This window comes from Acomys minous, assembly GCF_964271855.1.
Source record: "Acomys minous genome assembly, chromosome: 6".
NCBI lineage: Eukaryota > Metazoa > Chordata > Mammalia > Rodentia > Muridae > Acomys > Acomys minous.
In genome coordinates this window covers 43567180-43639071 of record NC_140487.1, presented here as the reverse complement: position 1 = coordinate 43639071, position 71892 = coordinate 43567180, and the positions used below count along the sequence as shown (strand labels likewise).

The 71892-nt window shown below is 45.7% G+C and overlaps 1 protein-coding gene and 2 long non-coding RNA genes across 7 annotated transcripts; 2 read left to right on the top strand and 1 right to left on the bottom strand.

Moving 5' to 3' along the window:
- Positions 1-12136: 12136 nt before the first annotated feature.
- Positions 12137-69315, bottom strand: DNAJB6 (DnaJ heat shock protein family (Hsp40) member B6). Of its 5 annotated transcripts, XM_084786975.1 has the most exons (10): positions 69064-69297; positions 54840-54930; positions 52031-52140; positions 50600-50662; positions 49422-49532; positions 37230-37361; positions 36142-36283; positions 34263-34333; positions 16982-17269; positions 12137-13471 (listed from the first exon to the last, which is right to left on the bottom strand). In XM_084786975.1, exons 2-10 carry the CDS (start codon positions 54902-54904, stop codon positions 13389-13391), a joined length of 1065 nt encoding a protein of 354 aa, XP_084643101.1. In that variant the 5' UTR covers positions 54905-54930; positions 69064-69297; the 3' UTR covers positions 12137-13388. The 5 variants fall into 5 exon arrangements, with proteins under 5 accessions (XP_084643101.1, XP_084643103.1, XP_084643099.1 ...); XM_084786977.1 differs by lacking the exon at positions 16982-17269 and having other exon boundaries at positions 69064-69281; XM_084786973.1 differs by lacking the exon at positions 12137-13471 and having other exon boundaries at positions 16729-17269; positions 69064-69301.
- On the top strand, positions 28447-34174 carry LOC311600378. Its single transcript, XR_014780228.1, has 2 exons — positions 28447-31248; positions 31857-34174. It is a non-coding gene; the product is annotated as an uncharacterized lncRNA (long non-coding RNA).
- LOC311600379 lies at positions 64601-67139 on the top strand. Its single transcript, XR_014780229.1, has 2 exons — positions 64601-66376; positions 66771-67139. It is a non-coding gene; the product is annotated as an uncharacterized lncRNA (long non-coding RNA).
- Positions 69316-71892: the final 2577 nt, after the last annotated feature.

Genomic DNA, 71892 nt, shown 5'->3' with positions numbered 1-71892 from the left:
ACTCCTTTCTCACACAGTCATCAGAAAAGTAATCAGTAAGTGCGTTAAAGCTGAGTTCAGCCAGGTGTGGCACACACCTTTACTCTCAGCCCACGGAAGGCAGAGGCAGGCATATCTTTGTGAGTTTGAGGCCAGCCTGTTCTACAGAGTAGGTTCCAAGTACAGCCAAGGTTATGGAGAGACCTTGTCTCAAAACAAACAAACAAAACCCCAACAACAAAAAACAGTTGAGTTCAATGTCGCCCTTCCTGACTCAGCTCCCCAAATAGCACAGGACAGATTGTCCTGCTGTAAATGCATCATGTTTGCAGATGTGACCGACACCAGGGTGAGGCCCTGCAGTACACAGACACCTGTTGCCTTGCTCCAGCCACCAGCCTCACCTCCCAGCAGCCCCAACTTAGCCTGAAAGATGAGGGGGCACTCTCCAGACTTCCCTGCTGGCCTCAGGTGAAGAATTCCAGCTGCTCATCCTCAGGATTGCCCCCACCTTAGCAGCTCCTTTGAGCAGAAATACAAACCAGGCGGTGGTGGCGCATGCCTTTAATCCCAGCGCTTGGGAGGCAGAGGCAAGCGAATAGCTGTGAGTTCGAGGCCAGCCTGGTCTACATAGTGAGTCCACGACAGTCAAGGCTACACAGAGAAACCCTGTCTCGAAAAACCAGAAAGAAAGAAAGAAAGAAAGAAAGAAAGAAAGAAAAAGAAAGAAAGACGTTGTGGGGAGGGATGGTACTTTGTCCCAAATCACTGGCCATGACCTTGGGGTCGTGGCCTGTGTGTCCTGAACCATTTGTGACTGGGGCAGCTGTGGGCATGCTTCTGTGCTCTGCATGACCCTGCCACTAAGGAGCTAAGGAACTGCTCTCCAGGACCAGGACCAGGACCAGGCACCTCTATGTACCCAAGCAAGACCTTCAACCAGCTGCCCTGGGCCTGCTCCATCAGCTTGATCCTGCTACACAAGAAAGGGACATAACCCTACGCTGTCACCTCACTGGTAGAGGCAGTGCCCTGGCAGAGGCCTACAGTGCACCTCCCACTTGGAAGTTTTCCCTCTAGTGCCACGCACACAGCACATTGCCACTTCCCTGTGCTGCTGGGCTCAGGGCTTCATTATGGCATGTGAGCTGGGCAGGGCCTCTGCAGGACTGCAGCTCTCACAGCCTGGCTACCACAAGCTGCAGCTGGGGAGGCTCTGCCGTGTAAGTGGGATGGATGGGTTTAGAGTTGTAGAAAGGCGTGCACTGATTCCACCATGAGCAGCTACAGGGTGTTCCCTGATATCAACACAGGTTCTGTAGCCATGTGTGAGTCCTGGTCACCTGCGGGTGGGGGCCTGACTCAGGAAGGTCTCAGCCAGCCTAGGTGTTACTAAACACCTAGAAAGCAGGCTCCTCTGGGGGCATGTTTTTTCCTACCTGCTCCAAAAAGGCCCTCTACACTAAAAGTAAAGCATTTTCAATTAAAAACAATGGTGAAAAGGGAAATGTTCACATTTTTCCCTTCAGACGTTGTGGTGGTTTGAATAGAAATGCCCCCCCCCCAAAGACTCATGGGTTTGAATGCTTGGCCCCACAGGGAGTGGCGCTATTAGGAGGTGTGGCCTTGTTGGAGGAAGTGAGTCAACCTGTTTGGTGGGCTTTGAGGTCTTCTACGCTCAAGCTCCACCCAATGTTGCACAAGTCCCCATCGGCTGCCTTCAGATCGAGATCTAGAACTCTCAGCTCCTCCTCCAGCACCATGTCTGCCTGCACGCTGCCATGCTTCCCGCCATGATGACAAAGGACTGAACCTCTGAACTGTAAGCCAGCCCCCCATGAAATGCGTTCCTTTATAAGAGGTGCTGCCGGGAGCGGGTGAGCCAGCCCTGCCATGATGACACGGAGCAGGAGAGCAGGCCCTGCTCCGATGACATGGGAATGGGTGAGCTGGTCCTGCCCTGATGGCAAAGGGGTGGGAGAGCCGGGGGCCCTGCCCTGGGGACACAGCTCTGCCCTGGTGATGTGGGGGTGGGTGAAATGGCCCTGCCCTGAGGACAAGGGAGTGGGCCCCCTGATCCAGGGCTCTGAGTGGACCTCACCCCAGCATCTACTCCATGTATGACCTGCTGGAACACATGAAGGGGCTGGACCTGCAGATTCAAAGATTAGGAATCTCCTTGACACACGGCAACGAGATATCCAACAGGAGTCCCAGTGAGGATCAGGTAACGATAGTGTAGGCCTCCAACCAGACCCATGACTCGTAGCAGTGAACATTTGAAAGTAAACATATGTGGACAAAAGGCTGTACTGTGTGATACACTACAGCTTCTGTGACAAGACTTTTGGTCTGTCTGTTTTATTTTACTGGGGGAAGGAGAGGGATTTTGGTGCATGACGTGTAAATCATAGACATTCAATAAAAGTATTTTTAAAAAAACAAAGAAGTGCTGCGATCATAGTGTCTCTTCACAGCAATAAGAACCCTAACTAAGACAGACGTGTTCCCATGTCTTGTGCGAGTGACAGCAGCCAGCAGAGCAGACTATATCTGGATCATCAGTCCCCACAGAATAAGATGAGGTTCACAGCTTCGGGAAATTTCTTAAACTGTTGGTAACCATTTCCTCATTAATGGCCACCGATGATGTGTGACAAAGGAATGTCAAGCTGATGTTTGAGCTTTCAGTTCAAAGAAGAGTCTTGTTGTCTTTTTAAATTTGGGCTTTCAATTTTGTCCCATATCTATCATTTGGCCTCTTTGTAAGTGGCTCCTAACTCTGACTTATGTCAAGTACACAAGCATTCCCTTGGCAAAATCCCTAGTGTAATTGAGTCAGGCCTTTTAGACTCCAGTTCCACGTTTCTTGTGACAGTTACAATCTTCTGCTAGTGGCGTCCATTTAGCACTTTTGATTAATGTGCCCCTGAAAGTGGTAACAAAAGTATTTTATTTCAAAACAATATGTTTGTTTATTTCAAGGCATATTTGTTTATTTGTTTGTTTTGTTTTTCCAAGACAAATTTCTCTGTGTGTATCCTTGGCTGTCCTGGACTACTTTTGTAGACCAGACTGGCTGCAAACTCACAGAAATGTGCTTGCCTCTGCCTCCCAGAATGCTGGGATTAAAGGTGTGCACCACCACACCAGGCCAAGTAGTCATACTTATAACTATTTACAGTTTTGTTTAATGATCTGACATTTGAGCTGCCCCCTAGTTAACTCCAAATCTCACTAAACTGGCTGAGATAAACAGAGCCAGTACTGAAGAGGAGAGAGATAAGAGGCTGCCAGAGGTGAGGCACCCACAGGAGTTTCCTTATGCAGGGCCCAGTCTGACGCTGATGCTCTGGCATCTAGATAGATATACAACCATGTTTAACAGACATAGAGACCAGCATGCCAGCAGCCACTGGGTCTAAAACAGCTGCCTAAGTGTGTGAAATAATCTCAGTTTGAGTATGTCTTGAGTTTATGATCTCTAAGGTGTATAGCACTTACAGCTAAGTGTTTATCAATACAGCAAAAAACTAAGGGGTGAGATGTAAGAGCACATAAAAAGAGGAGCTAAGTCTCCCACTGTCAACCACTGTGTGTGTATGTGTGTGTGTGTTGAGTCTATGCCTAGAGGGCGGTTGGGGTGTGCCTAAGTGGAACCTCCTCCCCAAGGCAGCAGGGCTTCTGAGGTTATCCAGAAAGGTGCTGGAGAGCCCACTGCTACTGTCATGTGCTACTACTTTCAGTTCTAACAGTAAGGTTGGCTAAGTAGTCTCATGTCAGTCATAAGTCACCTAACTTCCTCAAAACTGAAGCCAGAAGGAAGGCAAGCTATCTCAGTGGACAAAGGTGCATACAGGTGTGGGTGCCTCTGTGTGAGCATATATGTGATCATGTGTGCGTTATGTGCATGTGTATGTATGTACATGCAAATGCCCATGTGTGTGAAAAGGTATGTATGCGTCCATGTTTTGTAAGAACGAGTGTGAATTGTATGTGCGTGTATACATTTCTGTATGTGAGCATAAATATGTGAGTACAGGTATTAGTATGTATGCTCATGCTTGTGTGCATCTTCAAAGGAAGCAGATGATCTATGTGGTCCTGTTTTCTTTTGTTGAGGCGCCCTCTTGTGGTTACTGAAAATGCTGCAGCATGTAATGGATGAGCAGAGGGCTTTTGTTGTTTGTTTTAGGTCTTGGTTTTTTGGTTTTGGTTTGTTTTTTTTTTTCTCTGTGAAGCACTTAGATTCTTGGTGTAGAAATAATAATTGTCAGTAAGCTACAGAAACAAAATATTTATCTGTGCACAGATACTAGTTTTTGGGGTTAATATCACTTACTGTTCTATCAGGGGAATAAAATTCAAATCCAAGCACCCTCCATAGTAAGCACTCCACCACTTGCAACTCCAGTTGCAGATCTGATACCCCCCTCTGATCCCTGTGGGCACCCGGGCACCCACCCACCCACACACACACACACACATTTTTAAAAATAATTTATTTTTAATTTACATGCATTGGTGTTTTACCTGCATGTATGCCTGTGTAAGAGTGCCAGGTCCCCTGGAACTGGAGTTACACAGACAGTTGTGAGCTGCCATGAGGCTCCTCTGGAAGAGCAATCAGTTACGAACCACTGAGCCATTTCTCTAGCCCCCACAAATAACTTTTTAAAACCTACACAAAACCCCACCTCAAAAGGTATCCATCCAGAGCTGGGTGTGGTGGCATGCGCCTTTAATGGCAGGTGGATCTCTGTGAATTCAAGGCCAGACTGGTCTATACAAAGAAACCCTGTCTCGAAAAGCCCCTCCCCCCAAAACAGTGAGCCAGTGAGCGTTTCAGTTAAAGACCCTGGCCACACAAGCCTAATAGCCTTTCTTTGATCCCCAGAACTCAGAAAGTTGCCCCTCTAACTGTCACATGTGTACTGAGACATGAGTGTGCCTCATAAACACACCAGACACAATATTCAATACTCAATAACTAGTGTTTGTCAGTTGGGATGCTTAAGGACTAAGACACGGAAAGTTCCAGTGGACAGCAGCATGCCCAGGGCACACAGCCAGTGCCTTGTGCCTTAGGCTGCATTAAACACTGGCTCCAATCTTGGGAGGGTACAAATTTGGAGGTTACACCTATTCTCTTAAAAGTTCTAACTCTAGTAGCAGGTCTCAGGGGTCCTAGGCAGCCTGGCTCCTGCCACAAACTCACATTCTGCTTCTGTCTGCACACAGCGGTCTGTTTGTCTCAATTCCCCTGCCCCACCCCCCATTCTCCTACACCTAGTAGCCCAGCACTGCAGTGTCCACCCTAAACCAAAGTCTCATCTAGATGTTTGTATTCAAAAGCTGGGCTCTCCATAGGGTCCCATCCAGGGGCCCCAGTCAGGATTTGCAGTTTCTCAGGGGCCACAACAATGGCATTATGTCCAGGCCTGCCTCGCCTCATCTGTGGAGGTCCCAACCTAAATAATGATCTTATTCTCCCAGCTCCATTCCTACCTCCCAAATCTGTGGAGCCTGACTGGAAGGTGAGAAGCAGACGGCCACATGAACAGGATGCTGGGTGGATGCAAAAGCAGGCTGTCCTTCCTCTCCCCGGCTCCCAGCTTCTGGGACCCTACAGGCTGCCCCTGCGCCCAGGAATGAAGGGCAGGAAGGAAAATTCTCCAATGAGGCCCATGCTTCAGATCCAGCCGTGCCTTCCTAAGTCAAGGGGGCTGATGGGGAGGACCCAGGTACTGTGACCTGAGGATCCAGCCTGCTGCACACCCACACCCAGTACTTGTAGAGGAAGGAAGCCACAGGTTCTTGCCATTCCCAAAGGAGTCATCCCGGGATTCCCAGCCCCCAGTGGGGAACCTGCAGGTGCTGGAAACCTACATTGTGACTATACTTTATGGAAAGACCCTAATTAAAGCAACAAAAACTGGGGGTGGGCTGGGAAAATTAGCTAAGTTGTGGCCCAAGCGGCCTGCTGCCCACCTAATATGCACAGAACCACAAACAGTACAGAGCTAGGATATATTGGGGATGAAACTAACCCCCATGCCTGTCTGTGGACCCAAGAGACTTCAGTGTCATCTTGGAGTGCATCTTAGACTACATAGCCAGTAAATAGCCAGGACAAAAGTTAAAGAGCTCTGCACCACACCCCCACATGCTAAAGGTCTTCTGTGTGGACAGGGAGGGCCCTCCTTGTGTCTGCCCATCCTGTGGTACTCATGGGCAAGCTGGTCTCCAGAATGGCACTTTAGCCCATCTGCCCAAACCTACCCAGCTGAGTACCAATTCCATAAATCAAAGGCACTTTCTCAGCAACAGGGAGGTTCATTGTCCTGTGTCACCTGTGTCCTCCTATGTCACTGTACAATGGCTAACCCATCAGAGAAACAGTCATTTTTTTTATGCCATAAAAACTAAATTCTGCTTGTCTACAAATACACATTATGGCAAAACCCCATGACAAAAAGAGAGGCATACAGCTGACAAGCTGGCCACTCCGAGGCCCACGGAGCATGGCTGTCCATCTCGAGCCCCCTTACTAGTCAAGAAGGCTGCAAGAGGCAGGTGAAACCTGAGTATGGCTCCGGACTAGCAGACCCTGCAGTGATCATGGTATTGAGCCAGCTAACAGGAAAGCAGCTAACTCAGGCCTGCTGGGCTGGACTGTGCCCTGGAGTCTGCTAGTTGAAGCCCTAGTCCCAGAATGTGACAATCAGGAAATAACAGTATTTAAGGTCAAGACATACAACCCAGAGGGATATTGAAGAACAGTGCTATCTACAAGACAAAGAGAGAGGCCTCAGGAGAAACCAGCCCCGAACTTGAATTCATCGTCTTGCACGATGAGAAGTAAGCCTGTGATCTGCGCCCTACTACAACAGCCACACAGTATGTTCTCTGCTTTACAAGAAAACCCACAGCCTGCAGTCCAGGCAGGGGCAGCCCTAACCTAGCAGACAGAGGGGAAACAAGACCTAGCAGCTGCACAGCAGTCTCATGCAGTAAGCATCCTGAAGGCACCGCTTCATGCGCTCACCCAGAAGGTGCTTGAATCCTGGAGCTGGCTGAGCATCTAAGGTGTGCACATGGGAATGGGCTGCCCACCCAGCTCATCTTGTGTCCAGCCTGTCTCACTCCAGAAGCCACAGATACAGGACAGAGGGAAATGTGGCCCTTGCTATGGCCTTCACCACCAAGCTTAAGCTGCAGAAGCTGCTGTGCGATCTGCCTCTGAGGGCTTATCCTCTTCACTCAGTGCACCAGACACTCAGGTAGGGCTGTCCTGCACTGTTTGTCTTTGGCACATCCACACGCAGACATGGCCCTTACAGGCACTTCTTCCCTCCTTTTCCTTCAGGACCCAGGGCTGTGATCCTTGGCTCGAATTTGGACCATGGTGCAGCTCTCTGGCAAAGGTACGCATGAGGTCCTAAGTTCCATCTCCAACACAAGGGAAACAGCAAAATGCCCTGAAAGGAAAAGCCTAGTGCAGATGGCCATGGTAGTCAGGCCATGCATCCGGCATTCCAAAAAATCTAAGGAACCATGGCAAGCAGTAAGCTCTCTAGAATGCATGCACGCACACACACACACACACACACACACACCACAGCACAGGAAGAGAGAAGAGACAATGCATGCCTGGCAAGATGGTGTGCATTTTTACTAGTTGACGCTAGGAACTGGGGAGAGAGCGGGGGAGTCAGTATGTCACTGGGTCTGAGATTAAGTTTGAAAAAAAGGCCATTCTAAGCCGGACATGGTGGCACTCGCCTTTAATCCCAGCACTCGGGAGGCAGAGGCAGGTGGATCGTTGTGAGTTTGAGGCCAGCCTGGTCTACAAAGCAAGTCCAGAACAGCCAAGGCTACACAGAGAAACCCTGTCTCGAAGGAAAAAAAAAAAAGACATTTTATGTTATGTATATTTTATTAGGAAGATTGCCTAAGAGTATATGATACCGTCCCCCAACACACACACATTTTTTTAAACATGGTTTCTCTTTGTAACCCTGGCTGTTCTAGAACTCAGCGATCCACTTACCTCTTCCTCTCCAATGCTGGCTCATTAGAGACATATGCCATCACTGGCTAGCTTCTTTATATTTGATGCATATGATTTGCCTACCTACAAGTTTGGCAAAGTTCCAATGGAGAAGATGGCATTGGATCCCTTGGAATTGGAGTTACAGTTTCAGCTGCCATGTGGGTACTAGGAATTGAACCTGAGTCCTCTGGAAGAACAGCCAGTGTTTTTAATCACTACTGAAATCATATTGTATTTTTTAAAAATTTTAATCAGGTGGTGATGACGCACGCCTTTAATCCCAGCGCTCGGGAGGCAGAGGCAGGCGGATCTCTGAGTTGGAGACGCCTGCTCTACAGAGCGAGTTGTGCTACAACCAGGACTACACAAAGAAAACTTATCTTAGAAAAACACAATTTTTTTTTGTTTTCATTTTTTTTTCTTTTTTGGTTTTTCGAGACAGGGTTTCTCTGTGTAGCCTTGACTGTCTTGGACTCACTCTGTAGACCAGGCTAGCCTCAAACTCACAGCGATCCACCTGCCTCTACCTCCTGAGTGCTGGATTAAAGGCGTGGGCCACCGCCCGGCCTTCTGTCCCGGTTCTGTTTGTTTTTAGGCAGTGTAGACATAAGGTTATTGTGTAATTCAAATGCCAATTTCTGTACCCCCCCCCATATCTGGTTGTAATCCTTGTTTTGAGAATCTCAATGTTGTGTAAACTGCTTCCCAAAATCAGCAGGAAGCAATTTTAAGAAAACTATGCCCCATGCCAGGCGTGGTGGTGCATACCTGTAATCACAGCACTTGGGAGGCAGAGGCAGGCAGATCTCTGTGAGTTCAAGGCCAGGTTGGTCTACAAAGTAAGTCCTGAACAGCCAAGGCTACACAGAGAAACCGTGTCTCAAAAAACCAAAAGAAAGAAAGAAACAAAGAAGGAAGGAAGGAAGGAAGGAAGGAAGGAAGGAAGGAAGGAAGGAAAACTATGCCTCATTTCCAAGAAAGTAGATGGTTTTTGGGCATTCTATGGGTCATAGATGTTCGTTATTGTTTTAAAGGGGTTGATTACAGGAATGACAAGTAAAAGGGTAGGTTACTGAATCTATTTTAAACCAAAAATATCACATTGGTATAGAACTTTGTATATTAATACAGATTTAAGATTATATTTTGTTACAGTTCTTAAAACTGCAATGTTAAATTCTAGTCCTTTTGAACACTGCTATACCAACTGTTTAGGATAATTAAGAAATACATAGTAAGGGGCTGGAGAGATGGCTCAGAGGCTAAGAGCATTGGCTGCTCTTCCAAAGGTCTTGAGCTCAATTCCCAGCAACTATATGGTGTCTCACAACCATCTATAATGTGATCTAATGCCCTCTTCTGGCCTGCAGGTGTACTTTCAGGCAGAGCACTGTATATATAATAGTAAATAAAAATTTTTAAAAAGAAATACATATTAGCAGTCAGACAAACTCTTGGTCATGTTAGAGACTAGTTTAGTTAATTATAAAAATGCTTCCTAGAATGACAGATAAAAACAGCTAGAAACAATTTAAGATAGATAAACCAAGCAGTGGTGGTTTTGCCTTTAATTCCAGCACTCAGAAGGTAGAGGCAGGTGGATCTCTGTGAGTTCAAAGCCACTCTAGTCTACAGAAAAGTTTTCCAGGACAGCCAGGGCTACACAAAGAAAAACAAAAACAAAAACAAACAAACAAAAGATAGATTATAGATAGATAGTCCACTTAGATGCAAAAGCCATGTGCAGTAGAACTTTCATGACCCCCAGGCCCTCCACAACTCAGCAATGTCCATCCAGAGCCGGGAGGCTGACCACCTGCCTCAGCCTGTCATCTGTTCTCCAACTATGGATGAGAAGGGTTCTGACTTTAATTTAAGCGTAGCCAGGATGCTGTGAGTGGAGGGCTTGGCTCTTCCGGGTGCTGCTGGGTACGCAGCTCAGCTGGCAGATCTGACTTTGTTACCTAGCAGCTACCCAGGGACTGGCAGCCCTGCAGTTTAGGAGGCAGCATGGCTTGTCCACAAGAAGCCTGCTACATATTTGACAAGAGCCTACAGTGACCAACCTGGGCTGGCTTTCAGGCCCCACCTGCCTCATCATGGCTCTCAGACAGATGGCATCACACTAGGTGAGTCAGTTGCCAGGAACATCTCAGAGGCAGCAGCTTGTCACAGTCCAGGCATCACCTTTGGGTAAATGAAAACACTCACACGGGGCATTCTCAGCAGAATACAGCAGAAAGAAAATTTTGCTAGTGATGGGAGCTGCTCCAGACCAAGGTCCAAGGGTACCAGATGACCTTAACTGCCGGATAAAAGCTACAATAGTGAAGACCCTTGAGGAGGGGTGCAAGTACCTAATCTGGTAGCCAATTAAATAAACAAGATCCTCTCTGAAGTGATCTGCAAAGTAAAACCTTATTTAACTCATATATTGCAACATTTCTTCTGGGGGGGGGGCAGGGTACTCGGGCACAGCATTTACCGCATAACCCTCACTATGAGGTAACTATCTATCTAGACCAGGCTTATCTCAAACTCAACAGATTTTCAGTCTGCCTCTGCTTCCAAGAGCTGGTATTAAAGGCATGTGTTACCATGTGGCACTGTGACCCTTTTTTGGGGGGCAGGAGAGGCGAAGGGGGCACCTGGAGATGGTTTCTCTGTGTAGCCTTGGCTGTGTTGGACTCACTTTGTAGACCAGGCTGGCCTCAAACTCACAGAGATCCGCCTGCCTCTGCCTCCCCAAGTACTGAGATTACAGGCATGCGCCACCACACCCAGCTGGCACTGTGACTTTTACTGCCACTTTGAAGAGATACTGGCTGATAACTAGAGAACTTTTCTAGAGCACAGTATCCCTTCTTGGGTGTCTCTATCTTCTCTGCAGCTATGATATCATGGCCCAGACCTTGAGCCTCCAATAACTCATGCAGAAGGTGGGCCCTGACACCCTTCACTTCCTCCAAAAGGTCAAAGGGTACCAGGCTATGGTCCTGGTCTCTCCAGGTTCCCTCTCCCACACGCCACAGCCAGAGTTCCATCTTCCATCCAACACGCGGGAGATCACAAAGATGGCAGCAGAAAGACAAGGGCCACAAGTGCATACCAATACAACGTCACTTGAAGTGCACAAGAGTTTGCCAAGTAACGATGCTGTTCTACACTGCTGCTCTGGCAGGATCCTGCACTGTCACACCAGGAAGCAGTGGACTGGTGTGGCATTTAGCCTGGACTGGCTAGCACCCTGCAAACCACTGAACACCCAGGGCTGACTCCATAACGCACCGGCCCAGGTATGGACCAGCAAGCCCTGGCTTTTCTGTGGATGTCTTCACCTAAGCCGGGGCCTAGGTACACACATCGTACACATGTTGGCTCCTTCCTGTCAGCTGTCACACGGCAGCAGCATAGGCAGAGCTGCCCGCGCACTTGTGTTCATCTGAAAAGCCAGCTACCTGAAGTCATACAAAGACTCAGGGTTAGGGTTAGGATTAGTCTACTGGCTACACACCTGTGACAGGCCTTGAGGGAGTTGCTGTGGCTGAAGACCTCTGTGGCCATGACATCAACTGCTGGCGTCATTTGAAGGGGCCTCTCACACATGCATCCCAGCACCTTCCTTTTCAGTGCTGGAAGCTTGAACAGTATATCGTCACAGCCATGAGGACAGGCTGAGAAGGGACCTCTCCTCCTGGCTCCCAGCATGCTCCGTCAGGTTGCTGGTCCATAAAGCCATGTTCACTGGGTGACAACTGCCCTTTGTATGGGACATCGACACATCTTTTGACCCCAAAATGTCACTTTATCTTCCATAGCTGAAAATGTAGGGGCTAGTGAGTTGGCTCAGTAGGTTAAAAGTATTTGTCACCAAGTCTGGCCACCTAACTTGGGCTCCCAGAACTCACATAGTGGAAAGACAACTCCCACAGCCGTCCTGACTTCTTTACACATGGACCATAGAATACCCTTGCACATGCACACAAACACCCACAATAAATGTATTAAAACCGTAATTAAAAAAAAAAAACAAGACCTGCTTTTATTTTCCTTAGTAACAGTGCAACTTACAGGCAGGGAATGACCACAAGAGAGCTGGACTCGGTGACGTTTACATTTTATTTACGTCAGTAGCACTAAAATACATCACGTCTTGAGGGTCACATTTCCACAACACACATTAAATACCAATCCACACTCCATGGTAACTGCCCACACCTCTTCCCACCAAAGCCAAGCAAACACAGCAAACACTTCGTGGTCTCACCCTCAAACCTCAGGTGACCCTGTGCCAGCTCCCACCTACGGCAGTGCCCATGACTCACACACTTCTTTCCACACTCCTAGACCCAACTGCTGCCATCGCAAGCCCACCAACACTTTTTATGATGTGCTCACTTCCAAGGGGACAAAGTTTGAGCAACAGATCATCATGGCCAAAAGAAAAGAACATGTCCCCAAGAGGCACGTGCAGCCCAGAGGTGAGAAGGCATCAGAACTCCTTGGTGCTCAGTGCAAACTGCAAGTTAGGTGACAGCATGGCATGACTTGTGACAGGACGATGCTCGTGAAGGGGCCATTATTTGCAATCTAAAGAACTGAGGTCAAGCTTTTGGCTCCAAAGCTGATTATTTTGCACGTGCCACTGTATGCTGTGTGTGTAGTCAGTAGCACTGACCTACGAAAGCTAGAAATGGTACTGCTAAGCAAAACCTTTTGACTAAAAAAAGAACAAATATTTCTAAGAAGAAAAGATGAGATTTTCCAAAAACTAAACTATATTTGGTGTCTAATTTTGACTACCTGAAGATTAAAAAGTTGAACAATAAATATAAGGAAAGACACTCCATCTGAAGTGGCTCCTGATGTGTTGCCAGAGTACCCTGAATCAAAACCAACCTGACATCCACGGCTCAAGGCACAGCTTACGTTACCTGTAAGTTCTGCTGGACTTAAAACTGCACACTGTACAGCCGCCAGGAGACAGTCTATCCCGAACACATGCCACACCCTACTGGACACTATGGACTCCTACAGCTACAAATACCTCAGTGCTGGAGCAGGGCTTGGGCTGCTGCAAAGAACGAGGCAGATCCTTACAATCAAGAGGAAAACGCTATGGATTTAGTACTGAGGAAAAGCAGAGTTACAAGGCTGAGGTTGTGTCACAAGCTTACTCGGGCCACCCGGGATTGTCACCTTTGTCTCCAACACCCCTGATCCTACCGATCCGTGGGCACACGTCCATATCCTGCTAAGCGAAGTGGCCCTGGGCGGCACTGAAAGGATGCCGCTGCCGTGCGCTTGCGCACCATACACGAGAGCGGCTGCTGTGGCTGCCGCCAAGTCCAGCCTAGTGGTTCCCTTTGGTCGACTTCTTCTTCTTCGAGTCCTCTTTCTGCTTCTGCTTCTTCCTCTTGCCACCTTCTTTGAGCCCTAAGGAAACACGGCTTGTGAAACACTGCACACCAGCAACTGCATCCCCATGAGGTGGCTCACTCACACACACTTCCCCGTGTACAAAGAAAGCACCAGAACGTTTACAGTGTCCATCAAAAATGGAAACATGAATACTGTTTGGAATAGCATGCTGAAGACCTTCCATGTTGTGCCCAGAATGTCACCACCACACAGGGAAGTGTGCAACTCACAGCAAGCATCCTGCATTTACCAGCCACAGAACCAGCTCTGTGGAATAGGCTCCATCTCAGTCCTCAGAGGCCCTGCCAAGGCCCTACCTGCAGAATGTACAACCCTGTCACCTGCACAGCCAGGTAGATCAGAGGCCCTCCCTCCACAGCTCCCTTCTGCAATGGACAGCCCATTTTTCTTCCTTGAAAACAAAGTCTCATATTTCCTGTTATTAAAGCCAACAGGTGCATGACCTTACCCACCAAGGCCACAGTCAGATGGACAGAGAGGCACAGCCTCTGGACACAGCCAGAATGAATGAGCCAGAAATCAATGACTGCCTTCAGTCCTGCAGAAGCTCTCAGACCCTGGCCATGGCCACAAGGAGTAGCTGGCATGTGGGCCTAGTGTTGAACAAGAGCCACAAAAGAGATCTCAGAACCCATAAAACATGCCCACAGATACCTCAAAAACTCCGAGGGTGAGAGCCACCAAAATCTCAACACATGAATGAGTTGGGGAGGTGGGGAGGGAGAGCATGCAAGGCAAGCCAGCAGCAGGGTTAGACGTAGGCTCTAGCTCTATGAACTGCAAGCCGTGCTCTGTGAAGAGGGCCACACTCCACAGCACTATGGGCAGGCAGGGCCAAGTTTAGCAGAAAGGGGAAGGATGGAAACGTGGTTTTTTTTTTTCATTCATGACTTTTCCCATGTTGAATAATTTCCGTTTTTAATGGTCATGTATTCTTCACAGTTCACAGACCCACAGTTGTGTGTGGAATCTACAAATTGAAAAATGCTACTAATCCCTTTTCCACCAAAGTGCAGCTTGCCTTCTGCAGAACAAACCTTCAAGGCCACAGAATAGCCCAGAAAAAAGGAGAGCCAACATATACTGGACCCAAGACCTGCGCCCCTTCTTCTCCTCCCCGCCCCTCTTCTCTCTGTCTCTCTCTTCCCTCCCCCTCTCCCTCACCACCACCACCCCCTCACACACACACACCACTAGCACAACTTAGACCAAAGCCACTTAAACCACTACTATTCTGGCTGACTATAGTCAAATCCATGAAACTCCTGGGGGCCTGACAGCCCCATGTGACTTCAATTGCACAGTAAGCCCTTTTCTAGGAAGACACCTCAGTGAGAATTGTGCTCATCTAGGCAGCTCTGGTGCTACCAAGCAATAGACTGCATCTGGCAGCTCCAAGGCTGACAGCCAATGGGAGCTGCAACTGTAATGGTCTGCACCAAATTTCTCTTTGTGTGCTTTTTAAGGATAGCTTGCCCAAGACTTGCAAATCTAACTAAAACTAGTAACAGCCCAACCACCACAGGCTGCACTGGGTGCAGTGTGGAAAGCCTGGCCCAGGACATCTTAGTTCCTCAATGCTGGCCCTCAGAGTATGAGGCAAGGTCTGGGCTCGGTCCCGCTAACCAACAACAGAGCACCATACTTTGCAAAGGCTTCTTTGTTGGCCGGAGGAGGATAGTGGTTTGCAGCAGAGCAAGCGAAGCTGCCCAGAGGTCACAGCTTTGCTGTTGTGGAAATCAGAAGCCACTATGTACGGTAGCTAAGTTTCTAATGTCCCTACCAACGGGTTTTTGTTTTCACTTTGTTAAGCCAATCTCTTGCGTAGCTCAGGAGCCAGCCTAGAGAACCCCACTTTAAAACAGGTCATCATTTCTGAGAGAAAAGGTAAGTGAAGGGTACTTACATGGGTGGTTTTTTTTTTTTCTTCTTGTTGCTTTTTGGTTTTTCCCCCTGTACGAACGCATAGCTCCTTAACTTAAAACAGAAGGACCAAAGAAAGGGACGAAACAGAGGAGGCTCCAGCTACACCCAGAGCCATGCTGCCAGGTGCTCCTGCCTCCACTCAGAGCACACAGGGAGATTACCTTCGGCATAGTTTTCCCTGCCTCTCGTGCCAACCAAGACTTTCTACAGGGATCCACAAGCTCACTAGTTCTCTCCCTCCAACCCCCACCCCGCCCCCTCTCTCTCTCACACACACACACACACACACACACAAACTAGGGGAGGGTGATTTGGTGTTCTTACTACTAAACTCAACTGTCTCCAGATGAGCCTTTTGCTTAACAAGCGTGGCCCCAAACTAAGAGAATGGCCATCTGCCGCAGTCACACTTCTGTCCAGATCCTGTGGGAGGCCCATGTAAACAGGCTCTGCAGGAAAGCCTGTCCTTGTATGCCCTCTAGAAACCGGGAGAGCTTCACAGGCCAGGCTTTATGGCATCTTTGTAAGTCAACAAGAATCGGAGGGAGGGTTCCAAAACCTACAAGCCTGATGATCTGTTCTGGATCTCTCACCAGCCCCTCCCCTGCACCCCAATCCTCTAGGGACCACAGGTACTGAGTCCACTCAAGTTACCCAGAGCTCATGTCCCCGTCACCCATCTGTTTTTGCTGGCACCTCTCCACAGCGAGGTGACTATGCTGGCTACCCAAAATCCCAGGAATCCCTCACCCACGGAGGGCTCTAGACAGTATGTTCTCGCCTGCTAGTAGAACCCTGGAGAACATCTGCTTCATTCGCTAAGGAAGACCAGAGGGGCTTGAGGGCTTGACTTCAACTCAAAGTTCTGAGAAGCAAAGGTATAGACCTTTGCCCTGTTTCCTACTTGGAGCACTTTGCAACACAATGTGACATGGACCACCAAACCACATCTCCATAGGTAGCCAGACAGAGAAAGCTCTATGTACACACTGACCACCAAGAATGTTCTATGGGGACTATGAAGATGTCCATGCTGCTGGCTGAGGCTAGAGCTGGGCGGTGAAGAGTCCCATCAGGAGCACAGAGGGAGGAGGCCCTGTCACCTGTGGCTCACACGAGAACTTTACTAGGAACCTAGCTGGATCTTTTGTCTGAGAGTGAAGCTAATATAAGTGTGTAAGTGGCTGGGGCAAGTCAGGGGAAGGAACAGATCTCAAGCTCTAGGATCAAAGTTGTGAAAAGGAAGCCATTACGGACAGAAGCAGCACCTAGCAATTCCTTAGCAGTCAACCTAACCCAGACAACATACTCCGTACACATCAGAATCCTGGAACCCCGTTTTAATCATGGGGTTGACTTTGAGCCACACAGCTAGACAGTACATAGAGCAGCTGTGGAAGGTGAGCTGGGCACAGGTATCCTCTCTGCCCCTTCTCGGCAGGCCTGGCACCTACCCCCAGCTCCCCATGCCCACTCAGGTTAGAATGCAGCAACATAGGCCTGGCTTTTGTTCTCGCTGTCCTGGATGTGGGGGCAAACCACTTTGGGGGTGCGCCACACCAGCCCCCTTCTGCACACCTGCTGAGGTCATGGGGGCATCCCAGTTGCCAGGAACCCGCTGCCTGTCCTGCTCTTCATCTTCCCAGCTGCTTTTAGACACAAGTAGTTTGGCTGTCGGGGCAGGCCTGGTTAGCTTCTGTGGGCGGGTGCTGACAGAAGGGGTCGGAGTCGGGGCTGAAGTTGGGGTCTGGGGCCGGGCCTGGGAAGGGGGCCGAACTGTTGCTGGGGATGGGCCAGGGGCCAGAGCTGGTGTGTGTTGGCCTCTCCGCTGGCATTCTTCTGCAAGGGCGTTCTCGTCAGCCACACCTGAAAGCATAGCACACCAGGGAAAGCTGTAAGCCTGGACCCTCCCTTGGGAGCAAAAGGCATCACATGCCTTCTTTCCCAAAAGCTGGCTCCATCTCTAGAGCCACCATACATTTATAAAAGTAGACACTATCTGGTCCCTCCACTGTGCTGCCGGGCCTGAACATTCTCTGCCCAGAGGAGAACAGAAAGCAATGCCAGAGAAATCAACTGTCTACTGCAATTCCATAATCCAAATTCTCAGCAAACAAGGCACAAAGCCTGGTGGATACCGTTGATTCTTGGCAACTCAACAATTCGGCCCTGCACAGACGCACCAGCCCCAGGCCCGGCATGTTCAAAGGGCAGCATCAAGGAGGCACCAGTCACCTCTGCACAAGCATGAAGTGGCACAGAGGGCTGCAAAAGCCTCAGGCAGGCACTCTGCCCATCATGCCTGCAGGGCGGAGCCAGGCCCCAGGCAATCTCCCAGAAGGCTCCCAGCCAGGTCTGCAGCACAGCTCACGACACCCCCTCATTATCACACAGAAGGCTGTTATCTTTAGCCAAACAGAAAAAAAAAAGGCGCTGAGGGTTTTATAACCTAGATGGATACTGAAAATAAAACAAGAAAGCAGCAATTAAGGATTAACTTAGGTTCCCTGGAACTTTGAGTAACAGCACTGTTAAATTAAATAATTTATACCAACCATAAAACTGAAGGCAGTGATTCTCCATTCTCAACACCCAGCTTGCCGAGAGGATAAACTGCTCATCTCCCAAGCAGCTACCCTGCAACCACCCATTGCAACCTGTGCATCAACAGGAGGAGAGCGAGAGCGGCCTTCCTGTGGTAGTCACCCACATGCAGGTTCTCCTTTCGTTCCTGGGAGGCACTCAGGGAAATATGGTAAGTATTTTAGACCAGCCCTCATCTGGACATCTCCCATGGACCCAGGCGCTGCTATAGCCAGTTCTGTGGAGAAGTCTAGTAGGTAACAGGAGGACTTGTCCACCTTCCTACTGTGTGAAGACGCAGTCCCACACAGAATGGAACACATTTTTGAAGACTCCTTTTTAAAGGTTTTTTAACACAGGGTTTCTCTGTTTAATAGCCTTGGCTGTCCTAGATCAGGCCAGCCTTGAACTCACAGAGATCCACCCGCCTCTGCCTTCCAAGTGCTCAGCTTCTGAGGGCTCTTAAAACTGGTGATACAGCTAGGTGGGCAGAGGCAGGCAGATCTGAGTTCAAGGCCAGCCTGGTCTAAAAGGTGAGTTCCAGGACAGCTACAGAGAGAAATCCTGTCTCAAAACCAACAAACAACTGGGATAATGTATCATGCCTGGGGCTGCAGGGCCATCCAGTCACAAGGTCCATTAAACACCAAGTACAGAGCATTGAGCTTGCAAGCTTCAACACGGTACCTGGCTATTTTCTGGCATTCAGTGAAGAGGTCTTACACGTTCCATTTTGCATCCATTTAACTAATCATGCACAAGATAAGCCAGCAGCTACAGCCTGTGCAGAGATGTACAATGTGAGGGCAAAATGTGGCATGGGCAAGCTTGCAAGTTCATAGACGACTCTGCAAACACCAAATATATCTGAATAAGACCATAATCTGAAGCTGGGCATGGTGGCACATGCCTTTAATCCCAGCACTTGGGAGGCAGAGGCAGGTGGATCGCTGTGAGTTTGAGGCCAGCCTGGTCTACAAAGTGAGTTCAGGATAGCCAAAAGCTACACAGAGAAACCCTGTCTCAAAAAACAACAAAAAATTATCAATAAATAAAAAATAAAAAAAGACCATGACCTGAGATCTGGAGGCCATCAGAATGGGAAACTACCATGCACCCCATCTTAAGGCACCATGTTGAAACACAGCATTTAAAGAGTGTGCTGGGGAAAGGCACAATTAAGGACCAGGGGGCAGCACCACCCCATGGGGCTTCTGAAATAAATGCCCAACCCATGATGGTCAGCAAACAGAACACATATCCTGACTACTCAGCAGACATATGGTGACAGGGGGAAGCATCTGAATGACATTAATGATGGCGTGTGGGAAGATACGTGAATGATCTGCTGGTCCCTTGGGGTATTGCCAACTATCTAGGGTACCCCACAGGTGGCCAGTCACCCTAACACTATGGAGTGACTGACCACATGAAGGAAGCCCAGACAGACTCCATGCCAGACAATTCTCTCCTGAGCAGAGAACCATGCCTATTAAATTCATTCTAGGCACAGTAGTGCCTTCCTGTAACGTAAACACTGAGGAGACTGAGGTAGAGTGATTGTGCACTGGAGGTCGGTCTAGACTACCTTATTGAAAAAGGCAGGGTGGTGATGGTACCCAGCTTCAATCCCAGCACTCCAATTAAAGGGAGGCAGAGACAGGAGGATCTCTCTGTGGTTTCCAGAACAGCCATGACTGCACCGGGAAACCATGTCTTGAAAACCAAAACCAAACACACCAGGTGTGGTGGTGCACTTTAATCCCAGTACTCGGGAGGCAGAAGCAGAGGCAGAGGCAGGTGGATCTCTGCGAGTTCGAGGCCAGCTTGGTCTACAAAGCAAGGACAGCCAAGGCTACATAGAGAAACTGTCTTGAAAAAGCAAAAAAAATCAAACAACAAAAGCAATTCAAGGCTAGCCTGGGTCTACATAGTTTGAGGTATATACAGCAACACCCCATATTTAATTAAAGAAAGGAGAAAGGAATGGTTGATCATGTTTGTCAGAGTGTAAACTTGTGAAGGAAATCACTTTTTTTCTTGTGTGATGTCACACACACAACAGTTACCAAAACTTTAGTGGGGGGGGAGGGGCATTGGAGGGGTCCCCAGCCTCAGGACAGCAAGCAGCCTCTTGCTCGTCTCACTCAGTGCACTTACCTCAGTGCCAGGACAGGTATCCTCAGGTCTGCCCAGAGCTAGGCTCTTATCCAGCCACAAGGGGAGACAAGGGGCTCCCCACGTTCTGCTTAAGAAGCACCCTTCCCAACAGTCCTGCTGGATCTGCAGCTTCCACCTAGATGCACCCCACAAGGTCCAACCCCCAAGAGGAAAAAGCAAATGTCCTAGTAGAGGTTTACAGGCCTTGGCCCTCAGTAGAGCAGTCTTACAAGCTCACCACCCATGTTGGACAATTCCCCACACTCTGACTTTCAGAGCTTGACTGGCACACCCAGAGCAGAAAACCAGTCTCTCTGGGAGGACGGCAGGCTTCTTGCTGCAGGTTCTCTGCGCTTTCACACGCTACATTCCTCAGCCTGGGAATACAGGGCATAGCTGCTCTTAGAGCACCTTCTAAGAGCTGTGCTTACCTGTTGAGGAATCGAACTAAACATGCAGAGAGTAAACTGAGTGGCTCTTTCGTATCGTAGGACTGGCAAAAGGCAAGATAGCTCAGAGGGTAAAGATGCTTTGCAGCCAAACCAAGCCTGATAGCCTGAACCTGATCCCCAGGATCCCTCCAGGTGGAAGGGAAGAAACAATTCTCAAGTTGTCCTCTGAACTGCACTTGCACAATGTACACACACACACACACACAGAGACTCAAAAGTATATGTAATTTTAGAAAGAAATAAGCGCTTTAAAAGGGGGGGGGGCTGGAGAGATGGCTCAGCGGTTAAGAGCACCATCTGCTCTTTCCGAGGTCCTGAGTTCAATTCCCAGCAACCACATGGTGGCTCATGACCATCTATAATGAGATCTGATGCCTTCTTCTGACCTGCAGGTATACATGGAGGCAGAGCACTGTATAATAATAAAAAATAAATAAATCTTAAAAAAAAAAAAAGACTAGCAGAAAGCTGAGCAGAAGTACTATGACACTGCCTCACAATTATTCCAGAATTTGGTGATCATTCTCATGACAGGAGGCCAGTAAGCCAGGATTCAAAGCACATCTGGTTTTGTGCTGGGGGACCAGGGGTGGGAGGCCAATACTTCCTGGTAGCCTATGGCAGCCATCCACAAACCCTCTCATGGTTGCCACCTTCCTGTTCAAGTGTCCTCCAGCTTACAGGGTTTTCCTGAAAATCTCCAATCTGAATCTCCCGGCCCTGGCCCAGCACTGGAGAGCATGGGGCCATGGGCAACAGGGTACCATAAACTGCCTCGGAAGTTAGGCTATTTCTCTCCCTCAGGCATCCTCACTAGGCACTTCCTAGAAGGGACTGCTCCCCATTTATTTGTCCAAGCACTCCTTCCAGCCTGCTGTCCTCACAATACACGAGGTAGTGGCTCTCAGCCAACACCCCAAAAACAATGACCAGGCTGCTGGGAAGCTTATCCACTTAGCAACTGCTGCCTCTTAAGGCTGTGTTGTGGGAGCCAGAGCAGTCACAGCATGACCACTGGTATCTGGGACATTTCCAAGCCTGATTCCCATGTGAAAGGAAGAAGCTGGGTTCGGCTACTGACCACACAGCCTGGATCCAGCCCCAATACAGATGGCCCTGTGGACCAAGCCGCAACAGTGAATCCCAACACAAAAGGCAGCAAGTCCAAGGCTCTCACAGTACAGCACACCAATTTCTCAAGTGCCACGCTGTGACTTTCACACTGTACCCCAGGGGGTGCCCCTATCTTGCTTCACAACCTCCTGAACCCTCTGGTCTTTATTTTCATGGCTGCCTATGAACAGGAGTACAGGTACTTTGTGGGCCCAGGAGCATGGCCAGTCTGACAACAGTCCATGAAACTGCTTTCTACATGGGATGGTATCTTATCTGTCCAGTTATAGTGGGAACTCACAAAGGTACAGATAACCATCACACCACCACCTTCAAAATGATGGCAAGCACCTAGACTCAAATACCTTCATCCTTATGCCTTAAGGTAGAGATGCCTTACAAACTTTGAGAGGTTGGCAGCTAAGTGAGGACCGTCTTCATATCTTGGCCTAAAGCATATCACTCCCAATTTACAGTGGGCTGATTCTTCCCAACCACAGCCTTCACAGTAGACTCCAACAGAGATGGACAGACAGATGGACAAGCGCGCGCACGCGCACACACACACACACACACACACACACACTCCCAGCACACACTGCTGCCTTATCATGGAGCAGACAGCCAGACGTCACAGAACCCACAAAGGACTTCATTCCCTGTCCCCCTCAGCACCCTCACATGACAAAATGCAGAGTGGCTGTATGACCTGGCCATGCTGTTGGAGGGCTTCCTTCTGAAAGTAAAATCACATGTGGCATTGCCACCCCCTTGAGTTATCCCTCAACACCCCATCAGGCCTGCAGTAACAGGCAGGGCTAGCCCATAGCACAGAGGGTAGGGCTCAGAGCTCATCTACATGGTCCTCAAAGCACACCCTGCCCTGGCCAGTGGCTGGAAGACCAAATATTGAAAAGCAGAGCCGGGGCTGGAGTAGCAGCTCTAGGAGAGGGTGCACATTCAGCAATGTGAGATGGTGGGTTCCATGCCCGGGACCCAAAACATGATTTAAAAAGGATAATGGCACCACAAACCAGCAGCTTTCAATCCCATGGGTCTTTCACAAGGGTCAGTATCAGAGATCCTGAATATCTCATATTTACATTACAATTCATAATAGCAAAATACAGTTATAAAGTAGTGACAAAAAATGTTATTTTGCTGGGCCTTATGACATGAGGGACTATATTAAAGGGGCGTTGGACATCAGGACGGTTGAGAACTACTGCCATAAACTCTAACAGCAGATATCCTCCATGCTTGCATCTCAGAAATGAAGGTATAGTCCCAGCCCTCACTATGGCTTGCTGTGTCTCTCCCAGAGACCCATGTGCCAGGAGCCTAGTGAGGCAGGCAGAATGCTCCAGAACACAATGAATATCTGCAGTCTGTGTGATTAGATAGCATTCACACTTAAAGATTGCTCTGTTCCCTTATCAGATATGGATTATACAAGCTTAACTTGCCAATTTAACAGATCAGACTGGAATGAGGACAGTAAGCCCAGGATCACAGAGTCCAACTATCAAGTAAAGCCCACACTCCCACGCTGACAGGAAAGCACAGGTGCAAGCAGCTCACGTATGTAACAAGAAAGTGCACTGACAGAACCCATCATAGCCCTAAGGAAAGACAGAGTTGTGACTCCACAAACAGCAGTTTAACCTAGATTTCCGGTTCCTAAAGATCCACAGGATCACCTGGCTGCAAGGTGGCTGGGCCCCAGGCAATCTGCCCAAACCTGCACGGCTTGACTGAAGCCAATGTCAACAGCCACCAGTTTCCAGAAAGAACCTGCCCTTCAGGTGCCTCACTTCACCTCACCACACTCCCTTAGCCAAGGCAATCTGGCCCTGAAGCCTTCCTCCACACTTTCCACCCCAGTTCCATCCCAGAGAACCCAGCAGCAGATAGACACAAGTCAGTGTGTGCAAGCAAAGGAGTAAATGACTTCAGAAGGCCTGAAAGCACACAAGGCCCGATCCAAAGGGCCAGCTGGATCTTCTCATCAGGAGCTCCTGATAGTCCTGCCTTGCAAAAGATATAAAAGGTCCAGGAGAAAGTGCCCTTGATGTGACACAGTAGAATCAACACTGAGTCAACTGCCATAATGGAAGACAAGCCGGGCTGGGCCCGCAGCCAGCATGTCTAGGAGCATGACCACTGCCAGCTCTAACGCGTACGTCCAGGAGAAAACATGTGGGTCTGAGGGCACTCTAAATCTCAGTGGGAACACCAGGGCTCGCTACACTTATCTCACACACAAAACCACCTGCACTGAAATGTCAATAATGTGCTTTACCTTTAAGATTTACAGTGCAGGGTCAACAAGAAAACTCAAAACAAGGGTGCTCGCAGCAAAGCATGATGATCTGAGTTTCATGGAAGCTACCAACTCTTTATTTATTTATCTATTGTATATGAATGCTCTGCCTGCATGTACACCTGCATGCCAGAAGAGGGTATCAGATCACATTATAGATGGTTGTGAGCCACCATATAGTTGCTGGGAATTGAACTCAGGACCTCTAGAACAAAAGCCAGTGCTCTCAACTGCTAAGTCATCTCTCCAGCCCAAAGCAACTGACTCTTAAATGCTGTCCTCTGTCTTCCATATGTGTGATAGAACACACATGCACACAAGCAAGTGTAATTTAATGAAAGATGTACAAAGCCATTTCTGGAAGGTTCAGAAGTGTGCATTTTCTATGCCTTAGAACAGATATGCCAGATCCTCCTGGCAATCCTCCAAAACTAGGGAAACCACCTGTGATTCAGGAGCACAGCCTTCCTGCACACTATGTTACCAGGCAGGGAAGGAAGTCGGCTACAGACCTGGGCCCTGCTCCCATCACAGCACTCTCTGTAGTAACTCTCAGGTACACAGGAACAAAGATCTTTAAGATGATGGCTCACCATCTCACCCAGAGCCACTTGCGCCTTCCTGAGCACAGCCTAGCGAGTGCTGTCTGCCACTGTCTTCTTGTATCTGTATGACACCTATGACCACGCTAGCCACTGCATCATCGTTCTTTTTTGAACGGTCACCACGGTAACAGTGTTGGTTTAGCAATATGTAGCCTGAGTGTGATGAGCATTAGGTATAGAAAAACCGGCACAGGGACGAGAATAGAGTCTTTCAGGGGTTAGGAGCAATGGCTGCTCTTCCAGAGAGGCCAGGCTAGATTCCTAGCAGCCACAACTGCCCCGTTCTGACTTTTGGGCACCAGGCACGTATATGGTACATGCAGCCAAAACGCCCATACACAACAAACATAACCCATTCTTAAAATCTGGCACAGCCGGGTGGTTGTGGCACACACCTTTAATCCCAGCACCTGCAAAGCAGAGGCAGGCAGATCTCTGAGTTCAAGGCCAGCCTGATCTACAGAGTTCCAGGACAGCTAAAGGAGAAATCATGTCTTTAAAAAAAAAAAAAAAAAGCAAAACAAAACCGCACAATTTCTGTTAGCTAATTATTGAAGCTTTTTTTTTTTCATTTTATTTAGAATTGAGGGGAGGGTCTGAAACTCTCTGTATAGACCAAGCTGGCTTTGAACTCAAGAGACCTCCCTCTAACTAGAATTAAAGGTTTGTACCATCACACTACCTACCCACTAACTCAATTTTTTTTCTTTTTGTTTTTCCAGATAGTTTCTCTGTGTGACCTGGCTGTTATAGCTAGAACTCACTCTGTAGTGCAGGCTGGCTTCAAATAGAGATCTGACTGCCTCTGCCTGGGATTAAAGGTGTCAGGTTGTTTTGATGCTGGGGATCCAAGCCAAGGCCTAATGCAAATCAAGCACTGAGCCGCATCCCAGATCAAATTTATAAAACTATTCAAATTATTCCAGTACAGATATGAGAGCTCAGGTTTCTTTTCTACTTGGGGAACTAAACATACCATAAAATATCCTGCCTTGGGACAAGTTAAATACATTTTTAAAATAAACCCACAATCTGCCAGTGTCCTGAACCAAGACTCTGACTGAGGTCACCCAGAAGCTGTAACAGAAATAAATATTTGGCAGCTGTCACAAGTGTGGTCCGACTTCAGATGCCACCAAGTCCAGCTCAATATGAGTGCATTCCTGCTGACTTCACATAGCACCCTCCCCAAGTACACACTCAAGTCAGTAATGCCACCCTATCCCAAGATTGCACTGCATCACCTGCTGGCCCACAAGATGCAGTCACAGAGTTGGTGTCAAACATGTGCCAGGCCCTGGAACATGGGGTTCTTGTTCTTTTTTAAGATTTATTTTATGTATATGAGTGCTCTTATCTGCATGCATGCCTGCAGGCCAGAAAAGGGCAACAGATCGTATTGTAGATGGTTGTGAGCCACCATGTGGTTGTCATGAATTGAACTAAAGACCTCTGGAAGAGCAAACAGTGCTTTTAACTGCTTAACTCTTCTCCAGCACCCAGAGTTCTTGTTCAACTCAGTGCTGAGTAGATTCAAGCAAGGGTGGCAAGAGTTATTTGCTGTCGGTCTCCAATGAACACACACAGAATGAGGAGCAGCTCTGAGGACACACACGAGGAGAAAACAAAGTATGCAGCAGACAGAAGGGGAAAACCAAGTGAGGCCTATGTATACCAGAATAAAGGAGAGTTGGAGGGAGGGAAGGAGGGAGGAACAACAGGGTCATCTTGAGGACTGCCATAATCTAACCCTGACTAAAATGAATGGAGAAGAGTTAGGGAACACAAGGAGGCAGAGAAGCCAACAGATCCCTAAAGCAATGACTTCAAACAGGACAGTAACTAATTTCTAACTCAGGCTAAACAAGTACCCTGCCACTGAGTCACATCCTCAGCCTATGAGGAATCTTTAAGGGTCCTAGGGTACTAGATAGGAGATACACAGACCAATTTTGAAAGTGCCCGATGAGCTGGGTGTGATGATAAACACCTGTTTATCTCAGCACTCAGGATGCTAAGGCAGGAGCTCTGTGAGTATGAAGCTAGCCTAGGCTACAAGGTGGGTTCTAGGATGGAGACTCTGCCTCTATGAAGAGCACCACAATTGATGAAGAGGTGCCCAGCTTCTGCTGAGAACTGAGTGTCACAAGCACCCAGAAGTCCCCTGAGTCACCATGGACAAAGAACCAAATGACTTCCAGCAGTCCCAATGGAGTTGGCATCCCTTAAATGGAAGAGGATCTTATCAGTTCCATGAGATGTTGTCCCCTTATGGGGCACAAACCATGATATTCATACCCATCAAAAGCCAGGATGGCCATAACCAAACAGTTATCAGGCCAGCGGGGCTGGGACTTAATGGGCATCTTAAAAACACCAGCTGTTCCCATGACTGAGGCCAAATGTTGTTAGTTACAAGAAAGTGCTGCTTAGCAACTCCCCACACCCCACAGCTGTGGCCATTCCTGAATGCCTCTTGTAGCACCTTCTAGGACCAAAGCCAGACCTTGTGGGGAACACATGCAAGGCAGCTCCCTGCACCCAGGCAGTGAGCCAGACTTCACTGCCCTCTGTCACATGCTCACCAGTAAAAGGGAAATAAACAGGACATAAACCAGATGCCACGTACTAAATTCTTTATTTTAAGGCTCATTTTGGAGCTGGACAAAGGGCTCAGCACCTAAAAGTCTGCTCCTAAAAAACAAAATTATGCTGGGTGGTGGTGGCACACACCTTTGATCGTAGCACTCAGGAGGTAGAAGCAGTCAGATGAGTTCAAGTCTAGCCTCACAACCAAAAACACAGGAGTTCCAGGACCAAGGGTGAACCACAACCTGTCGGGTTTGCTTTAATTTTTCGAGGCAGGGTTTTCTCTGTGTAGCTGTCCTAATTTGTAGACCAGGCTGGCCTTGAACTCAAGAGATCCACCTGCCTCTGCCTCCCAGAGCACTGAGATTACAGGTGTGCCACCACACACAGCTGTGATCTAAAATCTGAATTCACTACTTGTTTGTAATCAGCTTGTTGTGTCTGTCTGATCTTTTAACTGTATTTGTCTGTCTAACAAGGGCTATGCTCTCTATTGAACATCAGAGAAAACAGCATTCTTAGAGATTTAAGCTTCACAAGGGAAGGTTACACTACTGCTCCCAATGACTAAGAACCACATACTTCACTGTGTAATAGTGATTCTAAATTCTGACTATAGCTCCATCTCCTCTTGAATGAGGGCATGTAGTATGTTCTCCTTTATGGCCCAGAAACCTAGGATAAGGCCTACAGCCACCCCTACCTGAGCCTGCTGCGTTGCCAGCTTCCTGATAGAATTATTCACTTATAAAGCAAGTAGCACCGACACTAATGACAAGAAAATAACAGAACACAGAGCTAAAGTGAATCTTGTGAAAGGCAAGACACAGAAAAGCCAGCTCCTGAGTCATGCCCTGTCCTCCTAGAACACACATTCATTCACTGTACAAGGCTAGAACCAGTAAGTCTGCAGGTTGGCACCTCTAAGAGTGTAGAGTCTCCTCCTGCTGTTCCCGACAAGAGTAGGGTGGCAGAAGCAGGAAGCAGCCCTCAGCCAGAAAGAACAACTTGGGCTGTGGATGCCTTCCTCCATTTATGTCCCCACCACAGAATGCCAACCACCACAGGTGCAGGTTTTCTCATCTCAAAGCAATCATAATCAAGACAATCCTCTAGATATGACTAGACAACTATCTCCCAGCTCATTCTAGGCTCTGGATCAGAGAGCAAGGGGGGGGGGGGGAGAGACACTGCCCTTTAGTACAAAAAGTCCTAGAGATAATGGATATATTTCAGGATCTATTTCCCCAAAACTGGTTTTTCAAGACAAGAAATTTCTGTGTACCCATGGCTATCTGGAACAGGCTTTGTAGACCACCAGGCTGGCCTCTAACAGATTGGCCTGCGCCTTCCTCTGCCTCCCAAGCGCAGGGATTAAAGGCCTGTGTCACCACCTCCAACTTTTTGTTAACTAATCTTTCTAAAACCAGCCCATCACAGAACATAATGCTGACATAGGCTGGGGAGATGGCTCCAGCCCCCACAGCAATGTTCCCCTTACCACCTATGATTCCAAGGAATGAGACACCTTCTTTCAGCCTCCAAGGGAACCTGCACTCATGTGCAGACGGAATCAAAATCAAATCCTGGAGCTGAAGAGAAAGAGCAGCAGCTGAAGAATTTGCTCTTCTCTAGGACCCAGATTCTATTCCCGGATCCACACAGCAATTTACATCTGTAAGTCCTCTGATTCCCAATGGTACTAGACATACCTAGTACAGACATACATGCGACAGACATACATGTAGGCAAAACAACCATACACAAATTTGTTTGTTTAATTATCTTTATTTTATGTGCATTGGTGTTTTGCCTGCATTGTGTTTATGTGAAGAGTGTCCATCTTGGGGTTACAGACAATTATGAGCTGCCATGAGGGTGCTGGGATTTGAACCCCAGTCCTCTGGAAGAGCTCTCAATGTCCTTAACCATCTCTCTAGCCCACACAAGTTTATTTTAGACCCACTGTCACTCTATGACATGAATAACATTACTTTTACAATTATATGTAAAAATGTACATTTTTAAATTGAGAATGGGGGCTAGAGGGACAGCTCAACAGTCAAAAGCATTAGCCAGTCTTCCAGAGGACCAGAATGGAATTCTTAGCATCCATGGTCACTCACAGCTGTAATTTTAATTCCAGGGGATCGAATTCCCTCTTCTGGCCTCCTCAGGCACTGAATATTTATGGTACAGAAGCATACATGCAGACAACACTCGCATATAGCATTAAGATAAAAATCAACAATGACTAGAGGCAGTGGCAAGGCAGGCTCTGTGGTTGAACAGCTGTCAGGCTTATAGAAGGCACTGGATTCTGCCCCAGCACTGAAAACAGTCTAAAACAAACAAATTATAAACAAAACAAAACAAAATCCTGAAACTTGTTATGCCAGGAGTTCACATCTGGAGATTTGTTGAGCCTTACTTAACCTGAAAACCACCTTGAGAGTCACAGGCACCACACCTCCAAAAGTCTTAAAATGGTCAGGAAAAATGGCCTCATTTAATTCCAGTGTTCAGAAGGCTGAGACACAAAGATCTATCCGTTCTAGGGAAGCCTGGTATACACAGCAGGAAGGATTCTGTATGTGACGAGTGCTGCTGGAGAGAATGCTTACTCTTCCACTAAGACCTGGGTTCAAATGTCAGCGGTTTATTCCCACCACCCACATATGCAAGGAAAACATTCATAAACAAAAAAGTAACTTTAAAAAAGTGACAGGAAGGCAACCTACAAATGTTTAAAGTGAGCTGCCCTTCCAGATTGAACTTACTATAAGGCAGTTTTAGGTGCCCTAAAAAACAATCTGGCCGAGCAAGATGGCTCAATAGGTGAAGGTTAAATCCCCAGGACTCCTCCACACTGTCCTACTTCCCCCACACTCCACACAGTGAACACAATACAAACTTACAATAAAATGTAATACTTTTAAAGAATAAAAACATGGCACATCTAAAAAATTAACAAATACTATTGGCAACAAGTTTATGAAAGAGCCAGAAAGATGGCTCAACAGTTAAAGGAATTGTCACATCCTGCTACAGAAGTTGAGCCCCTAGGTCCTGCATGGTGGAAAACCCCTACAGGCTGTGTCTCTACGTGTATGCTGCGGCATGTGCACACCCAGAAAGACATGTATGCACACAAAAACAAATAATGTAACTAGAATAGTTGGAAGGCACACCCTTAATCCTAGCACTCTGGAGGCAGAGGCAAGCAGACCTCTGAGGACAGCCAGAACTACACAGAGAGTCAGTCTTAGGAGTAGGGGGATGGGAGGTGGGAGGTAGGGGTGGAGATCATCACTATAAACAATGTGATATTTCCCTCCTAAGATCATGGTCTGACAAGAGTTCAATCCCCAAATCCCACATAATGAAAAGCAGAAATGATTCTTTTATTTTTACATGTGTACCGTGAACGTGGGGAAACAAACACACATAAACACAAATTCAATACTCCTGAGCATTTCTTCCCTGCCCCAAACAAGTTCTCACATTTCAAGAAGCTACCTGGTCAAAGAAACCCAGTTTCAAAACACACCAGACAAAAAGGAGGCCTGGAGTGATGATACACACCTTTAATTCCAGCACTGAGGGGTATGACAGCCTAGTCTACATTACTAAGATCCTGTCTTAGTCGGGCATGGTGGTGCAGGTCTTTAATCCCAGGAGAAGCAGGAAGTTATCTGTGAGGTCTACAAAGCAAGTCCAGGACAGCCAAGGCTACACACATAGAAACCTTGTTGGGGGCACACACATTACCTGTCTTAAAAACAAAACCCAACAAAGAAGGGCTGACAAGTATTGTGTGTAGACCATCCCAGCACTTGGGGGGATGAGGGCAGGAGAACAAAAGACCCTCTCTACCATCACACAACCTAGGAAAAAAAATTCTGGAACAGAGATATTTCTTGATATTTGTTTGTTGATTTGCTTTTTGGTTGTTTTTGGTTTTGTAGACAGGGTTTCTCTGTATAGCCTTGGTTGGTCCGGACTCTCTTTGCAGACCAGGCTGGCCTCGAACTCAGAGATCCGCCTACCTCTACCTCTGCTGGGATTAAAGGCATATGCCACCATGCCCGGGGAGATGCTATTTCTTAAGAGGCCACCTGTTTCATGTTGCTGCTAAGAGGCTCCTCCCACTGTACCCCACACCTTAGAAGTGTAGGTACACAGGCTGAGAACAACTCTGCCATGTGTCCAGACTGATTACCCACTGCCATTGAAGTCTGACAGTTGGTGGCACACGCCTTTAATCCCAGGACTCAGGAGGCAAAGGCAGAGACAGATCTCTGAGTTCGAGGCCAGCCTGGTTTACAAAGTAAGTCCAGGACAGCCAACGCTACACAGAGAAACTCTTGTCTCGAAAAATCAAAACAAAAAAGGATTTGTCCTGAACTTCCTTCCACAGAGCAAGCCACTTAATATTACCTGTTGGTTACATACATGACTCAGCTCTAGATTCAACCCTAGAACATTTTTTGCTTTAGAAAAAGAAAAGAAAAAAGGCCGGGCATAGTGGAGCATGCCTTTAATCCCAGCACTGGGGAGGCAGAGGCAGGTGGGTGCTGTGAGTTCCAGGCCAGCCTGGTCTACAAAGCAAGTCCAGAACAGCCAAGGCTACACAGAGAAGCCCTGGGGGTACAGGGAATGGACAGACATGGAGAATAGCCCTTCACTGCACTGACTGAAACAAGTTAAGGATATAAAAGAAAACGAGTGAGGCAAGGAGAAACTCACAGAACACAGACACCAATGACTGCACCCAGCGGCCAGCTCCTGAGGATGACTGTGCATGACCTCACAAGCTTTCAGTCAAATTTTGTAAGACCTTTCTTAAAAGAGTTCTTTCTTTTCAAGGGGGCCTGTTATTTAGTAAGTCACTGCTGAATAACACCATCACCACACAGCAATTCAAACCCTTCCAAAGTGGCATGCACCCTGGGGATTCAGGGTGTGTGAATGCACAGCCAGCAATGGAGAGCAGGACAAGAACAGCTCGGAAGCCCTGGTCCATGAGCCCTCCTCCACCACCAAGCATCTTTGGGCTCTACCACAGCTTGCATTGTGTGACCACCAGTTCTTCAAACTCCAATATCCCAGGGTCGTCACACATGTGCAAAACTAAAACTGAGGCCAAGTACTGCTGCTCACTCCTTGCGGTCCCCATATCCTCGGCTAACACCAGAGCTTCTGTATCATCCTGTTTCCAGGTACCTATTGATGTGACCAGGCTTTCTAGTCACAAACTATTGATAAGCAAAGCAAAAGGCACTGTCTTCAAATTTGCAGTGTGTCTACATACCCACCTTATCCAAAGGCACAGAAGTCACAGCAAGCTCACTCCTAACACACGTTCAAGTGCTTCGTCCACTGCTGTCTTTAGAACATTCACTTTGAGATAAAACTTTTCTTCCTTTACAAGAGAATTTGCAAAATACCTCTTCCTTATTCTAGGAGTGTTGGGGTCCTTACAGACCCAGGAGAAATGTTACAGCACAAAGAATCTACACACTACTCATTTCTTGAATGATGGGACAGGGACTTAAATGGCAAATTTAGCTTAATATCACATAACTTTTAGATGGGATTGTCATAAAGGTTGGTTTTGCAAACTGAAAGTTGATTTTTACTGGCTCGTTAATCATACCATTGTGTTCCATGCACACTGCCCTGGAAATGATCTTCTGTAAAATATATCCTAAAAACTACAACATAAGCTGGGTGTGGTAGTGCACACGTGTGATACCAGCACTCAGACGGCAGAGGCAGGCGGATCTCTATGAGTTCGAGGCCAGCCTGGTCTACAAAGCCTGAGTCCAGGACAGTCAGAGAAACCCTATCTCAAAAAAAAAACAAAACAAAAAAACAAAAACAAAAACAAGCAAAAAAATTACAACATGAACACTTCTGGACCAATTCCTTTTCCTCACACAAATGTTGTACTAAAATTTGTAGAAACAACACATGTTGGAGCATGCCTATAATCCTAGCACTTGAGGTAAAGGCAGGAAGGTCTAAAGCATTCAAAATTAGACTGACTGCTTAGAAGATTATTTCAAAAATAAAAGGATAAGGGGTTATCAATGGTAAGCTTCCTGTTTAGCATGCATCAAGCCCTGGGTTCAATGCCCAGAGCTGCTCCCACCCCCACTAATCACACTGAATTGTTGCTCATTATTTACAGGTCTTCATTTATCTCTGCACACATTGAAGCCAGGTCTGTATGTAACTTCCACTCAGAAGCCACCTTACATTAGAAGGAAGCACTAATAAAGCCACACTAGAAGCCCAGGCACAAAATCACACAGACACAAGAAGGCTGCAGACCCCACTCATGAAAGAATGCACCAAACACATTCGCATTTATTTTCTTTTTTTTTTTAAGCAAATGACAAAAGACCCAAATTACCAGTTTTTAAACCTAAGCTTAACATTACATATTTAAACAATTGTCAGAATTGACAAAGTTGCCAGCATCCATGCACAACTAGAAAACATCCTTAATTTACACTAAACCAGAAATGTATTACCATTGATGCAGTAATAGCTTTCCTCACTAAATACTGAAAATAAAATGGAAGTGTTTCTGTAGAAGGTTCATCTGGCAATGCTAACTTCACGGCAGGCTGACACTACTCACTCATATTTCAGCACAATGGGAAGCAGATCCATGCTGGTGTTAAAACAATCTTGTCCTAGCACTACTCAAGAGTCACAGGGCTCACCTCAGTTTTGTTTTGTTTAAAGCAAAGTGCATACAGAGATTACAACAATTTTAAAGACAAAAAAAATGGTCCTATTTTGTGGTCCCAACAACAGACTCAATTGTCTATGACAAGTAGGGGCTCCGATGAGCTGTTTTATAAATACTTTAGATTAGGTACAAGTATACAGAAAGTTCGTTTGAAATCTTCAAAAAAAAGTTCCTGTTATTCCTCAAATGGTGCTTGTTATGGTTTAACCTTTCAGTTAAATGCGTGCGTTGAATTACTTGTTATCCAAGCGTAGCAGGTGCTCCTTACCATTTATCGTCAAGGACTTTAACTGTCCGTCTTCTTCAACTTCTACTCTTTCTTGACCATTCTCCACAATTCTGTAAGAAAGGAATAATTTAGAAACCTCTGTTTAAATAAAAAAGAAACCTCTGTTCAATGGGGGTGTATTATAGGCAGAGTTTCCCTAGCAAACATATGGCCTGGGCTCAGTCCTCAGAACCACAAAAAACTTTTATAGTATTCTTAAATGTCTGAATATTTATACAACAGGCCTATGAAAACTAAACTCAAAAGTTCTAAAATTCGTATCCTGTTAAAACACAAGATGTTACTAACCACAAAGAGTAGGGGGGGGGGCGGTGCCTGGAGCATGGTTAAGTAGTTCCAGGCCAACTCCACCACTAGGGCTTTCTTGTTCAGAGAGCCATTTTCCCTTTGCAACACTGACAATGCCAGGCAGCTACACATGACCACACAATGGAATGAAGCAAAGTAAAAATTAAGCAACTATTCAAAGCAAAAACTTTTAAAGCTTCAGCTGATTTAGAAATTAAGCATACAGCTGAGTGTGGTGGCACACGCCTTTAATCCCAGCACTCGGGAGGCAGAAGCAGGCAGATCTCTTTGAGTTCGAGGCCAGCCTGATCTACAAAGTGAGTTCAGGACAGCCAAGGCTACACAGAGAAACCATGTCTCAAAAAAAGAAAAGAAAGAAAAGAAAAGAAAAAAAAAACTAAGCATGCAGTTGATAGTTCAGCGCCAGGAGATGTGCAGAGCAAGCCATGAAACATTGTGCGACTGTACTCCCCACTAGTAAAAACAAGCCACTAAACGACATATGATGCGCATGACTGAAGCCTATCACTAGGAAGGCAGACAGCAGAACTAAGGGGCTCAAGGTCATATAGATCTACCATGTCTCAAAACAATAAAAACTTAAATGAAGATCAATAGCGATGCTGGTGATAATAATGGCTAGAGATATCGTTCAGTTTGTAGGAGCTAAAATGGGCATGGTCCTGCAACTCAAGCTTCAGTACTATAATCTCAGGAGGCAGAAGAATCAGAAAGTGAATTGCCAGGGGTGTGGTGGCACATGCCTTTAATCCCAGCGCTTGGAAGGCAAAGATAGGCAGATCTCTGAGTTCGAGGCCAGCCTGGTCTATAGAACAAGTTCCAGTACAGCCAAGGCTACACAGAGAAACCCTGACGCGCGGACGGACGGATGGAAGGAAAAAAAGGGAGGGGGAAAAAACAAAAACAAAAAAACAAACAAACCCAAAAAAAAAAAAAAAAAAAAAAAAAGCACAGTGGTGCAGGCCTGTAATTGGGAGGCAGAGGCCAGTAGATTGCTGTGGGTTTGAAGCCAGCCTGGTCTACAAAGTGAGTCCAGAACAGTCAAGGCTACACAGAAAAACCCTGCCTCAGGGAGGGAAAAAAAAAAAAAAAAAAAAAGACTGAGCATTAAATGCACTGGACGAAGTGGCAAAGCTCATTCATTAAGGTGAGTTCCTGGTCTAGCTGAGTTTACTGCCTCAAAAGTAAATTAAGAAAATTACCTCAACAGTTGGTGGTGGCGCCCACCTTTAATCCCAGCACTCGAGAGGCAGAGATAGGTGAGTCTTTTTGAGTCTGAGGCCAGCCTGGTCTACAAAGAGAGTCCAGGACAACCAAGGCTACACAGAAAAACCAAAAAAGAAAGAAAAGAAAGGGAGGGAGGGATCACCTCTGTGGGCCAGGTGGTAGTGGCACACGCCTTTAATCCCAGCACTCAGGAGGCAGAGGTAGGTGAATCACTGTGAGTTTGAGGCCAGCTTGGTCTACAGAGTGAGTTCAGGATAGTCAAGGCTACCCTAACCTTAACCCTAAGTCCTGTCTCAAAAAATCCAAAAAAGAAGAAAATTACCTCTTTGTAGTGATTTTTTTGCCATTCACTATCTTGGTTGAAGTTGATATCGACTTGAAGTTGCCCATTCCACTGCCGCCAAATGACGTTGAAGAGAATGAAGTAAGACCCCCATGACCTAGTGACCCAAACGAAGTGAAGCCTATAAAGAAACAAAAACTACAGTTAAAGGCTGCATACATCAAGGTTCATGACTGCAAAATTCACAAGCCTCAAAGAGGGCCAGTGAGATGAATGGGTTAAGTTACTAGCTGTCAAGTCTGAATTTGATCCCCTTCCCACATGGCAAGAGAATTGACTACAGAAGTCTCTATCTCCATGCATACCAAGTAGTCCCCACTAAGTGCCCACGCATACATACAGACATGCAGAAATACATATAATTTAAAACTCCCCCCACCAAAACCTACTTCAAAGAACAATATGCCAGGTTCCTGTTGTAGTGCTTGGCTTTAAAGTAATCTAAGCAGGTGGGACAAAGAGATAACAGAATAAGACCTGGAGAGTGGAGGGAGGGGTTTCTCTGTGTGATAGCCTTGGCCGTCTTGGACTTGCTTTGTAGACTAGGCTAGCCTCAAAAATACAGTAATCTACCTCCCAAGTGCTGGCATTAAAGGCGTACACCACCACTGCCCAACTCAATTTTTTAAAAGATGAGAATAATGCCCTGATTTCTCATACAAAGACTTTGAGAATGCCACATGCACCTGGCCCACCCCTTATGAGCACTTTAATGCAGGGCTACTATACATCTCACATACCCACAATGGTGGCCATGGATTTTTATTGAAGCGGGGTTTCTTTACAAAGCCCAGAGAGGGATCAAACCTGGAATCCAGTGTGGTAGGATTACAGGCATTACCTTCACAAAAGAACTTCTATGTCTACACGGCCACCCTCAAAACAGGAAACAAGTAAACAGGTTTCCAAGCAGAGAGACTAACCTGCTCAGCCCCATAAAAACTGCAAACTATGCTAGCTAAAAATAAGTGCCTCCCTCTGGCGTGCAAGCATATATACAGACAGAATACTATATACATAATAAATAAACAAAATTAAAAACAAAAACAAAACTAAGACCTTAATACCTGTATCAAAAGCAGGAAATCCACCTCCAAAAGAAGGAAATCCACTGAAGGCAGAGAAAAATGAGCCAGCACCTCGGCTTCTAGTTCCTCGGTGACCCCTTCGGTTCCCAAAAAAGTCTTCAAATGGGTCTTCTAGAAACCAAAAAAGAAAAACAAAAAAGTGTTAAGAAAATAATTTGAAGTTTACTTTTTCCACAGAAGGAAAATGAGTTAGTGCCTTGTGTACATCAGTCTATTACGAGCAAATGCCTTACTATTAAGAGTTAACAGGTCTTGCCAGGTGTGGTGGTGCAAGCCTTTAATCCCAGCACTCAGATCTCTGTGAGTTCGAGGCCAGCCTGGTCTAAAGAGTCCAGGATAGCCAAGGCTACAAAGAGAAACCCTGGCTCGAAGAACAAAAACAAGAGTAACATGTCTTGCCAGGTCTGGTGCAGCAACGTTCACTTACTTTTATTTAAATACAGCTCAGTGTTGGAAATCAAATGACCAGACTCTTAATGAGAACAGTGCATCCACATATACTTTGCTCTTCATTAAGCCTTCAGAGGTCCATTCAACAGGTTTTTGCTCGGTAAACAATTGGACTCATTACAAAAGATGGTTTTAGCCTAAGCCCTCCCAAAGATAGGCAGATCTCTTCACATTCAAGGTCAGCCTGGTCTACACAGCAAATTCCAGGATAGCCAGGACTATAGCAAAAAACCCTGTCTCAAAAAAACAAAAACAGGGCTGGAGAGATGGCTCACAGGTTAAAAGCACTGCCTACTCTTCCAAAGTTCATTTCTCAGCAACCACATGGTGGCTCCCAACCATTTGTAATGAGATCTGGTGCCCTTTTCTGGCCTGCAAGGATACATGCAGGCAGAACACTGTAAACATAATAAATAAATAAATCTTTTTAAAATATATATATTTAAAAACAAAAACAAGCTGGGCTCCATGATAAAGGCCTTTAATCCTGGATCTTAGGGATGCAGAGGTACATGTGCCTCTGAGTTTGAAGCCAGCCTGGTCTACAAAGCGAGTCCAGGAAAGCAAAGGCTACACAGAGAAACCCTGTCTTGAAAAAAATGAAACAAACAAGCCTGCTTAAACCCTAAGTCCAATTTGTTGTTGTTTTTCAATTTTTAATTGTGTGTGTGTGTGTGTGTGTGTGTGTGTGTGTGTGTGTGTGTGTGTGCACGCGCGCGCGCGCAGGTTGGGTGCATGTGCATGCAGGTGCACACAGGCCAGAAGCATCTGATCACCCAGGAGCTGGAGTGAGAGGTAACTGTGAAGATGCCTGACTTGAGTTCTCAAAACTGATCTTCCACAAGGATACTGCCAGTGAGCCGCCTCTCCAGCCTTCCAACTTTAGATGCTTGTACAGAGAGGAGGAGGAGGAGCTTTCTCCAAAGTAATCCAGAGTCCAACCCAGTGGCCCATACCTTTGATCACAGCTGAGACAAACTGATAGTCTGAATCTGAGAAAAGCCTAGTCTACAAAAGTTCCAGGACAGCAGCAGCACGTGGGTGTAACTGTTGTTGAGCCTCAAGTTGTCCCAAAAATTCCTTCCTCATTTCTCTTCGATTTGATGGCTCAAAAATCTTTACAAGATAGGGCTGTAGAACTGACTCAGAGGCGAAAAGCCCCTATATGGAGGCTGACACCCTCTTCTGACCTCCCGGGACATTACCCATGTGATACAGACACAGGTAGATAGAACACTCAAGAACACACAAGAATCTTACATTTTAAGCCTTTTTTTTTTTTTTTAAATAGGGCTGGAGAGATCGCTCAGAGGTTCAGAGCACTGACTGTTCTTCCAGAGGTCCTGCGTTCAATTCCCAGCAACCACATGGTGGTTTACAACCATCTATGAGATATGGTTGCCCTCTTCTGGCCTGCAGGAGTTCATGCAGGTAGAGAGAGCACTGTATACACAATAATAAATAACAAAAGCAAAGAAATAAACTTGTAAAAGTAATTTTATGAGAACTGTGGACTCTGAACCAATGTTAATTGGCACTATATACTTCAGAAGTACTCTTGCTGGAACCATCACTCAACTGGAAACAGGATGGTGCTCCTGAAAAGAAAAGGCTTAACCATGACTCAGCAAGGAATACTCTACATACAGCATGTATCAACATTGCAATCTACAGCCAGCAGCAAGTTCGGTTTTTCTTTATGGCAGCTAACAGCACAGAATTTATAGCTATTACCTTTTAAACTTACCTTAGTGTTTTCACTTCACCTAGGAAAGTGGAAAATCTGTTAAGAACCACACACTACATACCTTCAAAAATAAATGCATAAAGGTTGTCAGAGACGGGTAAATGACAAAAAGGCAAGAGAATATAAAGCCAAGAACTGGCTGGTCTGTCTCAAGTCAGATGAACACAAAATCCTAGTAGACCCTGGTTCCAGAACAGGCATATATGTTGAGCATTCCCACACACACAAAAAAAGGCTATTTTTCAGGGTTAGACCACAGCGACCAGAACAAAGGTTTGGACTGCTCCAGAGCTGAAGGTGGATGCAGCGCAGAGGCACAAGCTGGAGACGGTTTTTCTGAACAAGGTTGGCCAGGCAGCTCTGCCAGAGGACCCTGCCTAAGTGGCCCTGGCTGGCTTCTTCATGGCCTAGTGTAGTTGTGTGCACCAACAGGACCCACTCTATCCAATCCCAGAGCAGGGAAGTTTAAATAATACATGGTAGACAAATGGAGTAAACTGCTATCTGAGCTGTGATTAAGGGATGTCATTTTTTATGAAAACACTTTTCATCTTTAAGTGTATGTCTGTGTATGCATTTTGTTCACTTGGGAATATTGTCCAAAAGCCAAAAGGGAGCAGTGAATTATGAACGGTCTAACGGTGGTGCTGATCCAGTATAGGTCATCCCTTAAAGACTGAGCCATCTCTCCACTCCTTTCCTGTTCTTCCATCATTTAAAAGAAAAAAGACTATATAAACAAAATTTTCCCAGTATCTACAAAGACTGCAGATAAAACTTGCACATTTCCTTTACTAAGAGGCACTCAAACTAATTAGCAGCTAATAAACCAAGTATGCATGCCACTGAAGTTTCCTAGGCAGCAGACCTATAACATGTATAAGTGATTCTTGTTTGTATAATGCCCAAAAGAATCACAAGCCAATATAGTGAATGTAACTTTAATCCTAGCACTTGAGAGGCAGAGTTCCAGGCTAGTCTAGACTACATAGTAAGACTCTGACTTTAAAAAAAAAAAGTGTCTGAAACAGCTGGGTTGGGGATGGAGCTCAAATACAAAGTCTTAGGTTACATCCCCAGCATCTGTGAACACAGCACTTGGAAGAGACAGAGGGATTAGATGTTCAAGATCATCCTCAGCTACGTAGCTGGGTTTGAGGCCAGCCTAGGCCCTGATACCCTCTCACCCCAACAAGAAGGTAAACACAGAAACTGGAGTCAAGACACATCATCATCATCAAAAACAAATTCTCTACATAAAGTATTACTTAAGTAATTAAAGCATACAGTGTTATGCCTGCATGTACTAATGCAGGCCAGAAGAGGGCACCAGATCTCATAGATGGTTGTGAGCCACCATGCAGCTGCTGGGAACTGAATTCAGGACCTTTGGAAGAGCAGCCAGTACTCTTAATCTCTGAGCCATCTCTCCTGCCCTACATAACTAATCTTAATCTAACCAAATTTTTGTCTTTTCCAAAAGCTTTAGAAGTGTATCTAATGCATACAATTTGTAGCAGAGGTACTTACATAGCATGCTTATGGAGGTCACAGACCAGCTCTCTCACTCTACCTTTACTACCTTTGGATGTACGTAAGTCCAGGCTTGCACGGCCAAGTAGTTTTACCAGCTAAGCCATCTAGGTCCCAACCAACCATGTCTTTATTTTGCAAATGCTAAAGTTAGTGGTCTACCTTTTGTTGTTTTTTAAAGGATACAAAACAATATAAAAGGAGCCCTTATACTAAATTCAAGAGTTGTAACCTGCAATTTCTCCTTACTGGCTGTTCTGGGTTATTTGGGTGCTGCAGTATAGCTCGGTGGGAGCACTTGCTTAGCATGTGCTAGGCTATGTGCTCCATGCCAAGAGCCAGCAAAGCACTGTTTCAGTTACAGTGTTACATTTCATCCTCTAACAGCAATCAGTAAACTGAAGAGATCACAAGTTTGAAGCCACCTACAGCTATTACATAGTGAGACCACTGCTGCTAAGACGCCTTAGAAGGCAAATACGCCACTGACGTTGAGTACAATCCTTGGTGCTCTCAAGGTAGATGAAGAGAACTGCAGAATGTCCTCTGACCTCCAATAGCCAACACTGAGAGAACTGTGTTCTGGCCTTGAACTCAGAGGTCCGATTGCCTCTGCCTCCCAGAGTGCTGGGATTACAGAGATGCACCATAGTGCCCAGTCGGCTAAATACAACTTTTTAAAGGGTTGCTGAAGATGGCTCAACAGGTATTGACTGCTCTTCCAGAGGACCCAGGAGGTTCAATTCCCAGCATGTGCTGGGTGACTCTCAATCATTCATAACTCCAGCCTTAGGGAATCAAGAGGCCTCTTCTGGCCTCTGCCAGCACCTGGCATGTATCCATACACATAAAACTTCAAAACTGTTTTAAGGAGAAACTGTGTGTGATCCTGTTTTCTGACACTGAAGTAACCAACACTCCAGTGACTGGCAAAAATATCTAAAGGGAGGGTGGGGGGAGGAGAGAAGAGGAAAAAATTGAGTCGCATAAAAGGTAAAGTCTAAAGGAGGCAAACATGTAACAATGATGAAATCCCTTATTTCACAGAGCGCTAATTTCAAATCTGACGCTACTGAGAGCTCCCTACCAGTGAAAGCCTAGAGGAAAACCCGGAACGCATCACAACTCACACAGCAGGTGAATGCATTAATGACTCATGGCCCAAACACCCATCCCTGTGCTTCCATTATAAACTCCCAAACACAGAAGCCAAAGAGGAAAAGAAAGGGGAGAGGGCGATGGAGGACAGGATATACCATGGGAATTTGGGTGGGGCTTTTGTTTTGTTTGTTTTTGGTTTTTTGTTTTGTTTTGGGGTTGTTTTTTGAGACAGGGTTTTTCTCTGTGTAGCCTTGGCTGTCCTGGACTCGTTTGTAGACCAGGCTGGCCTTGAACTCAGAGATCTGCCTGCTTCTGCCTCCCAAGTGCTGGGATTAAAGGCCACCACGCCCATGGTTACCGTTGAGTTGTTTTGTTTTGTTTTTTTTAAATAATTGATTTAATTCTATTTTGTGTGCATCGGTGTGAGGGTGTCAGATCACCTGGAATTGGAGCTACAGATAGTTGTGAGCTGCCATGTGGGTGCTGGGAGTTAAGCCTGGGTCCTCTGAAAGAGCAGCCTGTGTGTGCTCTTAACCGCTGAGCCATCTTGCCAGCTCCACCATGATAATTCTTAAAACCTAAAAGCTCTGTGTGACTTTAAAACCAAATTATCAATACTACATAGTACCACAGCACTGAAGAGCTAGGCTTTCCAAGGCCAACCTGGGCAATTCACTGGGACCTGAAAACTGCTAAGTAGTTACACATGGCCCCTAATCCTAGCCCTAAGGAGGCAAGGCGCAAACCTGTAATCCCAGCATTTGGGACGCAGAGCGGGTGGCCTCTGTGAGTTCAAGGCCAGCCCAGTCTACAGAGTTGAGTACAGGACAGCCTGGGCTACACAGAGAAACCGTGTCTTAAAAAAACAAAAGAAAAAAAAAACTAAAAAAATAGAAAATTACTGCTTGGAACTAACAAAAATAAAACCAGAACCAGGAACCATACTGACCCATAGAATGGCACCCAGAATGGAGACATGTAAAAGATGTCGCATATGTTAAGACAAATTCTCACCAGGCCTGGTGGCACATACCTTGAATCCCAGCACTCGGGAGGCAGAGGCAGGCAGATTGCTTTGGGTTCGAGGTCAGCCTGGTCTACAAAGCTATCCAGGACAGCCAAGGCTAACACAGACAGACTCTGTGTCAAAAAAACAAACAAATAAGACAACTTCTCAGTCACTTCACTTTCTAAGTGATTTTACTTACAATTAACTAGTCAGTCTACTTCATGAGGAGCCCTGGAGACAATAATCACAGAACAGTCCGCCTAGAAGAGATATGCTAGGGCACCCAGTGGCTGTTGGGGGCATAGATAGATAACAATTAGGTATTTAGTTATATCTTCTATGCTGACTGCTCTCTCACACAATGTGATCCGACCCTGCTGCTTTCCTTCCACAAGATAAATTAAGAGCAACACAATGCCATTGTTCCCTAAACCCATACCAGAAAGCTTGGGGTTGATTAAGCTAATCTTACCATCCAAGACCATGGACTGAGGATGTGGGACTCACCTGTGTGAGTTGCCTACTGTCATGAACAGAACATAAAAGTATATGAACCAAACCATGTGTGATACACATCCCTTTACTCTTAGCAACTGGAGAAAGAGGAGGCAACGCCAGGCTAACATGAGTTTTGAGGCCAGCTAGGTCTATGTGGCAAGTTCCAGGCTAGATGGGACTATATGGAGTGACCCTGTCTCAAAAAAATTAAATTTTTAAGGGTACAAGTAAACAAGGTACTTGTTTTGTTCTTTTTTGTGTGTGTACTTATTTGTTTGAGAGAAGGGAGGAGTGGTAAATAGGGAATGCTACAGAAAAACCTTAGAAAAGTACATGAAAATCTCGCTGTCCTGCTCAACAATACTGTAGGAGTAGACCAGGTATCAGGCTCATACAACAAAAAATACAAGCCCCAGAACAACTTCTCAAATACTTCAGCAATCTTGAATCACCCACACCATTCCAGAAAGAATCAAAGTAGCCTCCATCTTCCTTCCTCACGGCCAGAACAAGTTTTTGAGAGCACAGTTAAATATCAATCTCTAATTTAATGTGACATCTATACTTCAACAGTCTATTTTCCTTTAAGAGGAAGCAAGGAAGCAAATGAAAGATACAGGCAAGGTACAGTCTAAAAGCCAATGAAAATGTAGCATTTGAACAACAAGCTGGAAACTGGACTATAACATGTTTCTACCTATATACTTTTAAATCTCCTCCACTCCTCTCCTTCAAATCCCAATGGGGAGAGAAATAGTACTCTGTGCGTAGAGCAGCTGAGGACGTCTGCGACCACGCCTGAGATGCAGGAATAAGTCATCTGTTTGCTGCTACCATCCTATCTCTGCATTCCATTTTCCCTAACTTCCAACCATTCTGAACATACCCGGCTTTCAAGATTTTCTACTTCTAAATTTACTAAATTCTAAACTGTATAGACTAGGATTTAAACCTGAGCAACTGCTGAGAGTTTTGCTGAGCTGGAATCTCGTCTCAAAAGATCCTGGGCTCTTACTATCAGCTCTCTGAAGTAATCAAGACCAAATGGAACTGTAGACTGGACTCGTGATCATCACTGGTCACAGGACAAACTGAATACAGAGATGATATGAAGACTCACCGGTGCCTCTAACAGTGGGGGTGGCCTACAGCACATCTGCCTCCGGTCAGCAGGGACCCCGGCATATATTTTACCTTGGTTGCAGCAATCTGAGGGGGTTTCTTTGTTTAAATCACTAAGTACATTGTTATAGCTCTTCCAGAGCTGGCTTGGGGCATCTGGGCCCCCCTCCCCTCCCTGGTCTCCAAGTCAACTCTAGTAATCTGACCAAATACAACAAGGTGGTGATAGAAGCATTTCTCTTTATTCTAGATGAACTTTAAATAAAATAAACCTTCTTATAAAACAGAGACCCAAGCCATTCCTTTGTTTATTGTTGAACAAGCAGCAGCTCGGGTTCCGGGCCACCATGCTCCTCCTCGCTCAGCAGTTCCTCATACTCCTCGCTGAGCTCGTCCGCATCCCCGAGACTGGCTTCCTCCTCGCTGGAGACGAGGTCCAGGTCCTCACTGAGAAGTCCGCCCTGGCCCCAGCTACAGCCTTCACTTGACTCATCTTCACTAAGGTCCAGCTCCTCACTGGATATCACATCCAAAACCTCACTGTGCTCGTCACTCAAGGCGTCTTCTACTGACTCCTCAAAACAGGGCTGGTCTAGTTCTTCACTAGGCTCCAAGTCCTCACTGGCCACTTCCTCGAATCCTGGGGAGTAAAATGACTGACTCACTACATTAAATTTACCGCTCAGAAAAATTACCCTCCACATAATTACCCTCCCCCAGAAGGTTTCTTCCCAAGGTTCTACACACCATGGGCTTTTTCCAATGGCTTAGGCCATTCCCTCCCCAGAGTTCACAAGCCTTTGTGAAGAAGGAGCATACTACGAGGTGAAGGGAAAGGAAAAAACCCTCTGCCAATCAAAGGGAGCTTGGCCATTCCTAAGAATGGAAATTAAACTGTGGAGTTGAATCTACACGGTTCTCTAAGAGATGCTTCCTGCCATGACTAACAGAATCAAAAGCCCTACTACCACCAGGTACTTGTTGGTCTCACACTACTAGGTTTATATATCCAGGACATATGAAATAATGTCCTGGGTAGGTAAAACACATGAGGAGACTATCCTAACTTGAATCCTGTTTTCAATCAATGGTTTATTTCAAGGAAGACCCATTTGTGGGAGATCCATAGTCTGAGAAATGTAAAGGTTAGCTGGCCTCAACATTCCATGTGCACTCCCCTCCACTACATAGCTCCTTGTGCAAACTGTCTACATACTGGCCTTCCTGGAAAAGTTGCTAGCCACAGGGAGAGGGGTCTCAGCTCCTGCAGCATCCCAGAGCCTCTCCCTTCTCCAGGTCTCTGAATCTGAGGACCCTACCTCACCACCAGGGTAGGAGACCTAAAATTTTTGAGCGTAGTATAGCTCAACAGTACCTTACAACAGGACATGAGGACACTCTGCAATACCAGCACTTGGAAAGCTGACAGTCTGGACTACATTTTAAAACAAAAATCTTTAAAATGACTTTTGAAAGACAGGAAAGGGTCTATAAAACCCAGGAAAGCCTCAGACTAGGGCCTTCTGTCTCAGCCTCCAGGTAGCAGTGTTACCAGCATAATACTGCATCCAACATATATATAATAGACTGAGCAACTCTGAAAAGCAAAAAAAAAAAAAAAAATATATATATATATATATAAAAATATATATATATATATATATATTCATTCCTTGGTTGTATGAAAACTAACTGGCTACAATCAATACCCTGTGACTGGGTATACAGAGCTCTGGATGCTGCTGACCACTTAAGCACTTAGGTCCCCCAGCCCTGCATGAAGGACCCAGGCTACACTCCACATACCACCAGCAGGCTGCACGGTCACCTCATACACGTAGTAGCCATGGAGCAACTTCTTTTCCTGCGCGAAAATCCTTACTGCCTGAAAATGGAAGTCCCCTAGAAGACCTACAAGAATGGATTGAAGAAGTATCACTGCCACACTCATCATGGCAACACAGGGAGGGAGTGCCTACCCGAGCCACACCTGAGGTGGTAAACATCTCAGCAAGCCTAGTGTGTTCCTACACTCTGATAAAAACTTGGGCACAGGGGCTGGAGAGATGGCTCAGAGGTTAAGGGCACTGACTGCTCCTCCAGAGGTCCTGAGTTTAATTCCCAGCAACCACATGGTGGCTCACAGCCATCTATAATGTGATCTGGTACCCTCTTCTGGTATGCAGGTGTACATGCAGGCAGAGCACTGTATACATAATAGTCAAGAAATCTTTAAAAAGAAAAAAGAAGGGGAAAAATATATGCCTTCCACAGAAAGAACTGTCCGAAGACTGGAGTGTCAGACTCTTTTTCTCAAGGAAAGCAAACACTTACTCTGTAACTCTCTAAAAAGGAACACATGATGCTGCTTTTTCAGTGACAATGCTGGAGACAGAATCCAGGGTTTGTATACACTAGTCAAGTGTGCACCGCTGAGCAATGCCCACAGTCCTTAAATACTTGTCGAGACATGCTTTCAAATAGTGCGGGCTGATCTCAAAATATCTGTCATCTATCTTCCACCCAAAGTGAAATTTTGGATTTTGGTTTTTTGTTGTTGTTGTTGTTGTAGCCTTAACTGGCCTCAAACACATGATCCTTCTGCCTCAGTTTCCCAAGATCTGGATTACAAAGATATGAACCACACAACAACCTTCTTCTTCCCCGCCCCCCTTTCTCTTTGGTTTCTTGGGTTTCTCTGTGTGGCCTTGGCTGTCTTGGATGGGGACCGGCCTGCTTCTGCTTCCCTGAGTGCAGAGATTGAAGGTGTGTGCCACCAAGCCCGGCTCAATTTTTTTTCCCTTTATTCAGGCAAGGTAAAGCAGTATTTCAGATGCTTGGCCTCTTCAGTGACAGAAGTTGGCCTCCTTTATCTTATTAATGCCCAAGCTGTAGAGGACAAGTCTTTCACTCTGCTAACTACCAGCAGATAGGCAGATATCAGAATAGACTCCAACACTGCTGTCCCACAACAAACCAGAGTGTAATTTACTAAACGCTATTTTTGAAGAAAAATACTATCTGAAATTTGGTTTTGTTTTACTTATTGCTAGGTAGCATAGGCTGCCTTAGAGCTCACAGTGACATCCACAAAGCTGGTACTGCAGCTGGGCATGACCACATCGAGCCATCTAGCTGTATTTTACTTTTCTTGGAGTTAAATCTACACTTCAATATTCAGGTAACAAAGAATACTATCCTATTACAAATTACTTAATGCTCGTCTGAAGTAAGCAGAGGCCAGAAGTAGAGATTGTTACTTCTTTTTAAATACACATTTATTTGCGTGTTCCAGTGCAAACACTCAAGCATCAAATTTAGGTCCTCAGGTTTGGTGGCATCTATCTGTACCTGCTGAGCCATGTTAGATTGTATACTGCTAGTGAAGTATTCCTAATCTAAAATTTCAAATGCTCTACAATCTTTGTGTCATTTGCCTAACTCTTACTAATTTGTTTACAGGGAGTTTTCTGTGTGTGTTTTTTTCATAATATTAAACAAGCAGGTCTTCAATGTCAAACTGCAGTCCACCCCAACCCTCAATTCACAATAACCTTTCTGTTTAATTTCAATTATAGGTGAACATGCTCTAGCACATTCACTGTTTTTGCTTTCCTTGGGAAGGCAGAATTAAGATCTTTCTCTTGCCCCCCCACCCCCCGCCCCTGAAGGTAGGATAAAGAAAAATTGTCTCTTTCTCCCTCTCCCTCCCACCCCCACGCCCATTAAGATCAATTATAGTGTCACAACATGAAAAGTCCAGGACCTACCAGATCCTAGGTCACTTGCTCCTCTTCTACCCATGACATCATGACACGCAGGGATCCCACCTGTCTCCCTTTGCTATTATTGGTAGACACAATTGTCTTTTTTTTCCTCCTGAAGGGTTGCTGGTGATGTTCAAGTCTCTTCAGCCACACAGGATAGGTTTCCCTCTCAGTGCATCAGGACGAAAGAGGCAGCAATAACATGTTCAACCCTGACCTCCCATATCAAACGCTTACCAAAAGTGTATCAGCAATAAGGAAGATTCCTAATAACTAAATAGCAACTAACAAGGACATGGAAAGGCACCTGGACACAAGATCCCAGGAGTCCAGGGTCAGGCATCAGACTAAAGAATCTATTTCTCCACAATCCAACAGCTACTATCCTAACACCGTCTCCCTTAACAAACTACCCTCACATTCTTGGTTCCTGCTGCCTTGCTCTAGGACAATAACATAGTTAGGAAAGGGTATATTTATGGAACCTGTATGTTCTGAACGGCACCTATGACGCTTAGTGAATTCCACAAGCTCACTAGCTTGTATATAAACTAGCTTGTACAGTGAAGGTAAATCGGCACTAAAGTTGTCAGTATATCCAAGATCCTGGGTTCAAATCCTGAGCACCAAAAAGCAAGAAATCATTTTTGAAAGAGATTGAGATCAGATTTCCAACATCCTGTCCTGTCCCATCCATGGACTCACTATAGTGGAAAAACAAATTAACTAGAATAAATTAATACATATGAAAGTAAGAAATAATACACTAAAAGCTTTGTTGCTGAAGTCACAATTCAAAAGCTCTGAAAAGGTTGGTAGAAAATGTTTAATGACTCCACTGGTCTATAAAGATAGCGCTCAATAACACAGCATAACGTTGTATGCAAAGGGTACCACCAGTCCTCACCAGGCCAGACGAAAGGATGGATGAAATGGGTACTTACCAAAGAAGTCAAATGAAAATGGGTCCCTTCCTCCAAAAAATTCCCTGAAGACATCATCTGGGTTCCGGAATGTGAAGCCAAACTCAAACGGGCTGTCAAAATGACTTCCACCTATACAAGCACAGTACAGTAAAGTGTTTAGCCTATGAACTCTGGTATATCTAAGCAACTGTTTGTTCATAAACCATTATATGCTTATTATGGTCTAAGAGAGAGAACACAAGACTCTTAAAAACCAAGAGCCTTATCACTTATGCTAGCTGCACTTTGCCTAGCATTGACCCTATGAGTGCTCAAATGTCTAGACCTATGAATTTCCCAATCTCTGTCTACAGTGCTCTTCCAATATCCAAAACATGATTAAAGTCGATGCCCACTTTCTATCACTAGTTATAAAGACTTATAAAAGCCAAGAATATGCTCATTGCACCAACTTCCCCATAGGTACATTAGGTCACAACAAGGATGGTGGTGGAGCAGCTTATCTGCTGAGCATTTTTTTTCCCTTTTGTTTTGTTTTTGTTTTTTCAAGACAGGGTTTCTGTGTGGCCTTGGCTGTCCTAGACTCACTTTGTAAACCAGATGGGCCTCAAACTCAGAGGTCCCTACCCACTTCTGCCTCTCCAATGCTGGAATTATAGGCATAAGTCACCATACTCAGCTTGAGCACCATTTTCATGATAGGTAGTGTCTGTTGTTTAGACTTGAATGAGTTTACTGCTAAAAACACAGCAAAGTTATTTATCATAGTAAACAACTCAATATAAATTACCAAACTTGACAAATGTATAGTGGGTTTTCTTCCCCCATTCCCTTTCTTTAATCAAGTTTACACCACTTAAAACAGGCTGGCCTTGAACTCTCAGTGCTCCTGTCTAAGTCTCTTTGGGCTCTATTTTTACATCATCATTATTATATATTATTATTCATTTAAGAAGGTAAGACTTATTTATTGCAGGATGAACATAATCATAAACAGAGTGAGTGCCAACCCTATTAGGCAGGCTTTCAACACACAGGCACTGTCTCCTAAAGAATTAGTATTATAAGCATGCACCACCATGCCTGGCCAACAAGACATTCTAATTGTTCATTTCTCCATGTTTACTCAAATTTGCCAATTTCAAGATTCATCCATATTGACTATCAGGTACAAATTGTAAGCTTCATTGACATACCTCCTCCTCCACCACCATTTAATCCTTCTTTGCCGTATTTGTCATAGATGTCCCGCTTTTTTGCTTTAAATTTGAGAAAAACAATCATTATGGGTAAGTTCTTTCAGTCACTCAAAATTCAGTATTTCCTGTTTTAAATCTATGTCTGGACTAAAAAGACCCTTAACTTTAAAAGAAAAGACAGGAGTCTTAACTCTCTCCCCTCTCTCCTGAACAACCAGTTAACAAACTTACTTCTACTAAGTGCTACAAATGCTTACTACAAGTCCAAGGGTGGATGTTAAGTTGCGAGGCCTGCCTGGGTAGAGTGGAAAGTGGATAAGCATAAACCATAAAGAGGCAGGCTTGTGCCACACTGCACAGGCTCAGCGGAGCTGACCTAACACTTGGCTCATCGTTGGTGCTGTGCTGGTCCACAAGCCCTGCAGCCTTGGCACTCCCAAACTAGGAAAGAAAAAGCACAGCTGCCACTTGCATGCAACCCAAAAATTTCATTCTACAACAGGGGAAACAAAATGAAAAACAACCCCATTTTGAAGAAGAGGCCTTGAAAGAACAGTAACAAGCTCTGAGGCCTACCTAAGCTCCAGCCACTAGAGCTCAAAAGTCCCAAGATTAGGAAGACCTTGCCATGTTTGCAGGATTCCTGTTATCAGTGCCTTAAGTATAAATAAAGACACAAACAAAAAAATCCCAAGATAGTTGTGAGGTAAGTTTCCAGGGTTGCCTTTTAAACTGGGGGAAAGGGTGCATATCAGAATATAGATAATGCAAGGGGTTCTATGTCAATAAGCTGGCTCACTATATTAGGCTCCTTCTAGAAACAGATTTTTAAAGATGGTGGTGAATTATTATTTCCTATGGTCAGTGGATCAGTATCTACCTTTTTTAATGCTTCTGCCTTAACTCATGTCAGGCTACCCAGCAGGATAGTGCTTAGAATGTGGGCAGTACTTTTCCAGTCTCTGGCACTGTTACCAGCCAATATGCAAAATCTTTCCTTTACTACAAACTCAAACCGTGGTGGCTGCCCCTAGCTGACAGCTACCCCTTCACTTAACTGCAAAATATAACCAACCTTCACAGAGGTATCTAATGTCTGTGGCTCTAGATCCAAAGTGTGGCAATCAAAGTCTAAATTGAAGCAGAATGTTCAATCCTTTCCTTATCCAACTACTAAAAAAATAAAATAAAATAAAACAAAACTCCATTAATAGGTCCTGCTACAACAGAACAATGGCTAGAGCTCCTCAGCACTCACAGTTAAGATGTACCAGACACAAAGACCACATGAAAATAAAAACCCCTGGATTGGGAAGGGTAAGCAGTCTTGCTGGGAGCAAACAGATTTTGTGTCTATGCTCTGCTACCTCTGGAAAGCCCTGTTCTGTGGCCTCCTCTCAGGGCCTTCACAAGGTCAGATTTACTTACCATCTGATAACACCTCGTATGCCTCGGCTACTTGTTTGAATTTCCGTTCTGCTTCTTCTTTGTTTTCAGGATTTTTGTCTGGGTGCCATTTAAGTGCCTGTTTCCGATACCTTAAAAGATGAAAAGGATGTGCACTGAGCCCGTGTAAGCAGCTAGGCATGGGAATGCACACCTTTAATTCCAGCAACGGGTCTGAGTTGAAGCCAGGCTGATATAAAGAGACAGAACAAGAGGACAAAAAACAAAAGACCCTACCCCTAAGCAGAAAATGGCTACACCATTAGGTGAAATTAACAGTATTTTAGCAGTAAAGCCCCCTTTTCCTGAGAATGAAATAAGCAACTTATAACTCAGATTACTAACACAAAATCACAAGAATTAGTTTGAAATTTTAATGTGTCTGATGATCCATGTGCCCAAATTATAGGTTCTGGTAATCAGGCTAAACATATACAAAATATTTGTCTAGACAAGGCCTTGTCCACTTAGCAAAACAGATATAATTTAAATAAATTCCCTTATATTTCTATTTGCTCAGCCCACTACTCCTACTCATAAGTGCAAAGGAAAGACATCTCCCATAGCACAAGCCAGACTACTAGTATCTTTTAAACAGCAACCTTTTCTGATTTTACAGTCTAAAGAAAATTGAAACATCAACTTTTGTGACTAAAGTATGGCCAATGATGGAGCACCTAACAATGTAGACAACTTTAAGCAAAACATAAGTGGTAAGTTAGGTAAATTCAGTAGTAAATAAGTTGTGTCCCTTATGACCCAATGAATTAAGACTGGCAAATACCCAGTGCCCTGCATTAACTAAGGAGCATATGAAAACCCAAGTGTGGTGTTAAATTGTCAACTTGACACAACCTAGAATCACGTTTGTTTTAAGTTGTCTTTTTGGCTTGGTTGGTTGGTTTTGGTTTTGGTTTTGGTTTTGGTTTGGTTTTGGTTTTGGTTTTGGTTTTGGTTTTGGAGATGGGGTTTCCCTGTGTAGCCTTGGCTGGAGAGATGGCTCAGTAGTTAGGAGTGCTGCCTGCTCTTCCACAGGTCCTGAGTTCAAGTCCCAGCAACCACATGGTCGCTCACACCATTGTGATCTGATGCCCTATTCTGCAGATAAAGCACTATATACAACAAATAATAAATTTAAAAATAGAAAGAGCCAGGCGTTGTAGCACATACCTTTAGTACCAGCACTCGGGAGGCAGAGGCAGGTGGATCATTGTGAGCCCACGGCCAGCCTGGTCTGCACAGTAAATGCAGGAGAGCTAAGGCTAAACGGAGAAACCCCTGTCGGAGGAGGAAATGCATGATTCCCCTCCCTCTCTGGCTCATCATGTGTTAAATGTGCCTCTGAGCCAGAGCTGCTGCTTATCCCTGACTCAAAGAGCCAAAAGATTTTTTTACTAGCGTAAGTAATTAAGTAGTAAACCCTCAGAGAAAAGTATGAAGAGTAATTAATCCACCAGACTCTGCTTAAATCGTCTCAGTTTTGCCGGGCACACACCTTTAATCCCAGCACTCAGGGAGGCAGAGGCAGGCAGACTGCTGTGAGTTTGAGGCCAGCCTGGTCTACAAAGCAAGTACAGGACAGCCAAGATAATATAGGGAAACCCTGTCTCGAAAAAACAAACAAAATTCAGGGGTTTTTTTCCCTAGCTTGTCAAAGCTGGACTTTGACAGCCAGGGCTATTACAGAGAAACCATTGGGAGGGTTGGGGAAAAGGAATCACATTATGGACATAGTTTAGTGGAGACAACAGACCTTGGTTGGACTTCAGAAACACAAAGGCAAGAAAAAAGCCAAGATAAAGTATCACAAAGTAAATATAGATACTACCAGGAACTGTAGATGAACACAGGGCCTCTAGCATAGAAGGGCAAATGCTCTCGTTTTAACATTTCTATTTTGGGACAGAGTCTGGGTGTTCTTCCCCCCACCCCTCTCTCTGTGTGTAAGAGAGAGAGAGAGACAAACAGAGACAGAGAAAACCAAGTCTACCTCCTAAGAACCAACCGTCCAACCTTTTTTTTGAGACTGCGTAGGTCTTTCTTCGTAAGAACACAGACATCACCAATGAGGTAGAATGTTAAATAAGCTCCAGGTCTGAGCACAAATGTTAGCATTTAACTTAAAATTAAACCATAGGTTAAAGGCCACTTTAGGACTGTGGTGGGCAGTAATCTAGTGCCTGCCTGTCATGTATGAGGCTCTGGATTAGATCCCTGTACAGGGTGAGTGTCTTGTCAAGATTTGAGAGCATAGCCGGGCGCGGTGGCGCATGTCTTTAATCCCAGCACTCGGGAGGCAGAGGCAGGTGGATCACTGTGAGTTCGAGGCCAGCCTGGTCTACAAAGTGAGTCTAGGACAGCCAAGGCTACACAGAGAAACCCTGTCTTGAAAAGCCAAAAAAGATTTGAGAGCATTTGTTACTCTTACTGACAGCCCAAGTTTGATTCCCAGTGTATATATATGGTGGTTTGTAACTATCCATAAAGCCAGTACTAGGGGGATCTTATACTGCTCTCTTCACCTTCCTTGGACACTGAGCACACACACCACATACATAAGCATGCAAAACATTCACACATAAAATGAGTAAATCTCAAGCCGGCGTGGTGGCATACACCTTTAATCCCAGCACTCAGGAGACAGAGGCCGGGGGATCCCGGCCAGCCTGGTCTACAAAGTGACTTTTAAAAAGGAAAGCAAAATAAAAGGTTTAGTAGGTGACACAAATAACATTATCCAATTACCAATGAATCATGGTAGAGATTATCATTTCAGAAATAAATCACTTACGCCTTTTTAATATCCTCGGGTGAGGCATGTCTCTGCACGCCTAGAACTTCATAGTAGTCCACCATGTTTTCACAGAGTGTTGGAACAAATCCTGCAAATACAAAAATACAGTCTTATCAATGAAAAATGGGAGGCAAAAATGAAATGCTCGGTGAAAGTGGTTCCCTGACAGCACCTACTGGCCCAGAGAGAACTTCTGGCAGCCAGTCACAAGGGCCTGCCTTGTGACCTTGTCCATAAAGTGGGGAAAATAATCATTTCCCATCTGGGTGATGGCACATGCCTTTAATCCCGGTGTTTAGGATGCAGAAGCAAGCAGATCTGAGATCTATGCCAGTCTGGTCTACAAAGTAAGTTAAAAGGGGGTGTGGGGGGAGGGAGGAATCATTCCCAAAATCTATCTAGAAAAAATGCTTGAGTGATCTAGTAATAGCCTAAACTATAAACAGGTCACCGGGCTCTGAGGCAGAGATCAGAAGCCACTTGACTAAAGGACTGGCTACATTTGCTTTCATAGACCACAATGTGCTTGGAGAGATTTGATGAGTTTCTGCACAGGGCACTAGGCAAGACTACAAGAATGAACACACTATCCCTGCACTGAAAAGCACCCTTCCTCAGCCCCGTGGCTCTCTCATGGGAATGGCAAAAGCCCTTGCATGAAGTTATCCTTGAGAAAAACCCAACAGCACAAATATTCTGCCTATCAGAAACCAAATGGGCTGAGCAATAAACAAAAGCAGCAAAAAACCTACACCTCTTCCTCCCTACTTCATTAAGGGATACAGGGTTGTGGCAACAAAGAAGGGTCTAAAGAAGCATTTTAAAAGCAGTGCTAGCCAGGCGGTGGTGGCACACGCCTTTAATCCCAGTACTCGAGAAGCAGAGGCAGGCAGATCGCTGTGTGTTCAAGGCCATCCTGGTCTACAAAGTGAGGCCAGGACAGCCTAGGCTACACACAGAGAAGCCCTGTCCTCCCCTCCCCCCCACCAAAAAGACAATGCTAGCTAGGTATGGGGGTTCACGCCTTTAATCCCAGCACTTGAGAAGCAGAGGCAGGCAGATCGCTGTGAGTTCAGGGCCAGCCTGGTCTACAAAGTTAGTCTAGGCCAGCTAAGGCTACACAGAAACCCTGTCTCGAAAAACCAAATAAATAGATAAATGCATCGCTAACTGCTGGACTCAACAGAGACAACTAAGGCAAACACTGTTATGCGAATCCACTCTAGAAAACAAGAAGTCTCAAGACTGTTTCTAATTCCAAATATGTGAGCGTACAAAGGGAGCCACTGCTAAGCTAGGCATTGTTAGTCCTCTCCTCCCTCTTATTTCAGTTTGTCTAATGTTTCCACCAGTGTTCCTGTTTTCAGTACTGGAGCTGACACATTAACCAGCCACAAATGCTGACTACAAGGCAGCATCAACTAGCCGTGTCTTGTATTCGGACAACACTTGAATCCTGGCCATCCTAAATGAAGAGTACCCCTTGAGACCTCTTCTGGAGAACTTTGATGCTTTGCTAGAGCTGCCAACTTCTAACCAAGCCCCTTGAAATGGACACTGATTTAAGGTCAATGATAGTTCAATATATTTCTCGACAGTCTTGACTCACTCACTGGTTTCCACTTCTGTCCTATCTCATCATTTGAAATCATCTGGTTTCAATAAGCTCAGCAACTCCTAAGCCTCCTAGTACCCTCCTAGTACACTCTCCTGACATCGGAAATCTTCCCTGTCTTCTTACATCTGCCTTCTATGGCCAACTTCCTCATTGAAAGGGGCTCAAAGCCTCTTCTCACCATCTATCTCCTGTTATATAACAGGAGTCGCAAATGGAAGCCTAACCTAGTAAACATGCACATGACTGTGCAAAATAGCCGCTTGGATACTGAGCAGGTTGTCTCAAATAGAACATGACCAAAACTTAACTCCTGAGCCACCCCACTCCACCCAACATGTAGTTCTCTAGAAAATTGTACCTTGGTGCCAGGCGTGGTGGCAGCACTCAGGAGGCAGAGGCAGGTGGATCGACCTGAGTTCGAGGCCAGCCTGGTCTACAAAGGGAGTCCAGGACAGCCAAGGCTACACAGAGAAACCCTGTCTCAAAAAACCAAAAAAAAAAAAAAAAAAAAAAAAAAGAAAAGAAAAGAAAATTTTACCTTGATTGTTCTACCTTGATTATCTCAGTGTTGCTACACCCACCACATAAATAAATTATACACAAGTAGTATCTATCTTACAAAGTATCTTCAGCTCTATCTTCATTATGGCTCTGGGTCCTTACACCTGCAGAAAGCAGCCTTTGGGCCATGCCTCTTCTCAATGAAGACAGAGACTCAAAAGTATACCAGCCACAAGGGATTCTAAGTCAACTGGGAAATTAGGGGGACAATCACTCGTTGTATTGACTGGTGTCAGGTGTGACAGGAAAAGAGTTACAAAATATATCAGAGCACATCACCCAAGTTTAAGAGCGATTCCAACTTATATCAATCAAGTTGGGTGTGGTAGGAGGATCAAGAATTAGGCCACAGTCTGACATAGATTTCTAGCCAACAGAAGACACATGTCTGTCTCAGAAAACAAGCAAATGGCTGGGTGTGGCGGCACACGCCTTTAATCCCAGCACTCGGGAGGCAGAGGCAGGTGAATCGCTGAGTTCGAGGCCAGCCTACTCTACAAAGCGAGACTAGGACAGCCAAGGCTACACAGAGAAACCCTGTCTTAAAAACAAGAAAAAGGAAAACAAATGGAAAAACATCTTTTGGGCTTTGTTTTGTTTGGTTGGGTTTTGGTTTTGGGTTTGGGTTTGTTTTGGTTTGTTTTGGTTTAGTTTCTTGGTGGGGGGGGGCATTGGGTTGGGCTAGGTTGGGATGGGTTTTGAAACAGTTTGTAGCCTGAGCTGTCCTGGACTCACTTTGGAGACCAGGCTGGCCTCAGAGATCCGCCTGCCTCTGCCTCCCAGTGCTGGGATTAAAGGCGTGCGCCACCATACCTGGCTGGATGTTTCGGTTGGTGGGTTGGGTTGGGTTGGGTTGGGTTGGGTTGGGTTGGGTTGGGTTTGTTTGTTTGTTTGTTTGAAGAGTCAGGGCTTCTTTGTGTAGCCCTGGGTGTCCTGGTCATCCATCTGACTCTGTCCCCTGTGTGCTGGAACTAAAGGTGTGCCACCACTAGTACTTTAAAAGTACCTTGCAAGCAGGGCATGATGGTGCATGCCTTTAAACCCAGCACTCAGGAGGCAGAGGCAGGAAGATGGACCTGTCTTGTCTACAGAGTTCCAGAACAGCCACAGCTACATAGACAAACTGTGTCAGAAAACAAAAAAGAAAACGTCTGAGTCTCTCTGTGGAAGTCTGAGTCTCTGTGGATCGGTATCTTGTCTGTTTCTTGTGCAGCGAGTTATCTGGCCTGTACTCTTCAGGTACCCACACATCCATCTATCCAAGTTGTGACCATTCAGACATTGCTAGAAGCTAGGCATGGTGGCATACACCTTTGATGCCAGCACTAGGTGGGCAGGAGGAGCAGGTGGCTCTCCGTTGAGTTAGAAGCAGCCAGAAGTACATAATGAGACCAGATCTCAAAAACACTGCTGAAAGTACCCTGAAGCAGCAGCCAAGAAAGAACTTTTTTAAAAAAAGATTTATGTATTTATTATTGTGTATACAGTGTTCTGCCTACATGTACACCACACGCCAGAAGAGATCATTAGATCACATTATAGATGGTTGTGAGCCACCATGTAGTTGCTGGGAATTGAACTCAGGACCTCTGGAAGAATAGCCAGTGCTCTTAACCTGAGCCATCTCTCCAGCCCCAAGAAAGAACTTTTCTGACAAGAGGGCAGAACCCTGAGGAGACAGTGGGATGGTGGTCTGAGGCAGGTGGGCTGTTAAAGACTAGACTGTACAAACTTCTCTGTCACAACAGGAACTACTGGTGCAGCCCTATAATCTGAGGTAGGTATTCTAGACCTTGGGATGAAGATGGAGTACAGCTGGTAGAATGCTTAAACAAAAGCCCCGTGTTTGATTTCCAGCAACTCATGACCAGCACTGAGGTAGAAAAGGGGATCGGAAGACAATGGCTATCCTTTACACGCAGCAAGTTCAATGCTAACCTAGGCTACGTAAGACCCTGCTTCAAATATACATGACATAAATGATTCTGGACTGGGAGTCATTGCCCAGTGGCAAGGTGTTTGATACCATGTGTTTAGTAAAATATTCAAGGCCCTGAATTCTACCCAAAACACTAAATTTTAGCTGAATAGCCGCAAGTGTAGCCACTTTACATTTTTGACTCTACTATCAGCATAAGTAACAATTCTGGCCCTGCTCCTTCTCTCATACGTGTGTCATTTAGTGAGTAAAGGTTATTCTGAGTTCTATCTCCAGTACCAACAAAAAAGGAGTGGTAGAAGCAAGCACACAGGTCTTTAATCCCATCCCCTCCAGAGGTGAAATCTGAGCAAGGACTTCAAGTTTATCCTATCTCAACCAGCTCCAGTCTGTGCTACTTTTAGACTCTACCCCAAAAGAAAAGGCTGAGTTTAGTACCTTTTTGTGTCAGTACCATGTCAGGTGATATGACTCAGTAGTAAAGAACTTACCCACAATGCACAAGCCTGGACTAACAATCATGTTTACACACATGCTATATAAAGCAAGCTTGTGTCCATAAAATCTGGAGGAATAGGGGGAAAACTACAGCTTTGACTCCTATTAGTTGATTACCTGTTGTCTATTTTCCATCTAAGCCTTGTCCTTTCCTGTTGAGATCACTAAAAAACAAGCTTTGACTGTCTTCCAGTTTTTACTCTTTCAATACAGGGATGCCCAGCAAGGGCCAGGTTCCATTGAGTGTTGAAGGAGGGGCATTTGGTGGTGTAAGGCATTTAACGTGGGCCTCCCATATGCCAACTACACTCTACCACTGAGATACAGTCTCAGGTGACTAGTGCCCCTTTAAAGCAAGGTTTCACTAAATCAGACTGACCTAGATTCTGGCAGTCCCCCTGCCTCAGACTCCTGAGTGGATGATTATTACAGGCCTCAGCTCCCGGGCTGTACAAATGTATTTAAGTTACACTCAGTCTTGTCAATGCAGGATACACCTTGTCTGAAGTTTTTTTATTTATCCAAGATGAAACTGCTGCCAAAGGTTTCTATCTTATATAATTCAACAAGCAGTGGCAGTGTGGAAACTTTATCTAAGTTTACTCATTATAATTTATAATTTCTCACTTCTAACTCAAGGTCAGGTTCTGCTTATGCAACATTCTCATTTTTTCCAGACAAACCTACAATATTTTTTTAAAAAAAGGCTGGAGAGATGGCTCAGAGGTTAATGACACTGACTGCTCCTCCAGAGCTCCTGAGTTCAATTCCCAGCAACACAAGGTGGCTCATACCCACCTATAATGTGATCTGATGCCCTTCTGGCCTGCAGGTGTACATGCAGGCAGGGCACTGCATACATAATAAAAAAAAATAATTCTTTTTTTAAAAAACCTGAACCAAGTATAGTTTACATAGTTATTAGTTCCAGGCTAGTCAAGGCTTGTCTAGAGAGGGAGGGAGGGAGGGAGGGAGGGAGGGAGGGAAGGAAGGAGGGAAGGAAGGAAGGAAGGAAGGTTTGGAAAGATGCAGCAGTCTGAAATTTCCAATAGACTCAACATCCTCTCTTCTGATTTCCTTGGATACTAGTCAAGCACATAGTGTACACATATACATGAAGGCAAGATGCTCATAGATGTAAAAAAAAAAATTTGTTTTTTGTTTTTCAAGACAGGGTTTCTCTGTGTAGCCTTGACTGTCCTGGACTCGCTTTGTAGACCAGGCTGGCCTCGAACTCTACCTGCCTCTGCCTCCCAAGTGCTGGGATTAAAGGTGTGCGCTACCACAGCCTGGCCATAAAATTATTTTTGAATTATTGCAAACTTATCTATTTTGACAGCCATAGCAGTACCAAGAGTTCAAGAACTTGAGTTACAAGATAGTTTCAAAAGATGAATACCCCACTCCACTCCCATAAAAACTGAGTGTGGGTAGAGAGGTGTACGGGGAAGAAAGAAAAAGACACTAAACCAAGGTGTTCAAACTTTACACAAGTTGCTAACTCAGAGAAAGTAATCAAATTTTTAATATCTCCTGAAATACAAATATCCTAAGCCACTCCTGGTTGACTTACGTTAACATTTTTGGGGCCAGCAAGACAAGACCAACCTGCCTTTGATCCCCAGACAAGACACACACATGATCTCTGAACATTACATTCATGTTGTACCATACATGTGTCCACAATTCATACACATTCATACACTAACATGCACAGCATAACCATGGGGTTTCTCTGTAAGCCCTGACTGTCTTGAACTCACTCTGTAGACCAGGCTGGCCTTAAACTAGAACCCTGTGGCACACTAATTTTAATTTTAAAGACCATTTCTGATGGTAGAATTCCAGGTTATAAAGATAGCTTCGTTTTTAACTTTATGTGAATGCGGGTACCTAGGGGGACCAGAAGTGGCATCTCCTGGTAGCTTCTTAAATACAGGTGAGCTGCACCTGATGTTGAGTGCTGAGGACTGAACTTAGATATGCTGCAAGACCAATAACCAGCTGTAGGACAGGAAGTTAGCTGCCCCTGACTGAGAGAAGGGAGCGGGTGGAGTGCAGGCCAGTATGAAGGAGATAAGCAGCATGTAGATCTAAATTTGCCCCAGTTTAGTGATTGATTTTCAAGTTAAACACATTCAACCTCCAAGATGATCTCATTTCTACTCTGTCCTTGGACTTTTCTCCTAAAACCACTAGCAGGCACAGAAACCTGCTAGAGCAGACCTGTTGTTACTGCACCCCTGCCACTGTTGTGCTGTTTAATTCTAGAATCATATTCCTAGGCTTTATTGCTGCCAGATACACTTGACTTTTCCTGATGCACAGTTGTCTGTCCATAAAGGCCTGGGCAACAATTTTTCGTAGGCATCTTCCCAGGTCACCAACAAAAACAGCTCTTTTCCTTTCCCACAAAGGAGAATGAATACTGAAAAGGAGAAATGCAATCCAAGGCCATATCCACTAAAGACTCTCAGCTATCTTTTCTCTTATAAAAGAGTAAATTAGGCCAGTAAATTAAGCACCTTCATCCAGCATTCTAAAAGCTGGGCTACATAGAGAGCCTATCTCCAAAAACAAAAACAAGAAAAAAAAATTTAGTATGTTTTACTGGCCATGCTGGCAAAGGCTTTTAATCTAGGCACTTAGGAAGCAGAGGCAGGAAGGTATGAGTTCAAAGTTAACCTAATCTACATGTTCAACTTCACACCAGCTAGCACTATATAGTGAGAGCCTGTCTTAGAAAAAAAATTTAAATTATTGTTTAAAAATATTAATTAGCAGAAAAAAATATTAATTAGCCAGGAGTGGTATCAGGCTAAAATGGCATCATGCTCAATAAATATGCACAAGAGTTATGTTTATCTTTGTGTGTGTGTGTGTGTGTGTGTGTGTGTGTGTGTGTGTATGGTTTTTTGAGACAGGATTTCTCTGTAAAGCCCTGGCTGTCCTAGACTCACTATGTAGACCAGGCTGGCCTCAAACTCACAACAATCCACCTGCCTCTGCCTCCTAGTACTGGGATTAAAGTTGTGAGGCACCACATCCAGCTATGTTTATCATTCTTAAAACTTTAAAACACAAGCACATTAACACTATTAAAAGAAAGCAGCCAGGCGTGGTGGCGCACGCCTTTAGTCCCAGCACTCGGGAGGCAGAGGCAGGTGGATCACTGTGAGTTCGAGTCCAGCCTGGTCTACAAAGTGAGTCCAGGACAGCCAAGGCTACACAGAGAGACCCTGTCTCGAAAAACCAAAAAAAAAAAAAAAAAAAGTAAAGCAAAAGAAAATCTGGGTTTGGTGAAGAAATCTTAGACGTAATATTAGAAACATAAACCATAAAAACAAGCGCTTACTTGGGAGGCAGAGGCAGGCGATCACTTTATGTTCGAGGCCAGCCTTGTCTACAAAGTATGTCCAAGACACAGAGAAACCCTGCCTCAAAAAACAAAAATTCCTATGTGGTGGCATCACATTAAATATAGTACTATTTTCTTGACAGAACAGAAGCAGGAAGCAAATGTGAAGAGAACCAAGCCAGGTGAGACAGACCTACAAAATGCTAGGAGGCTGAGGCTAAGCCATGGAAAACATTTAACAAAAGATGTGTGCCCGGGGGCTGGAGAGAGGGCTCAAAGGTTAAGAGCACTGTCTGCTCTTCCAAAGGTCCTGAGTTCAATTCCAAACAACTACATGGTGGCTCACAACCATCTATAATGAGATCTGGTGCCTGCTTCTGGCGTACAGGAAGAATAACTCTGCATGCATGACTGAATGAATAAATAAATATCTTAAAAAAAAAAAAAAAGATGTGTGCCCAAGGAAGCACTAGGGGAGGCAGAGGCAGGCGGGATCTGAGTTCAAGGCCAGCCTTGTTTACAAATGGAGTCTGGGCCAGGTAAGGCTAAACAGAGAAATCCTTTTTTTTTTGGGGGGGGGGGGGACCACAGTAACAATTTAGAAGGAATAAATTATAAATCCAGATACATTTCCTAAATATCACTTCATAATTATCCCGGAACTCCAAGAATATATTAAATGTACTGGCTGGGAATTGTGGCGCACACCTTTAATCCCAGCACTCAGGAGGCAGAGGCAGGCAGATTGCTATGAGTTTGAGGCCAGCCTGGTCTAAAAAGCGAGTCCAGGACAGCCAAGGCTACACAGAGAAAACCTGTCTCGCAAAACCAAAATAAATAAATAAATAAATAAATAAATAAATAAATAAATAAAAAGAAATAAGTGCTGATACCTCAACAAGTTAAGGTACTTGCCATCAAGTCTGAGTTCAATCCCCAGGACCTCCATGGAGAGAAACTCCTACAAGTTGTCCTCTGACCTCCACAAGTACAGAACCACAATACACCTTCCTTACACACCTTTGATGGTAAGAGAGTTTTACCTAGGATCTTACAAAGAAGCAAGTGTGTAATCCCAGCTACTCAAGAGGCTTAGGAGGGGTTTGGGGAGTTTTTGTTTTTGGGTTTTATTGTTGTCAGTTTTGGTTCTTGTTTTGTTTTGAGACTGGGTTTCTCTGCATAGCCCTGGCTGTCCTGGAATTCCCTCTGTAGACCAGGTTAGCCTGGAACCCAGAGATCCAGTGCTGGGATTAAAGGCATGTGTCACAACATTCCCGCTAGAAACAAATTAAGAGCAGTGTTTGAGGGGCTGGAGAGTTGGCTCAGTCCATTAAGAGCGCTGACTGTCCTTCCAATGGACCTGGGTTCAATTCCCAAACCCCACATGGCAGCTCACAATTGTCTGTAACTGCAAGATCTGACAACCTCACACAGACACACATGCAAACAAAAGGCCAACGCACATTAAATAAATAGTTTGCCAGGCTGTGGTGGTGCACATCCATAATCCCAGCACTTGGGAGGCAGAGGCAGTCAGATCTCTGTGAGTTCAAGGACAGCCTGGTCTACAAAGCAAATCTAGAACAGCCTAGGCTACAAAAGAAACTACTATCTGGAAAACACACACAGAGTTGAAAGCAATGGGGACATCCAATGCCTATCTCTAGCCTCCACCACCACATGTACACATGAACACATACATACACCTCACAAGAAACTTTTTTTCAAGTTCAACGTCATTCCCATCCCCCCACCCCCGCAAAAAAATACAAAATTTTACAGGGGACAAAAATCACATGCTAGCCGGGATGGCAGGGCATGCCATTAATCCCAGCACTTGGGAGGCAGAGGCAGGCGGATCGCTGTGAGTTTGAGGCCAGCCTGGTCTACAAAGGGAGTCAAGGACAGGCAGGGCTGTTACACAGAGAAACTCTGTCTCAAATAACCAAAAAAAAAAAAAAAAAAAAAAAAAAAAAAAAAAAAAAAAAAAAAAAAAAAAAATCGCATGCTGCCTAAGGAAGCCACCCTTCTGAAGTCTCAACATTGCTAAAATACTCCAGTACAGTTCAGCAGTGTGGAAGCCAGACACAACACCTTTGTTTCTTCAGAATGCCCAAAGGGCCTTATGACTCGGATTAGGTACTCATTTTAAGAGTAAACTACAATATAAGCCAAATGAAGTAGCTTTTGAAACTGACAAAAACTGAAACCTCAGCCAGGCGTGGTAGCACACACCTTTAACCCTAGAGCTTGGGAAGCAGAGGCTGGCAAATTGGTGTGAGTTCGAGGCCAGCCTGGTCTACAAAGCGAGTGCAGGAACCAAGGCTACACAGAGAAACCCTGGGAGTAGGGAGACAACAACTGAAACCTCTTAAATGAACAATGTGACCCTTAGGAGATAAAAAAAGTATTTTAAGCGTTTTGCATTGTATTTTTCCTTGGCCATCCAAAATTATGGAGTTTGACAAAGCACTTTATCCACAGCATTATTTTTATTAGAAACAAAATTCCACCCCAGGCGTGGTGGCACTTGCCTTTAATCCCAGCATCAGAAATGGTCTAAAAGTGTATTGAGCATCCTTAGCATTACAGTGCAAAAGGCACACTATCATACCAGGAATGGACAGTGACAACAAAGGAGCTGGAAAGATGGCTCAGTAGTTAAGAGCACTCACTGTCTGCTTTTCCAGAAGTCCTGAGTTCAATTCACGGCAACCACACGGCTCACAACCATCTATAATGTGATCTGATGCCCTCTTCTGGCTTGTAGGTGTGCATGCAGGCACAGCACTGTATACATAAACTACCGATGTTGCAGTTCCAGGGAATCCAGTATCTTAAAAAAAAAACTCTTAAGGATGTGGAGGGTGGTAGTGGTACATGCCTTTAATCACAGCACACAGGAGGCAGAGACACGCAGATCTCTAAATTTGAGACCAGCCTGGTCTAGAGTGAGTTCTAAAACAGCCAAGGCTATAAAAAGAAACCCTGTCTTGAAAGCAAAAAACTTAGGTTCTGAGTTTGCTGCATGAAAATTTTAACAGTTGTTATGGGCACAATGCTGCTGGTCTACACAGGAAAATGGTACTACAACTTAATACTGACAGGACTGCTTGAAGAGTGGTCTAATGTTCCAAAGAATTCCTAATTTCATTTTTACAGTTTGCAAGAATATTCACCACCACAACCAAGGCTAACATAGAGACCCTGTCTTGAAAAACAAAAAACAAAAAAAAAGAATATTCACCACCCAATAATACTATATGTCTGTCCATAACCCAAAAATCTCACACCATCAAACACTGATTACAACAAGAAAATGCCTTGTTTGTTTTTCTTTTGAAACAGGGACTCTATATGTAGACCTAGCTGACATTCAACTCAATAGACTAGCCTGTCTCTATCTCAAGTAATAATTTCTGTTTGGTATTTTTCATTTGTTTTTCCTGAGACATAGTTTCTCTATGTAGCCCTGGCTGTCCTGAACTCCCTCTGTAAACCAGGCTGGCTGTCAACTCAGAGATCAGCCTGCCTCTGCCTCCTAAGTGCTGGGATTAAAGGTGTGAGGCACCACTGCCTTTCTATAAAGCGTTCCACTCTAAAACTCAGAGATCTGAATCCAGTTTGTTCATCTTCCACTGACAAAAGCTAACTTCTCAGGCTATAGGCCTGGCTCAGCTGGACAAATAATTTGGTCCCACAAATCTAGCAACATAAATTCCATCTATCCCAACTCCAAAAGTTGTACTCTGGGCCATGTAGAACACTGCTGAGGCCCCAGCATTCTGGAGGCAGACAGGTGCATCTCTGAGTTCAAGACCAATCTCATCTACATACCCAGTTCTAAACCTGCTACAGCTCAAGTGAGTCCTGTAGCCAAAAGAAAGTAAAGGGGGAAGAAAGAAACGGAGTATGGTAGTACACACCTTTAATCCCAGCACTTGGGAGACAAAGGCAAACTGATCGCTGAGTTCCAGGGTAACACAGTGTGAGACACTAAACTCTAAAACTAAACAAAAAGAACAAAGTCAGAACTGGCACTGTAGAGCTATATATAAATACAGATGGAGCTGGGTGTGGTGGTGCATGCCTTTGATCCCAGCACTGGGGAGGGAGAGGCAGGCATATCACTGTGAGTTTGAGGCCAGCCTGGTCTACAAAGCAAGTCCAGGACAGCCAAGGCTACAGAGAGACCCTGTCTCGAAGAAAAAATAAATAAAAAACAACAAAGAAAATACAGACGGAACTGGCAGAAAAGGCAGATCGATGGAAGATGCGTACTTATATGCCCTAACATTTCATACACACACACACACACACACACACACACACACACACACACACACAATAAAAAATAAAAATAAGTACAATAAAAGTACTTTAAACCAGTCGTGGTGCAAACCTTTAATCTCAGCACTTGGGAGGCAGCAGCAGGAAGATCACTGGGAGTTCTAGCCCAGCATTGTTTACAATGAGTCCAGGACAGCCAAGGCTATACAGAGAAACGCTAAAGGGGGGTTGCGGAGGTGGGGGAGTACTTTAAAAGCCAACTCAGCTGAGCACGGTGAGCCTTTAGTTCCAGCACTGGGGAGAACATAGGCAGGAGAATCTCTGAGTTCAAGACTAGCCTCATCTATAGAGCAAAGTTTCAGGACAGCCAGAAGTACATAGAGAAAACCCTATTTCAATGTCTCAAAAGAAAAACAAACAAACAAAACAAATGCCAACTTCTTCAACAGACACAGTGAAGCCAAAACCTGAGATGAAATTGGGTAAAACAGTGAACAGAAGAAAAGACTTCAACCTTTCTGTTGTTCTATCAAATCATTCATACCTACAGAAAGGCAGCATTTCTTCCCCAAATTTCAAGATCCTCCTAATTCCAAGGCCCCACATGCGGTTCACTGCAAGCTGTCTGCACTGATCACAGAGCAATCACACCGGAGGGCAATTCTCCTTATGGTGGTGACATCCCCGAGGAAACCATGGGAGTCGGGTAACAGTTGCAAACAATTCCTTCCAGCTATCAATCAGTAAGTCTAGTGTGAAGGTTTACACAACCAAGAACAGACTAAGTTCAAATATCAGGATGCTTTTTCTTTTGGTTGTACTCTCCTTTGGTTGCTTAAGTCTAAATTTTCTACTACAGCAGTTGCCTTACAAGTAGATACCGCTGCCTAGGACAGCCATGACTACACAGAGAAACTCTGTCTCGGGGGGGGGGGGGGGGGGGGGCGGAGTAGGGGAGTAGCTATCAGTCCTGAGTTCAATTCCTTCCCTAGATTCTAGGGCCTAGAACGTGAAGGATACTATAAAGCCTGACCACAAATCTACGGTTCTAATAAACAGGTTAATAAAAACAAAGTGGGTGCACTGAGCCTACACTCCCCACCTGCTTGAGCATGCCTTAGAAGGCGGGCCCATCCCCATTCCCTTTCAACGGTTCACTTCGCACACAACTTCGGTAGCTAATCTTTTCAAACTTAGCCCATCTTGTGAAATTTAAAAAAAAAAAAATCGCCATCTCCAAAAGTTTTTAAGACAATCTTAACAGACTGCACTGTAGAGTTCCCTTGTCTACACGACCGAAGTGAATTAAGACTTACTGTAAACCTCAGTTACATAAACTTTTCGTTACATAAAACACAGTAAAGTAACCTTCAAGGCCAACAACCAACGAGTGTTAGAAAAGTAAGCTGAGCCAGGCAGGTCGCCTAGCAAACTTCCCAACAGTCCCATGCGGATCCTGGAAACCGCCTTGGTCCTCCCACCCGGCCCCCTAGGCAGCCTGGGCCGCCCGAGCCAGTGATGGCGCTTTCCATGGGGAGCCCTGCTTTTCGCAAGCCATCTGACCCTTTGCTTGCAGAATGCACCAAGGAGGCCAGGACAAGGTGACACCCGCCTCCCCGACTCCTGTGGCTCTGTGGGCGAACTTCGCGCGTGCCGGGCCCAACCGCCACTGCCGACCTGGGAGAGGACCCCAGCTAAGCCCCCCGGCTAAGCCTGACCCGGAACCGCAGGAGCGTCCCACGGGCCCAGTCTAGAAACCACCCGAACCAGGAACACCTTAGGCCTCGGGCCTCAGCTTGAACTGGAACCGTTCAGCCCTAGCCAGCAGTCCCGGCCCCACTGTCGGCTCGGCTTCCCGGCGCCCGTGTCCCAGGCGCCGGGCCGGGTTACTCCTTCCACAGGCCCTCCCCTACCGGCGGCCAACCCTGCTCTCCGCCTCTGTCCGAGGGACCCTCACCGAGGACGCGGCGGCCGGCAAGCGGGGAAGTCGGGCGGCCGGTCTCCTCGCGGCTCTGGCACAGCTGCGCTGGTGGCTGTGGCGGCGTCTCCTCGCGCTTTCCTTTCTCTCCTTTTCTCCAACAACAAACAGGAAGTGCGTCAGGCGTTGGCGGCGCGGGGACGTCGACTTCCGCCCGGCCCTGAAGCCACGCAAGCGCAGCAGCACTTAACCCGCTTCCGTCCGCGTCCGATTCGATAGCGTCCGTCTAGCGTTCGGGAAGATTCTGCTAGTCTAGGACGGTGGGACGCAGGAGAGTTTATATAGTCAAGATGGCTGAGTGGAGCAGGAAGCTCCGCCCAGCGATACTTCTGAGCCTGGAGGTCTCCAAAACCTAAGGCTACTTGTGGGCAACCGGTGACCGGCCCAGGGACCCCCGCACTTGCCTGGAAGAATGCAGGGAGGAAGGACGCCTTTGACTGTGGAAACTGACCCATAAAGTTCCGAGATAGCTATCTGATAGCAGAGTGTAACTCATACGCCCTATGGATGTGGAGAGTTGGTCCCGAGGTTTGGAAGAAAGGCTAGCACACTGGAGGTTCGGCCCGGCCAACAAACAGCCCCAACTTCGATCCCCCTTAGGACCCAGTCTCCAACTCTCATCACTTATTTGAAGCATGAGAGGCCCCATCATTGCCAGCACACAGTGCCCAATCAAAGCATCTGTTTGGGGTTTTTTGTTTTGCTTTGTTTGAGACAGGGTTTCTCAGTGTAGCCCTGGCTATTAATCCAGCATCTAGGTTTCAACCACCTTTTCATCACACGGAATTTTTCTTTTCCTTTGCTCTTTGGTTTTGTTTTGTTTTCCCCGAGGATGGAATTTTATTTTCCCGATGCCAGGCATTGAACCCAAGGCCTCGTACATGCTAAACATTCTACCATAGAGCCAAATCTGAACCAACCCTCTTTTATTTCCGATAGGCTACCACTTAGTTGCTCCCTCTGACCTTGAGCTTTCCAGCTCACAGACTCCAAATTAACTGAGATTACAGGGGTTTTTGTTTTTGTTTGTTTGTTTGTTTTTTACAAATCTCTACCACTACTAGGCCCAGTTTACCCTGAAATGCTGGACAGAAGGCATTTTGCACATTTTTTTCTACTTCGTAGAGAGAAACAGCAGTTCCAGTTGGACTTCCTCAACCGTTCCCAAATCCAGTGATCTGCTTAAAGACACACCCTCCAAAACTGCCCTTAGGGGCTAAGGTACATGCCATGCCCAGTCGGCCCTGCCTTTGAGGGCCCAGTGCGCTGATTCCCCACAGCTACTCACACCTGCTCATCTCCCTCTGGAGAAAGTCCATAAGCTTCTAAAGCTGCCCGGCGTGGTGGAGCATGCCTTTAATCCCAGCACTCGCGAGAAAGAGGCAGGTGGATCACTGTGTTCCAGGCCTGCCTGGCCTACAAAGCAAGTCTAGGACAGCCAAGGCTACAAGAGTGCTGCATATTGGTGTTCATGAATGCCCTAATGTGCTTGAAAGTATATATACCTTTTTCTTAGTAATATGCCTGCTTCCCATCTAATACACCTGTTAGATAAAAATGACAACAGCTCATTTTGCAAACTTTTTCACTGGGCCAACAGACTGAGCTGAAAAATCAAGATGGAGCTGGGCGGTGGTGGTGCCTTTAATCCCAACACTCGGGAGGCAGAGGCAGGTGGATCCCTGTGAGTTCGAGCCCAACCTGGTCTACAAAGTGAGTCCAGGACAGTCAAGGCTTCACAGAGAAACCCTGTCTCCAAAAACAAAAAGAAAGAAAAAAGTATCTGCCTGTAGGCAACCCTTTAAGGCATGTTTTTCTTTTTTTCTTTTTAATATTGGGGGGGGGGTTCTTTTTTTTTCTTGGGGGTGGCGATTTGTTTCAAGCAGGGTTTCTCTGTGTAGCCCTGGCTGTCCTCTCTTTGTAGACCAGGCTGGCCTCGAACTGAACTCAGAGATCTTCTTGCCTCTGCCTCCGGACTACTGGGATTGCTCTACCACACCTAGCTTAGTGGGAGTGTTTATAATGAATTCCACCAGAGAAGTGATCTGCCCAGTCCTAGACTGATCAAAGACACAATCTCCAGCAACACACACACACACACACACACACACACACCTCTGACTAAATAAGATTTTTTAAATGAGCTGGAAAGCAATGGGGTTCCTGTTGCCAGAGATGTTCAAGCAAAGGTTATTGTGGACAGCATGTCCCAAAAGTCCAGAGTCCATCAAACTTGGCTTCCTTCATTGTCAGCCGTCTGTGTGCTTATTCACTCAACCAATACTTACTTGTGTGTGCAAGTTCCAAGATAGCCAGGGCTATTACACAGAGAAACCCTGTCTTGAAAAACAAACACAAAAAAGTGCTGAGAGTGAGGGAAGCTCCCAAGCAGTTCCTTTCACGTTTCCCTAGGCACAGGAAATAGAGCCGGCCTGCCTTCAGGGTCCTAGCAACTGCTTATGCCATCATCTGCCCACCCCAGGTGTGTGCGGGATATGAGGACACCTGCCAGTCCAGCTCTCTCACTGTCCCAGCTTCTCTCTGTTCCCTCCCTTCCAGCTCCCTCTCTGTTCTGGGTGCCCCTTTTCTCTTCCTTCCTGTCCCCCATCTCTCTCTGCCCCCAGGGCTCACTAGCTGCGTCTACCCCTTTTTCCAGGCCCTCTACCCCTCTCCCCCAATACACTTCCTTATACGAGATCTGTTGCATGGCAGAATTCCTCAGGGAGTACACCTTGGCCGGCCATGGTACCCCCTCACAGTATCATCGTTGTAGATGATAACACTAGGGCCCCAAGCAGACTCCACTCT

Bases quoted from the DNA above. Each gene is read 5' to 3' on its own strand.
- DNAJB6 (XM_084786973.1), bottom strand. From the start codon at position 54,904: ATGGTGGACTACTATGAAGTTCTAGGCGTGCAGAGACATGCCTCACCC. The intron at 50,663-52,030 runs GTAAGTAAATCT...TCAAATTTAAAG, and splicing joins ATACGAGGTGTTATCAGATG to CAAAAAAGCGGGACATCTAT. The intron at 34,334-36,141 runs GTAATTTTCTTC...CCTTTCTTACAG, and splicing joins AAAAAAATCACTACAAAGAG to AATTGTGGAGAATGGTCAAG.